This window comes from Salmo salar, unplaced genomic scaffold (genome assembly GCF_965601325.2).
Source record: "Salmo salar unplaced genomic scaffold, fSalSal1 ptg000648l, whole genome shotgun sequence".
Classification (NCBI taxonomy): Eukaryota; Metazoa; Chordata; class Actinopteri; order Salmoniformes; family Salmonidae; genus Salmo; species Salmo salar.
In genome coordinates, this window is record NW_027675452.1 from 287,485 (window position 1) to 359,573 (window position 72,089).

The 72,089-nt window shown below is 46.8% G+C and overlaps 1 protein-coding gene across 2 annotated transcripts; it reads left to right on the forward strand.

Moving 5' to 3' along the window:
- The first annotated feature begins 497 nt into the window (after positions 1-497).
- LOC145877039 (N-acetyllactosaminide beta-1,3-N-acetylglucosaminyltransferase 2) lies at positions 498-39,661 on the forward strand. Of its 2 annotated transcripts, none has more exons than XM_082972331.1 (5): positions 498-879; positions 19,635-19,767; positions 25,419-25,571; positions 28,597-29,145; positions 32,080-39,661. In XM_082972331.1, exons 3-5 carry the CDS (start codon positions 25,452-25,454, stop codon positions 32,644-32,646), a joined length of 1,236 nt encoding a protein of 411 aa, XP_082828457.1. In that variant the 5' UTR covers positions 498-879; positions 19,635-19,767; positions 25,419-25,451; the 3' UTR covers positions 32,647-39,661. The 2 variants fall into 2 exon arrangements, with proteins under 2 accessions (XP_082828457.1, XP_082828458.1); XM_082972332.1 differs by lacking the exon at positions 498-879 and adding an exon at positions 1,837-1,987.
- Positions 39,662-72,089: the final 32,428 nt, after the last annotated feature.

A 72,089-nucleotide genomic window follows, 5' to 3' on the forward strand; every position in this document is an offset into this window, starting at 1 on the left:
GCCTCGATCACACCTACAGTGTCCTTGCGTTTTGGTACACCAGAAGTACATTCATTTCCAATGGAACGCTGTGTTAGCCTTGCAGCGTTGCATTGCAGAGGCAGTTGCAGTGCTTTCTGTGAGGTGCATACATTGGATTTATCTAACGTATGCATCAAATTGTGTGCGTAGACAGCTTGACAGAAATGGTAGCAGAAGGTGAATGTTGAACTTTTGTTGCCCACATATCCAGATGACGCTGCATACCATTTTGCGCAAAAACACTGTCGGTGTGATCAAGGTGTATGTAAAATGTAGTTTATGACGATAACCTGTGTGAATACAGCATTAGCCTAGCACATATGTCCCTATAACAAATTATTACATCAAGGTATTTTTACTAAAACTCACTCCATCATTTTTGTTTTACTGCCTTTTGAATAAAAAAAAAAGTTTTTTTCCAACTCCTGAGGAGGTAAATAGGCCGAACAAAGGCAACGTCATACCTTTATTTAGGAGGAGTCTGGTTTTCCAGCCGTCAATCAGCAAATCTGTGTCACTGGTGCGAGTAGGAAGGGTAAGGAACTCCCGATCACACAATCTAAACTCGAAATTGGAATAAACCTTGTTTGTCCTCAAGGTATTAGTGAACATTTCGCTTAAAATGTGAAGTAATCAACGGCGGGCTTGTAGCCTATTAATCATTGGACGATACGTCTACGGAAAGTTTGAACGCTACCTTTTACAGCACGGATGTCAGATGCGCCATCTCCATGCGCTACAGGGTTGCAGTTTTCTGAAGAAGTGAGAAGGAGAGTTTTCGGGTTTTTTAGGGGGCGACTTGGAGACAATTCACTTCATGATGAGAGAACGAACCTGGGTTTAGGATTCAAAGACAAGGTAGCTATGATTGTTTACGATTATTAATGTGATTTATCAGCCATATTGAGAGTTTACTAATCTAGTTTCTCCAATATCCAGTCTGAATATTTAGTTTTTGTCAAACGTATTTCTGATCGCTTGACGCACGTCTTTGCTCTCTCCGTCCATTTCTGTTGAAAACCCGGAGTTCGCTTGTGCGTAGTGGTTGCAACTCAAACATATGCTATCTGGGGAAATCAGTCATATGGCCAAATATTTTCCTAAGTTAATACGCAGACGTCTCGTTGACTTCATGGGCGTATTGTAAGTTTATTTTACTAAGTACGATAAAGAGGAGGAGCATAATGAAACCCGTAGTGGAAATTCCCTGCCTACAATAAGTAGTCTACGCTTCTAAAATACTGTCGAAACCGGCTGTAGAGTGAGTGGATTATCAACAGTCACTCACCAGATGGACAGTTCAGAGGGCAGCGAGTAGGACACAGATCGCTCACATAGAAAACCAACGTACAGAACCGGAAAACAGGAAAGACCAGACAGCTCTATAGGCTACATTTCTATCGTCAGAATGTTGCATCCCACACAATAAGCAGCAGTAGTTTCGAGACTTCAGGATCATGAAATGACGTTACTGTAGTAGACTGAGTGTCTTTGGTGCAGTGACTACAGAACTAAGATCATTTTGTTGTATAAACAGGCACAGTTCTATACATATAATCTCCTAAAATGTGCACCCCGTTGCCACAGTTTAACACCCAAATTGTCTGTTTTTTATGTTCTGTACAAGTTTCAATGGGGAATATCCCTTTTAGAGATAATATAGCATTGTCTTTTGGTGCCATTTTTAGGACCAAGGTCATTTTGTAACTTTTGAGTCAACCATTACAACTGGAAATGCCGGGCCGTTTGGGGGAGTGTCTTGCATAAGTATCCAGGTTGGAATAGACTTGACACATATGTACCTAGTTTCAAACCCAGAGTGGATGTCCACTAGAGTGGATGTGCTGCATGAAGGGAGCTGTGTATACTGGTAGACAGAGACAGACAGAAGGATCCAGACAGAGAGAGGAAGACTGATCTGATACAGAGGGAGGAAGACTGATCTCCGTTCCAAAGGCAGACCCAGGTATATGTAGCAGTGATGTAGTAGTCTGGTGTGTTTAGGGCTGAAGAGACACACCCTGACTGACACAGTGTGGTCTTATCTCTGTTCCAAAGGCAGACCCAGGTATATGTAGCAGTGATGTAGTAGTCTGGTGTGTTTTAGGGCTGAAGAGACACCCTGACTGACACAGTGTGTCACTGACGGGCTGACAGCAGCCGGGGACAGGTAGTTCCAACAGCCCTTGTGTCCTCATGCAGCTGGAATAGTGCCATTTAGGGCGGGGCAGCTGGCTGCACTTCCATGGTCAACTGACTCAAATTCAGGAATTCAACATGATGACACAAAGGCAATTAACACCTGACAGAGAGAATATTGTCAGGGTTCTCACACACACACACACACACACACACACACACACACACACACACACACACACACGTTATGTTCTTCTATCCTCATGGGGACCTCAAATATATTTCCATTCCAAATCCTATTTTCCCTTACCATAACCTAACTCCTAAACCTAACTCTTAAAGCTAACCCCTGGGAAATGTCAGCACGAGGGTTCATTTTCCTTATTTTACTATCCTTGTGGGGACGTCGGGGGATTTTATGTCCCAGAACCAGCAGACACACACACACACACACACACACACACACACACACTCCGTTTCTAGAGACTACTGACCTAGTGTCTGAAGTGTTGTCCAGTAGAGGTGCAGGTATCTGTGTAAAACACCACAGTAGGACTTTGGTCAGACGTTTTTAATCCAAAGATACTTCAAATACAGTAGTGAGTGTGTCCATTTTTATCATGTGATCACCTGAGGGAATTGAACCCTTGACCTTTGGCTGCTAGCGCCACTCAGGACCACATGAGTACCACCAATAGGGCTGGGCGATATGACCCAAATATCAGATTTGTCTTTATTTTGACTGTGGCGGTATGTTACTCTGTTCTGTTTCTGAGTTAGTTTTATGACTAGTGCATGGACCCTAGAAGGGCAACAAATGAATTAGAAGGGTTTTTAAATGGTATTTCTCCATGCTGATGGGTTTTCCACTCAACCACGCTAGGACAGAACTGACAGTTAAGTAGTCCAATTAGTTGGACTTTTCAGTTATTTACCACTGTATAAAAATACCATTTTCTAGAGGGTATTGAACCAACCTGTAGATCATACCTGTATACTGGGATTCATGATATATGGTATTCCTTGTATGTGGCTTTATTCCTGTGTATTTTATTCCTCCTGTTGTTCTTTGGGAAGGACTCATAAGGAAAGCATTTCTCGGTAATGTCTACACCCTTTAGATTCACCACGTGACAAATACAATTTTTATTACATTTAATATATTGCCAAGCTCCAGCCACCACTGTGTGCTCCTATCTGACTGCCATCCATAGAAGGCTTTGGCTATGCTGCACTAGATTGAGAGGGATGCTAACTGGATCAAACTGGATTTCTGCACCAGTCAGGTAGAGTATCCTAATGAGGAACACAGTGTGACCCGTTTTAGTTGTATTATATCAGACTAAAGGAACAGGGAAGTTTTAAAACGCCTGGTCAATATCATCATTATAGCCCCATGTCGTTCCTCTTTTATACACGCAGACAGACAGACAGACAGACAGACAGACAGACAGACAGACAGACAGACAGACAGACAGACAGACAGACAGACAGACAGACAGACAGACAGACAGACAGACAGACAGACAGACAGACAGACAGACAGACAGACAGACAGACAGACAGACAGACAGACAGACAGACAGGAAGTAGGAACGGTTAGAACAGGACGTTTGGTGGCCGTTCTACTAGAACCAACCATCCTTATTGTTCTTAGAGACGACATATATGAGCTGTGTGTCTCGTCTAGAGTCCTGAAACACAGACACCTGTGAGGAGAGAGATGATGCTAGGAAATCCTGCTTCCGTGTGTTCTGGTAGAGAGAGTGTGGGAGAGTAACCTACAGTAACATGTCTTGTCAATGTTCATTTGAAAGGTGATTTTATTTTATTTTTTTAAATTTTTTTGCATTAGTCCCACCACCATCTTCTAACAGGTTTTATCCAGTGGCTGTTGTGTCGTGTTTGACTGGCCTACTCACTCACTCTGACTACTTCTGGGGCTGGGTTGAGGCAGCAGGATGTGTTTTGGAAAACACAAACACATTAGGAAGTGCAGTCCACACACCTTTTAAAAATGGCCAGACATGCTGCACAGAAGTTGCACAAACTGTGACACACACACACACACAAACACTTACTGGGCAGATCAGGCCACACACACCTTTGGAGCGGAGACAGTGTCAGCTATATCTGAAGTGTGATAGATGTATTGTGTGTATCCCAGGCTTGGTCCCAAATGGCATCCTATTCCCTAAATAGTGCACTACTTTTGACTAGGGCTCTAGGGCCCAGTTCCCTAGAACACGTGCACTGAGTGTACAACACGTTAACGCCTTCCTAATATTGAGTTGCGCACCCCCCCAGAACAGCCTCAATTCGTTGGGGAATGGCCTCCACAAGGTGTCTAAAGCGTTCCACAGGGAAGCTGGACCATGTTGACTCCAATGCTTCCCACAGTTCTGTCAAGTTGGCTGGATGTCCTTTGGGTGGTGGACCATTCTTGATACACACGCGAAACTGTGTGAAAAATCCAGCAGCGTTGCAGTTCTTGACACAAACCGGAGTGAGCGCCTGGCACCTACTACCAGACACTGTTCAAAAGCACATGCATCTTTAGTCTTGACAATTCACCCTCTGAATGGCACACACACACAATCCATGTCTCGATTGTCTCAAGGCTTAAAAATCATTATTTAACCTGTCTCCTCCCCTTCATCTACACTGATTGAAGTGGATTTAACAAGTGACATCAAGAAGGGATCATAGCTTTCACCTGGAGTCAGCTAGTCAGTGTGTCATGGAAAGAGCCGGTGTTCCTAATGTTTTGTCCACTCAGTGTCTAGTCCCCTAGAGATCACTGTTGCATCAACTTGCAAGGTGCCCATAACCATCTTTGGCCTCTGAAGTTGTTGAAGGGATGACTATTTCAGTTTGACTATTTCAGTTTGAGTGTTTCCTGGTCAGGTTTCCCGGTCAGCAAACTTCAGCCTTATGTAATTTTATATTGTATACTATGTTTTTACTAACATAAGTTATGAGCCCATGTAATTGTTTTATTTATTTGTTAATAATTGTATATATTTTTTACTTAACCAACAATGCAGTTAAGAAAACTGTGTTAAGGGCTTGTAAGTAAGCATTTCACTGTAAGGTCTACACCTGTTGTATTCAGCATTTCACTAAGGTCTACACCTGTTGTATACGGCGGATGTGACAAATAACGATTTGATTTAAGTATTTAATATTAAATAATTTCTGGGATATCACGTGATCTCTTTCCTGGAGCTGATGGGCAGAATTCCAAAGGTTTTCTAGCACATTCCAGGAGTGTATGACTGCTTGTTGTGGTCTCTGTTTCTAGGAATACCATTGGGCCATGTCTGTACAATATTGTGTGTGTGTGTGTATTACTCTTGGTACATTTTTTTTAAAAAGACAAACCTTTTATTTTGTAATGGATAAAATGCCATCAAATTATTGTCCATATTAATCACAACTGTTCAGATGTAACGTTAAAAACCGTTTTCCGAGACCATGAACATTTTGTTATAACGAGTTCTCATTACCGTAACATGTTCATAACCTGGATTAAATGTTTTAATTATTTATTTTTTAAACTATTATTCGTATAAAGATTGTCCTGTGAATGAACTCATCCGGATTGACTGACCTTCATGTCTTAAAATAATGATAGACTGTCGTTTCTCTTTGCTTATTTGAGCTGTTCATGCCAAAAAGACTTGGTCTTTTACCAAATAGGGCTGTCTTCTGTATACCACCCCTGCCTTGTCACAACACAACTGATTGGCTCAAACCCATTAAGAAGGAAAGAAATTCCACAAATTAACAAGGCACACCTGTTAATGGAAATGCATTCCAGGTGACTACCTCATGAAGCTGGTTGAGAGAATGCCAAGAGTGTGCAAAGGGTGGCTACTTTTTGAAGAATCTCAAATAAACAAATCAAAATATATTTTATAACACTTTTTGGTTACGTGATTCCATATGTTATTTAATAGCTTTGATGTCTTCGCTATTTTACAGTGTAAAAAATAGTAAAAATTAAGAAAAACCCAGGAATGAGTAGGTGTCCAAACGTTTGACTGGTACTGTAAGTATTACATTCCATGTCGGAATCATCCCAAAGGGTTAAATTGATTTTCTAACTCAGTAAAGATACTTTAAGATGATTTGACCCTGAAATGTGAAATATGCCATTATCATGGATATTTACTTACATTGGGTTTGTTCTGTAAATGCAACAGAGCTGGAGACAGTGACCAGGTAAACAACACCTAAGTATGGATTTCTGTAAACCAATATGTCCTTTGTGTGACCCAAACAGTTAGAGGCGCTGACTAACAGAGTCTACTGTAGACTGTTAAAATAGACCCCAACAGAGGGTCTACTGTAGACTGTTAAAATAGACCCCAACTGTAGACTGTTAAAATAGACCCCAACTGTAGACTGTTAAAATAGACCCCAACTGTAGACTGTTAAAATAGACCCCAACAGAGTCTACTGTAGACTGTTAAAATAGACCCCAACAGAGGGTCTACTGTACTGTTAAAATAGACCCCAACTGTAGACTGTTAAAATAGACCCCAACTGTAGACTGTTAAAATAGACCCCAACTGTAGACTGTTAAAATAGACCCCAACAGAGTCTACTGTAGACTGTTAAAATAGACCCCAACTGTAGACTGTTAAAATAGACCCCAACAGAGAGTCTACTGTAGACTGTTAAAATGGACCCCAACAGAGAGTCAACTGTAGACTGTTAAAATAGACCCAACAGAGGGTCTACTGTAGACTGTTAAATAGACCCCAACTGTAGACTGTTAAAATAGACCCCAACAGAGGGTCTACTGTAGACTGTTAAAATAGACCCCAACTGTAGACTGTTAAAATAGACCCCAACAGAGGGTCTACTGTAGACTGTTAAAATAGACCCCAACTGTAGACTGTTAAAATAGACCCCAACTGAGAGTCTACTGTGTAAGCTGCCAGTCATTTGTTGGGTAAATCACCAATGTTTCAGCATCATCTTGTATTCATCATTTGAATTTCTGTGTAATGTCCCCGTTAACACAGTTTATATCAACGTTTTGTCAGATGTTTTCTGACCTCAACACTAGTGTTTATTTACTATTTAACCTTTAACTCGCCAAGTCAGTTAAGAACAAATACTTATTTACAATGACGGCCTACTAAAAGGCAAAAGGCCTGCTAAAAATATAGGACAAAATACACATCACGACGAGACAACACAGCATTGGCAACAACGCATGACAACACAGCATTGGCGACAACACAGCACTGGCGACAACACAGCATCATGGCAGCAGCAACACAACATGGTAGCAGCACAAAACAGGGTACAAACATTATTGGGCCCAGACAACAGCACAAGGGGCAAGAAGGTAAAGACAATTCATCATGCAAAGCAGCCACAACTATCAGTAAGAGTGTCCATGATTACACTAAAGACTCAATGTCAAGAAGAGTCCACTACGCAGGTCAACAATTACAACGTTGTGCTATATGCCTCAACACCCAATGAGGGATAAGATGAGCGCCACAAATCAGGAAATGACCTGGTGCTTATCTTTTCTAATCATTTAGGAATGTTGACACACAGCTGGATCTACTAAACAGATCGTCTAGGATGAGGACATTTGTTGACAGATCACCTTTTTTTTGTTTTTTTCTGAAAACATAAAACACTTGTGTATTTTTTTTTTTTAAAGCCTCTAAATCAGGGAGGACAACTTACAGGCCCACGGATCAATTTCCAGAAACGGGGCCCCCGACCCTTGGAACTGTTAGAATAGTAGAATACACCAAGTGCCATTTAGAAATGTTTCTTCATCAGCAGCTTTTCTCATGTCAGTCAGTCAGTTAGTCATGTCAGCTAACACGTTTCTGTTGTTTATTGGTCAGTTAGTCATGTCAGCTAACACGTTTCTGTTGTTTATTGGTCAGTCAGTCAGTTAGTCATGTCAGCTAACACGTTTCTGTTGTTTATTGGTCAGTCAGTCATGTCAGCTAACACGTTTCTGTTGTTTATTGGTCAGTCAGTCATGTCAGCTAACACGTTTCTGTTGTTTATTGGTTAGTCAGTCATGTCAGCTAAAACGTTTCTGTTGTTTATTGGTCAGTCAGTCATGTCAGCTAACACGTTTCTGTTGTTTATTGGTCAGTCAGTCATGTCAGCTAACACGTTTCTGTTGTTTATTGGTTAGTCAGTCATGTCAGCTAAAACGTTTCTGTTGTTTATTGGTCAGTTAGTCATGTCAGCTAACACGTTTCTGTTGTTTATTGGTCAGTCAGTCATGTCAGCTAACACGTTTCTGTTGTTTATTGGTCAGTTAGTCATGTCAGCTAACACGTTTCTGTTGTTTATTGGTCAGTCAGTCAGTCATGTCAGCTAACACGTTTCTGTTGTTTATTGGTCAGTTAGTCATGTCAGCTAACACGTTTCTGTTGTTTATTGGTCGGTCAGTCATGTCAGCTAACACGTTTCTGTTGTTTATTGGTCAGTCAGTCATGTCAGCTAACACGTTTCTGTTGTTTATTGGTTAGTCATGTCAGCTAACACGTTTCTGTTGTTTATTGGTCAGTCAGTTAGTCATGTCAGCTAACACGTTTCTGTTGTTTATTGGTTAGTCAGTCAGTCATGTCAGCTAACACGTTTCTGTTGTTTATTGGTTAGTCAGTCAGTCATGTCAGCTAACACGTTTCTGTTGTTTATTGGTTAGTCAGTCAGTCATGTCAGCTAACACGTTTCTGTTGTTTATTGGTCAGTCAGTCAGTCATGTCAGCTAACACGTTTCTGTTGTTTATTGGTTAGTCAGTCAGTCATGTCAGCTAACACGTTTCTGTTGTTTATTGGTCAGTCAGTTAGTCATGTCAGCTAACACGTTTCTGTTGTTTATTGGTCAGTCAGTTAGTCATGTCAGCTAACACGTTTCTGTTGTTTATTGGTCAGTTAGTCATGTCAGCTAACACGTTTCTGTTTATTGGTCAGTCAGTCATGTCAGCTAACACGTTTCTGTTTATTGGTCAGTCAGTCATGTCAGCTAACACGTTTCTGTTTATTGGTCAGTCAGTCATGTCAGCTAACACGTTTCTGTTTATTGGTCAGTCAGTCATGTCAGCTAACACGTTTCTGTTGTTTATTGGTCAGTCAGTCATGTCAGCTAACACGTTTCTGTTGTTTATTGGTCAGTCAGTCATGTCAGCTAACACGTTTCTGTTGTTTATTGGTCAGTCAGTCATGTCAGCTAACACGTTTCTGTTGTTTATTGGTCAGTTAGTCATGTCAGCTAACACGTTTCTGTTGTTTATTGGTCAGTTAGTCAGTCATGTCAGCTAACACGTTTCTGTTGTTTATTGGTCAGTTAGTCAGTCATGTCAGCTAACACGTTTCTGTTGTTTATTGGTCAGTTAGTCATGTCAGCTAACACGTTTCTGTTGTTTATTGGTCAGTCAGTCAGCTAACACGTTTCTGTTGTTTATTGGTCAGTCAGTCAGTTAGTCATGTCAGCTAACACGTTTCTGTTGTTTATTGGTCAGTTAGTCAGTTAGTCATGTCAGCTAACACGTTTCTGTTGTTTATTGGTCGGTCAGTCATGTCAGCTAACACGTTTCTGTTGTTTATTGGTCAGTCAGTCAGTCATGTCAGCTAACACGTTTCTGTTGTTTATTGGTCAGTCAGTCAGTCATGTCAGCTAACACGTTTCTGTTGTTTATTGGTCGGTCAGTCAGTCATGTCAGCTAACACGTTTCTGTTGTTTATTGGTCGGTCAGTCAGTCATGTCAGCTAACACGTTTCTGTTGTTTATGGGTCGGTCAGTCAGTCATGTCAGCTAACACGTTTCTGTTGTTTATTGGTCGGTCAGTCATGTCAGCTAACACGTTTCTGTTGTTTATTGGTCGGTCAGTCGTGTCAGCTAACACGTTTCTGTTGTTTATTGGTCGGTCAGTCGTGTCAGCTAACACGTTTCTGTTGTTTATTGGTCGGTCAGTCGTGTCAGCTAACACGTTTCTGTTGTTTATTGGTCGGTCAGTCGTGTCAGCTAACACGTTTCTGTTGTTTATTGGTCAGTCAGTCATGTCAGCTAACACGTTTCTGTTGTTTATTGGTCGGTCAGTCGTGTCAGCTAACACGTTTCTGTTGTTTATTGGTCGGTCAGTCGTGTCAGCTAACACGTTTCTGTTGTTTATTGGTCGGTCAGTCGTGTCAGCTAACACGTTTCTGTTGTTTATTGGTCGGTCGTGTCATGTAGTGCTGAGGGATTAACCAACCTCTCTTTTGGCGGGGAGGGGTTATTAAACAACTAATTGACTGACATCGGTTCAGTTACTTGAATCCCATTTAGTTGTTTGTGTTGAGCCCAGCGCTTGATTTCATTCAGCAGAGAAATCAAGTCAAGAACGATGTGGGACGCTGGGCTGAAGGGAGTTGTTTTCATTAAGCAAATATTCACCCTAGTTCAGTGTAGAAACTTTTTAATTCAATACAATGACCATAATCCATTGCGACAGTTTTTCCCAGCTCAGAGAGGATGAGGCGACCCGGGAAGTTTCACTCTCACCAAAATCTGTCCTAAAAAAGGCCAATGCGTTTCTATAGGCTTATAGTGGACATACATTTGTCACCTGCCTTTGGTTAACTTCCAGGATACGTCCACCATATTGCTTAGACCGTCACATGATTAACTTCCAGGATACGTCCACCATATTGCTTAGACCGTCACATGATTAACTTCCAGGATACGTCCACCATATTGCTTAGACCGTCACATGATTAACTTCCAGGATACGTCCACCATATTGCTTAGACCGTCACATGATTAACTTCCAGGATACGTCCACCATATTGCTTAGACCGTCACGTGATTAACTTCCAGGATACGTCCACCATAGTGCTTAGACCATCACATTATTTCCAATAAGTCCAGATGGAGAATAGATGAAGCCACTTTAGACTGATGCACAATGGGAGAATCTCAATTGCATACTCCTCCCGTCCTCTCATACTCTCTCTCCTGGCTTCCTTCTCAAAACCCATTGGAGGAGAAGGTCAGAGGGGAGAGACATCTGGCTTTCTCATCCAATGGGTTTTTGAGGAGTAGACTTGTCTGGCTGGACAAGTCTCCTAACAAGCTTCATTCAGCATGACATCATTCTGCTTAGGCTCCACTTGCATTGCACACTATGAAAAATGATATTTGGCATTTTTAAACTACTCCATTTTATTTTTATTCTTCATCAGTCAACAGTCCGAGCAGTATTATGGTCAGAGGTAATGAGGGTGTTTGAGTTAACTTCCTTCCTGCTGTTATCTTGTATAATTGTTTAATGAGGTCTATGGCTGCGACTCCAGTCTTCAGACTGATTTAGGGCTTATTCAAATTGAACAGAGTTCTAGCAGAGGCACCGTAATGAGATTCAAATGTACATAATATTTACATCAACATTTCAATTTACATTAGCAACGGACTGTCATGTGCCTGCCGAGAGAGTGTTTGGGAGCTTGGAAACGGACATTCTTGCACTAGTTTAAAATGTAATGTAAATATCCCAGTAACGTAGGTAACTAGCCAGTAGCTAAGCATGCTAACAACAAACTATTCCACTATGCAAACAACTTTTCATCTCAACCATATTACACTCTTGAATAACGCAACAATTCACAAGCATGTGCAAACAATTAAAGGGTTTATATTCCTGTCGCTAACGTTACACACATTACTTTTTAGCTTCAAGACGAGAGCACAGTTACTACAGCAAACAACGTCTTCATCAAGTAACGTTAGCCGATCAAAAATGATTGATTAACTCCCCCTCTCATATCAAATCATCAAATGTATTTATAAAGCCCTTCTTACATCAGCTGATATGTCAAAGTGCTGTACAGAAACCCAGCCTAAAACCCCAAACAGCAAGCAATGCAGATGTAGAAGCACGATGGCTAGGAAAAACTCCCTAGAAAGGCCAAAACCTAGGAAGAAACCTAGAGAGGAACCAGGCTATGAGGGGTGGCCAGTCCTTTTCTGGCTGTGCCGGGTGGAGATTATAACAGCACATGGCCAAGATGTTCATAAATGACCAGCATGGTCAAATAATAATATTCACAGTTGTCGAGGGTGTAACAAGTCAGCACCTCACGAGTAAATGTCAGTTGGCTTTTCATAGCCGATCATTGAGAGTATCTCTACCGCTCCTGCTGTCTCTAGAGAGTTGAAAACAGCAGGTCTGGGACAGGCAGCATGTCCAGTGAACAGGTCAGGGTTCCATAGCCGCAGGCAGAACAGTTGAAACTGGAGCAGCAGCACGGCCAGGTGGACTGGGACTGGGGACAGCAAGGGGTCATCATGTCAGGTAGTCCTGAGGCATGTTCCTAGGGCTCAGGTCCTCCGAGAGAGGGAAAGAAATACAAATATAAAGTACAGTAGGCCTACCTTACAACATTAGAACAAACCAGGCTTCATTTTTATCAATATCATGCAAGTCATTACATATGGTAAAGTAAGCTCTGACTGAAAGCGTGGGTAATTCGGTGTGAGTTGACAGCTGTTTTACATGGCTCACTGCAGCCAGACAAAACACCGGTGACTCTTTTTGGTTTTTTAAGCTACTGCAAAAATGTCAGAATGGAGCAGGCTGTTACTGCAATTTCAGTTAAAATCTCAATAAAACAACTCTCATATCTATACATTTTCAGCTGTTTCAAAAACATTTACTCTGCTATTAAGATTTTTACTGTAGGAGTGTTGTGCTCAATGAGACCGTTCTATTTCCGCTGCCCTGCTCTGAGGGGAGTGACTGGAGGAAGGCTCACCCATAACCTCCGGAGGTAGTAGTCGAGACGGAAGAAATGCTCAAGTTTACGTTACAGTAATGTCTCTCGGGTCTCCTGAAAGGACTAGTTGACTATTTTACAACTTGCCGTTAGATGGTTCCTCATCCTGAAGGTAGTAGATGAACCAGGAGAAACTGGGAAGAAGAGTGATGGCAGTGAGTCAGACAGTCTGACAGTGTGTGAATAGTGTTGTCCACTCTACACATTTTGGTGTGCTGACACAAACCTAGACCTCGGCCTACATCTCTGTCACCCTTCGTCATTTATGGACCTCGCTCATCTCTTCATACCATACATATACACATGTATAGTAGGGTTATACACACGCATAGTAGGGTTATATACACACGCATAGTAGGGTTATATACACGCGTATAGTAGGGTTATATACACGCGTATAGTAGGGTTATATACACGCGTATAGTAGGGTTATATACACACGTATAGTAGGGTTATATACACACACGCATAGTAGGGTTATATACACACACGCATAGTAGGGTTATATACACACACGCATAGTAGGGTTATATACACACACGCATAGTAGGGTTATATACACACACGCATAGTAGGGTTATATACACACACGCATAGTAGGGTTATATACACACACGCATAGTAGGGTTATATACACACACGCATAGTAGGGTTATATACACACACGCATAGTAGGGTTATATACACACACGCATAGTAGGGTTATATACACACACACACGCATAGTAGGGTTATATACACACACACACGCATAGTAGGGTTATATACACACACACGCATAGTAGGGTTATATACACACACACGCATAGTAGGGTTATATACACACACACGCATAGTAGGGTTATATACACACACACGCATAGTAGGGTTATATACGCACACACGCATAGTAGGGTTATATACACACACACGCATAGTAGGGTTACATACACACACACGCATAGTAGGGTTACATACGCACACACGCATAGTAGGGTTACACACGCACACACGCATAGTAGGGTTACACACGCACACACGCATAGTAGGGTTACACACGCACACACGCATAGTAGGGTTACACACGCACACGTATAGTAGGGTTATATACACACACACGCATAGTAGGGTTATATACACACACACGCATAGTAGGGTTATATACACACACGCATAGTAGGGTTACACACGCACACACGCATAGTAGGGTTACACACGCACACGTATAGTAGGGTTATATACACACACACGCATAGTAGGGTTACACACGCACACGTATAGTAGGGTTGCACACGCACACGCATAGTAGGGTTATATACACACACGCATAGTAGGGTTACACACGCACACGTATAGTAGGGTTACACACGCACACGTATAGTAGGGTTACACACGCACACGCATAGTAGGGTTACACACGCACACACGCATAGTAGGGTTACACACGCACACACGCATAGTAGGGTTACACACGCACACACGCATAGTAGGGTTACACACGCACACGTATAGTAGGGTTATATACACACACACGCATAGTAGGGTTACACACGCACACGTATAGTAGGGTTGCACACGCACACGCATAGTAGGGTTATATACACACACGCATAGTAGGGTTACACACGCACACGTATAGTAGGGTTGCACACGCACACGCATAGTAGGGTTATATACACACACACGCATAGTAGGGTTATATACACACACACGCATAGTAGGGTTACATACACACACACGCATAGTAGGGTTACATACGCACACACGCATAGTAGGGTTACATACGCACACACGCATAGTAGGGTTACATACGCACACACGCATAGTAGGGTTACACACGCACACACGCATAGTAGGGTTACATACACACACACGCATAGTAGGGTTATATACACACACACGCATAGTAGGGTTACATACACACACACGCATAGTAGGGTTACATACGCACACACGCATAGTAGGGTTACATACGCACACACGCATAGTAGGGTTACACACGCACACGTATAGTAGGGTTGCACACGCACACGCATAGTAGGGTTATATACACACACACGCATAGTAGGGTTATATACACACACACGCATAGTAGGGTTACATACGCACACACGCATAGTAGGGTTACATACGCACACACGCATAGTAGGGTTACATACGCACACACGCATAGTAGGGTTACATACGCACACACGCATAGTAGGGTTACATACGCACACACGCATAGTAGGGTTACACACGCACACACGCATAGTAGGGTTACACACGCACACACGCATAGTAGGGTTACATACGCACACACGCATAGTAGGGTTACACACGCACACGTATAGTAGGGTTATATACACACACACGCATAGTAGTGTTACACACGCACACACGCATAGTAGGGTTACACACGCACACACGCATAGTAGGGTTACACACGCACACACGCATAGTAGGGTTACACACGCACACGTATAGTAGGGTTGCACACGCACACACGCATAGTAGGGTTATATACGCACACACGTATAGTAGGGTTATATACACACACACGCATAGTAGGGTTACACACGCACACACGCATAGTAGGGTTACACACGCACACACGCATAGTAGGGTTACACACGCACACACGCATAGTAGGGTTACACACGCACACGTATAGTAGGGTTGCACACGCACACACGCATAGTAGGGTTATATACGCACACACGTATAGTAGGGTTATATACACACACACGCATAGTAGGGTTACACACGCACACACGCATAGTAGGGTTACACACGCACACACGCATAGTAGGGTTACACACGCACACACGCATAGTAGGGTTACACACGCACACACGCATAGTAGGGTTACACACGCACACGTATAGTAGGGTTGCACACGCACACACGCATAGTAGGGTTATATACGCACACACGTATAGTAGGGTTATATACGCACACACGCATAGTAGGGTTACACACGCACACACGCATAGTAGGGTTACACACGCACACACGCATAGTAGGGTTACACACGCACACACGCATAGTAGGGTTACACACGCACACACGCATAGTAGGGTTACACACGCACACGTATAGTAGGGTTATATACACACACACGCATAGTAGGGTTACACACGCACACGTATAGTAGGGTTGCACACGCACACGTATAGTAGGGTTGCACACGCACACGTATAGTAGGGTTACACACGCACACGTATAGTAGGGTTATATACACACACACGCATAGTAGGGTTATATACACACACACGCATAGTAGGGTTATATACACACACACGCATAGTAGGGTTATATACACACACACGCATAGTAGGGTTATATACACACACACGCATAGTAGGGTTATATACACACACACGCATAGTAGGGTTACATACACACACACGCATAGTAGGGTTACATACGCACACACGCATAGTAGGGTTACATACGCACACACGCATAGTAGGGTTATATACGCACACGCATAGTAGGGTTACACACGCACACACGCATAGTAGGGTTACACGCGCACACGCATAGTAGGGTTACATACACACACACGCATAGTAGGGTTATATACACACACACGCATAGTAGGGTTACATACACACACACGCATAGTAGGGTTACATACGCACACACGCATAGTAGGGTTACACACGCACACACGCATAGTAGGGTTACACACGCACACACGCATAGTAGGGTTACACACGCACACGTATAGTAGGGTTATATACACACACACGCATAGTAGGGTTACACACGCACACACGCATAGTAGGGTTACACACGCACACACGCATAGTAGGGTTACACACGCACACACGCATAGTAGGGTTACATACGCACACACGCATAGTAGGGTTACACACGCACACACGCATAGTAGGGTTACACACGCACACACGCATAGTAGGGTTACACACGCACACGCATAGTAGGGTTACATACACACACGCATAGTAGGGTTACACACGCACACGTATAGTAGGGTTGCACACGCACACGCATAGTAGGGTTATATACACACACACGCATAGTAGGGTTATATACACACACACGCATAGTAGGGTTACATACACACACACGCATAGTAGGGTTACATACGCACACACGCATAGTAGGGTTACATACGCACACACGCATAGTAGGGTTACATACGCACACACGCATAGTAGGGTTACATACGCACACACGCATAGTAGGGTTACACACGCACACACGCATAGTAGGGTTACACACGCACACACGCATAGTAGGGTTGCACACGCACACACGCATAGTAGGGTTACACACGCACACACGCATAGTAGGGTTGCACACGCACACGTATAGTAGGGTTGCACACGCACACGTATAGTAGGGTTGCACACGCACACGTATAGTAGGGTTACACACGCACACGTATAGTAGGGTTGCACACGTATAGTAGGGTTATACACACACGCACACGTATAGTAGGGTTATACACACACGCACACGTATAGTAGGGTTATACACACACGCACACGTATAGTAGGGTTATACACACACGCACACGTATAGTAGGGTTATACACACACGCACACGTATAGTAGGGTTATACACACACGCACACGTATAGTAGGGTTATACACACACGCACACGTATAGTAGGGTTATACACACACGTATAGTAGGGTTATACGCACACGTATAGTAGGGTTATACACACATGCACACGCATAGTAGGCTTTAGGCCTGGGCGGTATACCGGGGTATTTGGAAATGGCCAAAGGAAAGATTTGTCCAATACCGTCAATGTTAAGTATTTCTTTTAAAGTTTTATTTTTATAATTGTGAGTGCTTTTTAAGTAAATACCTGAAGTCAGCTTGTGAAATACTTTAGGAGATAAAGAAGATTGTGTCCTTCATTTCACGGATCAGTATTTTTCATTATGAAGCTTAGCGCCAATCCCCCGTCATGTGGTGTTTGTTTACAAGCAGACAACGAGAGACCGGAGCCTTGAGACACTCACTGTTGTGATGTAGTTACATTACGTTAATGGTTAATGTTAATGTTTGCCAGCTAGATTAGTTGATAACTGTCTAAAATGTGCTAAATGCTCTGCAGTTGTGCATTTTGGATTGCTAATTTAGTAGCTAGTTAGCTATCTAGCTAAGTGGTTAACTTCTTCCAAAATCAAGTTTCGCTTGGTAACAGCAGATTATCCCCTCCTGGATCAAGAGCCTTCCTGTCTAGTTGTTTTGTGTGTGTGCAGCAATCTGTGAGTAGCATATTTGAGTTCCTTGTATAACTTTGAGCTGGGATGTCTGTCCTGCTAATCATTGCGCTCATTACCATTTTAGTTAGCATTCTCTATGGGATTTTACATCACTTGTTAGCATTGCTAACCTTTGGATTACAGTAGCACCCCCTAGTGTTCAGTGCCGGTATTACCAGATATCCCATTATGGCACAAGGTCGGTATGACAGTCTGGATACCTCCCAAGCCTAGTAGGGATTAACATGGGTAACAGGATCACGGGACTGTCCTGGGGTCACTTTTCACATGTCCCACAGTGTGTGAGCTGGTGCCTGCTTTTTGTTCTTACTGATCCTTCTTGTTTGCTCAGAAAGCCAATAAGTTAATGATTATCACAGTTCTCTGTACCCTGCTGTAGAGCATGAGAACAGCACCGTCATGCAACATGTCTAGGTGGCACTGAAATGAGAGTCCACAGAATGTCTGATTGTAAATAACAGAAGCCCTCAGCAGGGGTAGAATGAAAGAAATGATGCAACAAATCCACAAGGCAAGACTCGTCTGAGGCCTTGGGTGGGAATAATATTTGCCTCGCTTAGTTGTGAACACGGTGTGTCTCCTACTGTTTCCTGGTCGTCTCTATTGTGAGGTGTTGACACCCAGCTGGTCTTTCTGCTCCTGGTCGTCTCTATCGTGAGGTGTTGACACCCAGCTGGTCTTTCTGTTCCTGGTCGTCTCTATTGTGAGGTGTTGACACCCAGCTGGTCTTTCTGCTCCTGGTCGTCTCTATCGTGAGGTGTTGACACCCAGCTGGTCTTTCTGTTCCTGGTCGTCTCTATTGTGAGGTGTTGACACCCAGCTGGTCTTTCTGCTCCTGGTCGTCTCTATCGTGAGGTGTTGACACCCAGCTGGTCTTTCTGCTCCTGGTCGTCTCTATCGTGAGGTGTTGACACCCAGCTGGTCTTTCTGTTCCTGGTCGTCTCTATTGTGAGGTGTTGACACCCAGCTGGTCTTTCTGCTCCTGGTCGTCTCTATCGTGAGGTGTTGACACCCAGCTGGTCTTTCTGTTCCTGGTCGTCTCTATCGTGAGGTGTTGACACCCAGCTGGTCTTTCTGTTCCTGGTCGTCTCTATCGTGAGGTGTTGACACCCAGCTGGTCTTTCTGTTCCTGGTCGTCTCTATCGTGAGGTGTTGACACCCAGCTGGTCTTTCTGCTCCTGGTCGTCTCTATCGTGAGGTGTTGACACCCAGCTGGTCTTTCTGTTCCTGGTCGTCTCTATCGTGAGGTGTTGACACCCAGCTGGTCTTTCTGTTCCTGGTCGTCTCTATCGTGAGGTGTTGACACCCAGCTGGTCTTTCTGCTCCTGGTCGTCTCTATCGTGAGGTGTTGACACCCAGCTGGTCTTTCTGTTCCTGGTCGTCTCTATCGTGAGGTGTTGACACCCAGCTGGTCTTTCTTTCCTACAGGTTCCTGCCACACCCCTCCCCCCTCTGTGTCCCATTGGCTGCTGTTCCCCAGGGGGTGGGACTCAGTATGGGTTAAGAGCTGTGAGGCCAGACAGAGGACAGTGAAGGCTGACACACTCCACCCGCCGCACAGGTAAGACCAACTCCCGTTACACACACACACACACACACACACACACAGAGAGAGACTCCACCCGCCGCACAGGTAAGACCAACTCCCGTTACACACACACACACACACAGAGAGAGAGACTCCACCCGCCGCACAGGTAAGACCAACTCCCGTTACACACACACACACACAGAGAGAGAGACTCCACCCGCCGCACAGGTAAGACCAACTCCCGTTACACACACACACACACACACAGAGAGAGACTCCACCCGCCGCACAGGTAAGACCAACTCCCGTTACACACACACACACACACAGAGAGAGAGAGAGAGACTCCACCCGCCGCACAGGTAAGACCAACTCCCGTTACACACACACACACACAGAGAGAGAGAGAGAGACTCCACCCGCCGCACAGGTAAGACCAACTCCCGTTACACACACACACACACACAGAGAGAGAGAGAGACTCCACCCGCCGCACAGGTAAGACCAACTCCCGTTACACACACACACACACAGAGAGAGAGAGAGACTCCACCCGCCGCACAGGTAAGACCAACTCCCGTTACACACACACACACACACAGAGAGAGACTCCACCCGCCGCACAGGTAAGACCAACTCCCGTTACACACACACACACACACACAGAGAGAGACTCCACCCGCCGCACAGGTAAGACCAACTCCCGTTACACACACACACACACACAGAGAGAGAGAGAGACTCCACCCGCCGCACAGGTAAGACCAACTCCCGTTACACACACACACACACAGAGAGAGAGAGAGAGACTCCACCCGCCGCACAGGTAAGACCAACTCCCGTTACACACACACACACACACAGAGAGAGAGAGAGACTCCACCCGCCGCACAGGTAAGACCAACTCCCGTTACACACACACACACACAGAGAGAGAGAGAGACTCCACCCGCCGCACAGGTAAGACCAACTCCCGTTACACACACACACACACAGAGAGAGAGAGAGACTCCACCCGCCGCACAGGTAAGACCAACTCCCGTTACACACACACACACACAGAGAGAGAGAGAGAGACTCCACCCGCCGCACAGGTAAGACCAACTCCCGTTACACACACACACACACAGAGAGAGAGAGAGACTCCACCCGCCGCACAGGTAAGACCAACTCCCGTTACACACACACACACAGAGAGAGAGACTCCACCCGCCGCACAGGTAAGACCAACTCCCGTTACACACACACACACACACACACACACAGAGAGAGAGACTCCACCCGCCGCACAGGTAAGACCAACTCCCGTTACACACACACACACACACAGAGAGAGAGAGACTCCACCCGCCGCACAGGTAAGACCAACTCCCGTTACACACACACACACACAGAGAGAGAGACTCCACCTGCCGCACAGGTAAGACCAACTCCCGTTACACACACACACACACAGAGAGACTCCACCCGCCGCACAGGTAAGACCAACTCCCGTTACACACACACACACACAGAGAGAGAGACTCCACCCGCCGCACAGGTAAGACCAACTCCCGTTACACACACACACACACAGAGAGACTCCACCCGCCGCACAGGTAAGACCAACTCCCGTTACACACACACACACACACAGAGAGAGAGACTCCACCCGCCGCACAGGTAAGACCAACTCCCGTTACACACACACACACACACAGAGAGAGAGACTCCACCTGCCGCACAGGTAAGACCAACTGTTATGCTCACTCACACACATACTGCCTGAAACACACTCCACCTACACAGGTAAAACCAACTGTTATGCTCACTCACACACATACTGCCTGAAACACACTCCACCTACACAGGTAAAACCAACTGTTATGCTCAATCACACACATACTGCCTGAAACACACTCCACCTACACAGGTAAAACCAACTGTTATGCTCACTCACACACATACTGCCTGAAACACACTCCACCTACACAGGTAAAACCAACTGTTATGCTCACTCACACACATACTGCCTGAAACACACTCCACCTACACAGGTAAAAGAACAGTAGGCAGTCAACGCAATAAAGATTGCATGTGTACTATAGGTGTGAGGGGAGGATGGCTGAGAGGGAGAGAATGAAGAAGAGAGGGAGGATGAGAGGACACAGGGGACCTGAAGGCACTGGTGCAGAATTGTTGCTAGGAGGCAGCAGAACTGAAACACAAGACGGTGAAAGGGTAGAATGAGGGAGAGATGAGGAAGCAAGATAAAGGACACCTGGAAGTAGTGAGAGGAAGAAATCAGAAATAGAGGGGTAAAGAAGAGAAGGGGGAGGATTATGGATAAGAGGTCATTGTGTTTCATTGAGAGAAGGCCTCTGAGAAGGGTTAGAGGGGGAGGGAGAGAGCCTGCTTTCAGCCTTGCTCAGCTGGGTTGTTCTGCTCATTCCAACTCCAATAGCAAGAGAAGAAGGTAAGTATTTAATTTAGTCAGAACAGGAATCCTGTATTTTTGTGTGATGCCGACCAGGTCTTAGCCGCAGTTCAATACAACACTATGTTCTTGTCAACAAAATCAAAGCAAACATTTAGCCTCAGCATAAATGCAAATGATTCTCCCATTTTTGCATTTCACTGGTGTCAGTGCAGACAATAACTAGTAGATGTAGTAACCCAGTGATGGTGTCAGTAGAGATAATAACTAGTAAATGTAGTAACCCGGTGATGGTGTCGGTAGAGATAATAACTAGTAAATGTAGTAACCCGGTGATGGTGTCAGTAGAGACAATAACTAGTAAATGTAGTAACCCGGTGATGGTGTCAGTAGAGATAATAACTAGTAAATGTAGTAACCCGGTGATGGTGTCGGTAGAGATAATAACTAGTAAATGTAGTAACCCGGTGATGGTGTCAGTAGAGATAATAACTAGTAAATGTAGTAACCCGGTGATGGTGTCAGTAGAGATAATAACTAGTAGATGTAGTAACCCGGTGATGGTGTCAGTAGAGATAATAACTAGTAGATGTAGTAACCCGGTGATGGTGTCAGTAGAGATAATAACTAGTAGATGTAGTAACCCGGTGATGGTGTCAGTAGAGATAATAACTAGTAAATGTAGTAACCCGGTGATGGTGTCGGTAGAGATAATAACTAGTAAATGTAGTAACCCGGTGATGGTGTCAGTAGAGATAATAACTAGTAAATGTAGTAACCCGGTGATGGTGTCGGTAGAGATAATAACTAGTAAATGTAGTAACCCGGTGATGGTGTCGGTAGAGATAATAACTAGTAAATGTAGTAACCCGGTGATGGTGTCGGTAGAGATAATAACTAGTAAATGTAGTAACCCGGTGATGGTGTCGGTAGAGATAATAACTAGTCAATGTAGTAACCCGGTGATGGTGTCGGTAGAGATAATAACTAGTCAATGTAGTAACCCGGTGATGGTGTCGGTAGAGATAATAACTAGTAAATGTAGTAACCCGGTGATGGTGTCGGTAGAGACAATAACTAGTAAATGTAGTAACCCGGTGATGGTGTCGGTAGAGACAATAACTAGTAAATGTAGTAACCCGGTGATGGTGTCGGTAGAGATAATAACTAGTAAATGTAGTAACCCGGTGATGGTGTCGGTAGAGACAATAACTAGTAAATGTAGTAACCCGGTGATGGTGTCGGTAGAGACAATAACTAGTAAATGTAGTAACCCGGTGATGGTGTCGGTAGAGACAATAACTAGTAAATGTAGTAACCCGGTGATGGTGTCGGTAGAGACAATAACTAGTAAATGTAGTAACCCGGTGATGGTGTCGGTAGAGACAATAACTAGTAAATGTAGTAACCCGGTGATGGTGTCGGTAGAGATAATAACTAGTAAATGTAGTAACCCGGTGATGGTGTCGGTAGAGATAATAACTAGTAAATGTAGTAACCCGGTGATGGTGTCGGTAGAGACAATAACTAGTAAATGTAGTAACCCGGTGATGGTGCCGGTAGAGATAATAACTAGTAAATGTAGTAACCCGGTGATGGTGTCGGTAGAGATAATAACTAGTAAATGTAGTAACCCGGTGATGGTGTCGGTAGAGACAATAACTAGTAAATGTAGTAACCCGGTGATGGTGTCGGTAGAGATAATAACTAGTAAATGTAGTAACCCGGTGATGGTGTCGGTAGAGATAATAACTAGTAAATGTAGTAACCCGGTGATGGTGTCGGTAGAGATAATAACTAGTAAATGTAGTAACCCGGTGATGGTGTCGGTAGAGACAATAACTAGTAAATGTAGTAACCCGGTGATGGTGTCGGTAGAGATAATAACTAGTAAATGTAGTAACCCGGTGATGGTGTCGGTAGAGATAATAACTAGTAAATGTAGTAACCCGGTGATGGTGTCGGTAGAGACAATAACTAGTAAATGTAGTAACCCGGTGATGGTGTCGGTAGAGATAATAACTAGTAAATGTAGTAACCCGGTGATGGTGTCGGTAGAGATAATAACTAGTAAATGTAGTAACCCGGTGATGGTGTCGGTAGAGACAATAACTAGTAAATGTAGTAACCCGGTGATGGTGTCGGTAGAGACAATAACTAGTAAATGTAGTAACCCGGTGATGGTGTCAGTAGAGACAATAACTAGTAAATGTAGTAACCCGGTGATGGTGTCAGTAGAGACAATAACTAGTAAATGTAGTAACCCGGTGATGGTGTCAGTAGAGACAATAACTAGTAAATGTAGTAACCCGGTGATGGTGTCAGTAGAGATAATAACTAGTAAATGTAGTAACCCGGTGATGGTGTCAGTAGTGTGTGCCCCCACATCCTTGTGGTTATGATTCCACCTTGGTTGGCTGTATCAGCTGTGGTCTTGCAGGGTTGGAAGCCAAACCTGCACAGCCAGTATCTCTCTTAGGTTGTGCAGTTGTCATCAGTCAGACCAGGACCACAGATTAGGATCATGAGGGCTCTCTGGAATATAAAGCACATGATCAGTGATTCGCTGCCTAGAAACATTGAATTTCCCTAAATAAACTTTCCAACTGTCCTGAAAGACTTTCTGGCCATTTCAAAATAAATATTTCAAATGTTCACTGTCCCAAAAGTCTCCATCTTAGAGTCAAGCAGAGTTTGAATAAATTGTAGATTTGAATAAACAAGTTGTAGATTTGCAGTCTGATTACCATTCAGTTGCTCATGCAGTCTGTGAAAATGGTTAAAGACATTCTGGAGCGTTGATTCTTAGACCCGTGTTCTCTTGAAGTGATGCCTAAAAGTAGAAGGAAATGTGGGTTGTTTGTAGTCATGTGTTTTTACACTAACTGGTCATATTAACTGAGGGGAGACTTCCATCCTATAAAATGTTTTAATGAAGAGTTGACCACTAATTCGTGTGTGTTAAGCATTTTGTTGCATTGTGTATATGACAAATAAAAAAACTTTAATGTCTCCCTCATATCTCTCCGCTCTCCCTCGTCTATCTCTCCGCTCTCCCTCGTCTATCTCTCCGCTCTCCCTCGTCTATCTCTCCGCTCTCCCTCGTCTATCTCTCCGCTCTCCCTCGTCTATCTCTCCGCTCTCCCTCGTCTATCTCTCCGCTCTCCCTCGTCTATCTCTCCGCTCTCCCTCGTCTATCTCTCCCCTCTCCCTCGTCTATCTCTCCCCTCTCCCTCGTCTATCTCTCCCCTCTCCCTCCCTCTAGGTGGCTAGAGATCAGAGGTCGTAGCTAGAGGTCATGGCGGGCCTGAGGAGGAAGCTGAAATTTCTGGTGACATTGATGACGGTCAATCTCTTCATCTTCATCCTAGTGTTCCACAGAGGAGGAGGAGGAGGACAGGACAAGGGACACAACAAGGTGAGAGGGGACAGGCGAAGGGGAGGAGGGGGCATCACAAGGTGAGGAGGGGACAGGACAAGGGACACCACTAGGTGAGAGGGGACAGGACAAGGGACACCACTAGGTGAGAGGGGACAGGACAAGGGACACCACTAGGTGAGAGGGGACAGGACAAGGGACACCACTAGGTGAGAGGGGACAGGACAAGGGACACCACTAGGTGAGAGGGGACAGGACAAGGGACACCACTAGGTGAGAGGGGACAGGACAAGGGACACCACTAGGTGAGAGGGGACAGGACAAGGGACACCACTAGGTGAGAGGGGACAGGACAAGGGACACCACTAGGTGAGAGGGGACAGGACAAGGGACACCACTAGGTGAGAGGGGACAGGACAAGGGACACCACTAGGTGAGAGGGGACAGGACAAGGGACACCACTAGGTGAGAGGGGACAGGACAAGGGACACCACTAGGTGAGAGGGGACAGGACAAGGGGACACCACTAGGTGAGAGGGGACAGGACAAGGGGACACAACAATATTCATTGTAATGTAGAACAGTGCTTCTCAAACCTCTCCTCGGGGAGCCCCAGAAGTTTCACTATGTTTTTGTATGACTGAACTAGCTCCCCTTGATGATTAACTGTTGATTGGAGGCGTCTAGACTTGACAGTTCATGCAGCTTTAGTATTCTGATCAGCGTTCTGGACACATCATGTAAATGTGTCTAGTGGGTTTACAGTGTGTCCCAATCCCCTTTTCCTGCTCTATATTCCATTTCCACTATGCATTCTACCAACAGTGCCCACTGCACGCGCTTTTCAGTAGCCTGATTCACGTCTGTTACGTTCCCCAGGTTCTGTGTTGTAGGTTTGTATGTTCATTTCAGGAAATGGCTTCCTGGATTCTAAGCAGCTGATTGGTCAGCCCCATGGCGGATTGAGCTCTGACCCCTCCCTCTCATCAGGGGATACAGTTGTCTCTGCCATTTCTAACTCCTTCTCCAGCTTGATAAACCACTGTTCCTTCATCAGGGGAAAATAGCTTATTTTTATGTCCTGTGTTGATTGTGGCGGTCAGTAAAAGTTTTGTGGATATTATTTTGTAGCCGCTCCTTCTGGGGTATGTGTATGCCAATAGGACTTAGTGTTTTGTGTTATTGAAATTGTTCACTTAAAGTATTAGTCATTTTTCTGTTTCATTTGTTCACGGGGAGACGCACCGTGGGAATGTTTAGGCAAGAGGCCTGCGGGCATACGTGACCCGTAGTATTGAATCTGTCTATGCACACTAAGTAAGACCTGGGTGAACCACCACCTGTATGTTGGTTAGCGCGCCAGGTGGTGCTTAAGGTTAGGTAAGACCTGGGTGAACCACCACCTGTATGTTGGTTAGCACGCCAGGTGGTGCTTAAGGTTAGGTAAGACCTGGGTGAACCACCACCTGTATGTTGGTTAGCATGCCAGGTGGTGCTTAAGGTTAGGTAAGACCTGGGTGAACCACCACCTGTATGTTGGTTAGCACGCCAGGTGGTGCTTAAGGTTAGGTAAGACCTGGGTGAACCACCACCTGTATGTTGGTTAGCACGCCAGGTGGTGCTTAAGGTTAGGTAAGACCTGGGTGAACCACCACCTGTATGTTGGTTAGCACGCCAGGTGGTGCTTAAGGTTAGGTAAGACCTGGGTGAACCACCACCTGTATGTTGGTTAGCACGCCAGGTGGTGCTTAAGGTTAGGTAAGACCTGGGTGAACCACCACCTGTATGTTGGTTAGCACGCCAGGTGGTGCTTAAGGTTAGGTAAGAAGTGGGAAGGCAGGTCAGGTAGGAGAGGGGACTCTAGCTTTAACTTTCTTTGCTTTGGTTCCATCCAGCCCCTTTTCCCCACCTTACCGTGTGAAGGAAGAATAAATTCCCTGTTAAACAGTATTTTTCTCTGCCTCTGTCGTCCTTCCCTGCACCTACGATCACCATACTGTTTCAATCCACGGGGAGTTGAGCTGTAGCAGGGTGTTGCGTTCCCTCCAACAGGCGTATGTAACAACGTCCAAAACCTCCTGAAGTGGTCAGCCAGATCGGAACACAGTCAGACCACAAAGCCAGTTGTGCGTTTACACCCGTATTTTCAATGTGATCCTTGTATTCTGATGGCAGAAATTGCATGTAAGTGTCATATCTAGACACAAGCGTACATGGAATGCAGTGGAGGCTGCTGAGGGGGGGACAGCTCATAATAATGGCTGGGATGGAGCAAATGGAACGGCATCAAACACCTGGAAACCATGTATTTAAAACCATTCCACTGATTCCGCTCCAGCCATTACCACGAGCCTGTCCTCCCCAATTAAGGTGCCACCAACCTCCTGTGATGGAATGGCTGGGAGTCCCTGAGGTGAGGTCTGAAAACCACTAATCTAAAAGACTTAACTGATTCTACGCTTTGTGAATACGACGGGGCCTGTTGACTTGTCTGTGTTTTAGTAATATTTCCACACTAACCATGTTTCACTTGGAGGATGAAATGACACTGAAATTGTGAAAATGATGATAATGCTCTTTGTGTAAGAGTTTAAAAAAAATTAATTAATGCTTGGATTTATTTCGCATGTTTAGGTGGGATGGAGTTTTTGGCCCTCAGCATGACGTCACAATCTGATCTGATTATTCTGACCTATGACCAGTCATCTCTTATTTTCATATGTATCCTCTTTCTTTGAAGGGGTCAGCAGGGTAGGATCTCTGGAGTCAACACGCCCACGCGATCAGACTGAGCAGTTCCATAGCAAAAGGAGGCTCGGGGGAAATAAATAATAAAACATATATTTGGAGTTACTTTCATGAAATAAACAGTGATTTATTAAACGTACTTATGATTTAAAAAGACTGCACAGGGCTTTAATTGTAGAATTGTGTTGAATCATCTTTGTGTTGAATCATCTGTGTTCAGTTGTCTTTTTTAGTCCTCTTTTTTTATGTATGTATTGTTGTTCTCGGTTTAGGACAATTTTATTTATTAATTTCGTCCTTCCTTCCTCCATTCAAGGTCCTTGTCCCCTCCAAGCGCTTCTGGTCCAAACTGGCTCCTAGTCAGGCCTACTGGAACCGCCAGCAACAGAGACTGGACCGCCAACACAACCCCATCCTCGCCTCCTCCAGTAGTAACAACACTAGCGATGATGATGTCAGACCTGTCCCTGATTGGCTCAACGACACGGGGCTGAACCCTGACCCCTGCCAACCGGACTACAGAGTCACCACTCGCGTGAAAGACTACAATTCCCTACCTCCCCGTTTTAAAGACTTCCTGCTCTACATGCGCTGTCGGTCGTACCCTCTAGTGGTGGACCAGCCTCACGTCTGCCAAACGACCTGGACAGGGGAGCCGCCCTTCCTCCTACTGGCCGTCAAATCCCTTGCTCCGCACTTTGACCGCCGCCAGGCCATCCGCCAGTCGTGGGGTCGAGCCGGCGTCCTCGCCAACCGGACGGTTGTCACGGTGTTCCTGCTCGGCAACACCACGGCCGCGGACCACCACCCAGACCTGTCAGAGATGCTGCGCTATGAGAACGCTCACCACCGCGACATCCTCCAGGTATCAATAATATACAGGTTAACATCCTCCAGGTATCAATAATATACATGTTAACGTCCTCCGGGTGTCAATAATATACAGGTTAACGTCCTCCGGGTGTCAATAATATACAGGTTAACGTCCTCCTGGTGTCAATAATATATACAGGTTAACGTCCTCCGGGTGTCAATAATATATACAGGTTAACGTCCTCCGGGTGTCAATAATATATACAGGTTAACGTCCTCCGGGTGTCAATAATATATACAGGTTAACGTCCTCCGGGTGTCAATAATATATACAGGTTAACGTCCTCCGGGTGTCAATAATATATACAGGTTAACGTCCTCCGGGTGTCAATAATATATACAGGTTAACGTCCTCCGGGTGTCAATAATATATACAGGTTAACGTCCTCCGGGTGTCAATAATATATACAGGTTAACGTCCTCCGGGTGTCAATAATATATACAGGTTAACGTCCTCCGGGTGTCAATAATATATACAGGTTAACGTCCTCCGGGTGTCAATAATATATACAGGTTAACGTCCTCCGGGTGTCAATAATATATACAGGTTAACGTCCTCCGGGTGTCAATAATATACAGTGCCATTTAAGTCTGGACACACCTACTCATTCCAGGGTTTTTCATTATTTGTACTATTTTCTACATTGTAGAATAACAGTGAAGACATCACAACTATGAAATAACACCTATGGAATCATGTAGTAACCAAAAAAGTGTTAAACAAATAAAAATATATTTGAGAATCTTCAGAGGCCACCCTTTGCTTCGACAGCTTTGCAGTTTCATGAGGCGGGAATGCATTTCAGTTAACAGGTGTGCCTTGTTCAAATGTAATTTGTGGAATTTCTTTCCCAGTGTCATCCTCATACAAGGGCAGTGTGAGTAATAAGGCAACGGAGGCTTTAGCTTTTCTTCAGCCTTTATTATGATGTATTACTTTAAAGAGGACTGGGATTGGTTACTTTAAAGAGGACTTTATGTGAAAACAGCCTAAAACATTGGGAGGGGGTGGGGTTTATAAGCTGACAGAATTGTTTTAAGATGGTCATACCATGGATCATTTAGCTATTTGTTTTTTAATTTGAGGACCCCTTTAGGTATAAAAAATATATATTTTAAAAAGGATTTAATAAAATATTGTATTTGTACTTTTACTGCCAAATCCCATAGAAACGCATTGAATGACACATTCATAAATGCCAGAAAAGACAGACTAATCATAACGAACAAGGTTTTGAAGGGTCTGTCTGATATCAAGGAGCTATAAGAAAGCTCAGGAAATGTTAGATATTTGTTGTTTTTACATTTATTACCCCCTTTTTGTGTGCAAAACAGATCTCTATCTGAAACTGGCAGATTTTGATGGGGATTTATTTTATTATGTTACTTAGATTGACGCACCGGTTCATCAATCGACAAGGGGGGTGTTTTTAAATATAATATCGGATTTGTGTGGTAATGTATTATGTCTTTTGAACTCACTGAGGGGTCCACAATGTTGGTTTTGATCTGTAATACAGTTGAAGTCGGAAGTTTACATACACCTTAGCCAAATACATTTAAACTCAGTTTTTCACAATTCCTGACATTTAATCCTAGTAAAAATTCCCTGTCTTAGGTCAGTTAGGATCACCACTTTATTTTAAGAATGTGAAATGTCAGAATAATAGTAGAAAGAATGATTTATTTCAGCTTTTATTTCTTTCATCACATTCCCAGTGGGTCAGAAGTTTACATACACTCAATTAGTATTTGGTAGCATTGCCTTTAAATTGTTTAACTTGGGTCAGACGCTTCGGGGAGTCTTCCACAAGCTTCCCACAATAAGTTGGGCCCATTCCTCCTGGCAGCTGGTGTAACTGTCACATTTGTAGGCCTCCTTGCTCACACACGCCTTTTCAGTTCTACCCACAAACAGTTATATATATTTTTTTTCATCAGACCAGAGGACATTTCTCCAAAAAGTACAATCTTTGTCCCCATGTGCAGTTGCAAACCGTAGTCTGGCTTTTTTATGGCGGTTTTGGAGCAGTGGCTTCTTCCTTGCTGAGCGGCCTTTCAGGTTATGTCGATATAGGTCTCGTTTTACTGTGGATATAGATACTTTTGTACCTGTTTCATCCAGCATCTTCACAAGGTCCTTTGCTGTTGTTCTGGGATTGATTTGCACTTTTCGCACCAAAGTACGTTCATCTCTAGAAGACAGAATGCGTCTCCTTCCTGAGTGGTATGACGGCTGCGTGGTCCCATGGTGTTTATTCCTGCGTACTATTGTTGGTACAGATGAACGTGGTACCTTCAGGCGTTTTGAAATTGCTCCCAAGGATGAACCAGACTTGTGGAGGTCTACAACTTTTTCTGAGGTCTTGGCTGATTTTCTTTTGATTTTCCCATGATGTCAAGCAAAGAGGCACTGAGTTTGAAGGTAGGCCTTCAAATACATCCACAGGTACACCTCCAATTGACTCAAATTATGTCAATTAGCCTATCAGAAGCTTCTTAAGCCATGACATCATTTTCTGGAATTTTCCAAGCTGTTTAAAGGCACAGTCAACTTGGTGTATGTAAACTTCTGACCCACTGGAATTGTGATACAGTGAAATAATCTGTCTGTAAACAGTTGTTCGAAACATTACTTGTGTCATGCACAAAGTAGATGTCCTAACCGACTTGCCAAAACTAATGTTTTTTAACAAGACATTTGTGGAATGGTTGAAAAACGAGTTTTAATGACTCCAACCTAAGTGTATGTAAACTTCGAACTGTATCTCTTGTCAAATGTTGCAGTATTGGTGAGTGACACAGGGGTCTTCAAGTATGCTGACATATAAAATGGGATTGGATAAACAGTGGAATAATGAACAAAATACTCAAATCTGTATATAGTTTTTTTGTTAAAAAAAAATTGTTTTAACTCTACCCCCAGTGGGACTACCGGGACTCGTTCTTCAACCTGACTGTCAAGGAGGTGCTCTTCCTGGACTGGATGACCACGCGCTGCCCTGGAGCTCAGTTTATCTTTAAAGGGGACGATGACGTCTTTGTCAATACGTTGAGGATCCTGGCCTTCCTCAAGGGCCTCTCGGGGCCCCGGGCAAGGGACCTGTTTGTAGGGGATGTGATCACCAACGCAGGGCCAAACAGGAATAAAAAGGTCAAGTACTTCATTCCAGAGAGTTTGTTCGTTGGCAAGTACCCGCCATACGCGGGTGGAGGGGGGTATCTGTACTCCGGGGACCTGGCCAAGCGGCTGCACGGGGCATCGCAGCACGTACCGCTCTACCCCATCGATGACGTTTACACAGGGATGTGTCTGAGGAAACTGGGGCTGGGACCGGAGAAACATAAAGGCTTTAAGACGTTTGACATTGAGGAGAAGTACAGGAAGAACCCGTGTGCCTATAAGGGTCTGATGCTGGTGCATAGCCGGACACCGCAGGAGATGATCCAGATCTGGACCTGGCTCAATGACCCCAACTTGACCTGTCAGTAACTACCCAGCCGGTGTCCATTTTGACTTGAGCTATCAGAAACCGGGGACAACAGGTGTCTGTGGCCATCTTTGATTTGAGCTGTCAGTAACCAGGGAAGACGGGTGACTTAAACTGTCGCTAACTTCCTGGACCAGACACCACGACAGGCAGCCATTTTGTTATGTTGGTTGTTATAGTAACTCTGTGAGAGGTCAGTGGCCACTGTTTTGTGACACTTGGTAGGGTTGTTACGTTCTAAAGGTCAGACACCGTTTTGAGGGTAGGATTATTACTCTTGGAGGGTCAGTGGAACATTGGCAGCTTTAATGTTATTATCATGGTTGTTGGTGTTAGTTTACCATCTTCAGAGTTGAATCTTGGATAAACATTTCAGGTTTTCAATCCCAAGATAAAGATGGCATGATTGTGATGGCAGACCAACGTGTCTCTGAGCTTTCTAAATGGTCAAGATGGTGTTATGATGGTAAAGTCTGATGGACCTTTCATGATTCCCCACTGTGTCTGACGGCACAAAGAGCCTGTACCATGCTGTATTATGAGGGGTTGGAGACGGAGGTTGTGTGAATGAGCAGCCTGATCCCAGATCTGTTGGTTGTTTGGTGTGAAAATGACCATAAGAGTTGGCAAGACTGGCACAAACTGATCTGGAACCAGGCTAATGGATGAGTGCTCAGCTGGTCTGGGCCGTGCTAGATAGAAATGTCCAAAAAGATGTTTGGTCGTCCCTCTTGGATAATGTAACTTGGGAACATAAAATAAAAAGAGCACATGTTCAACTTAAAAAACCAAACTTCTTCCAGTCTGAAGAGATCTGACGGATGGACCTTTATGATAATACTTTAACACCGTGTGTCTGACGTCACAAAGAGCTTTTAAAATGCTGTAAAACAGTGACTATAGTAAGTGCCTATTAAGTGCCAAATAAAGTAACGGGGTTGACCGTAACGGGGTTGACCGTAACGGGGTTGACCGTAACGGGGTTGACGAGTTCATCTTAAATCAGCCATAAATATCTTTGTGACAGGGGGAATGGAAGCTTGTTGTATACAACAGGGAGGGGCAATTGAATACAAGCTTTCTTTAAAAATGTCTATATTTCTGGGCAACATGTACCGCGTTATGCTCAACCTGCTCAGTTTTCCACCACACAACACCAGAGAATGTACAGAAAGAGCAGGACCAGCTCACCTGCTTTTACACTGACTGGACTATTCAATGTTTCTTTTGGAAAAAATCATATCACCATATTAAAGCCAGAGTTCAGTTCATGTAACAGGGTTGACCTTAAAACAAATCACTAATCACATGAAATGAATTAATCTCTAGAAATGGCTTTGTCAAAGCAACAAAATAACTAGGGCTTATCAATGGTGGTGAAAACTGTTGGGGTTAAAGGTCAGCAGTTGCTACATTCATTTTTGATTCTTGAAGAATTGAACTGATAAATACCTTCCATGAGCTTAGTTCAACTGTCCCACCACTGTGTTCAGCTGTCCTTGCATCCATAGCCCTGTCTATGATGTTGACTGGTTACATTTCTTCGGCCCCGTCCCTCAGCTTTTTACCAAACTGTATTGTTTCCACTGCTGATTGCAGCTTTAAGTGGGTTAAAATCTTGCTAGAGGTCAAAGGGAAATGCCAAAATATTGACTTTATGGCACTGTAGCAAGTCTTTTCATATTAAAAGTCAGAATTTGTGGTCGATATTAAAGGGCACTTCATTTAATATAGAAGGCTGTTAAAATACAGTGTTGGTGGACAGTTGTTACTTAAATATCAAAGGGATGCAAAAGAAACGTTTGTGGAACAACCCTGTTCAGCGTTGCTTCAGGTCCTCCTTATAAGCCAGCCATCTTCATTAACAAAGAAACTGTCAAGCTGAAATGGCTGGTTTAGCATATTTTCATATCGAACACCCCTCCCCCACAAACTATAACAAAGATAAAGCTAGAACCGTGAGCAAGGCGATTGGCTAGTGGGTCATTCATGTTTTTAAGCTTTTGTTTTGCAACTGTGTTTACTGCCTGTTTCTGAGTAGATCAGAGATACTGTTTTATTTATCCACAATAATTACTGTTCTTGTCAGATGGTAAACCATGTCAAAGGTCAAATCCAGTATGTTCTATTCCACCGCTGCCTTAAAGGTTTATAGGAAGACGGGTGTAAGATTTCCTTCAATTTATGTCAGAGAATTTCCATTATTGGAATGTTGATGTAACTAACATTTGATCTGCATCTAGGACGATCTAGCCTGAAGAGCTGTATGTTTTATAAGGTGTTTATTTATCAACTAATGTATTAATCAACTGTCTGCACAACTTCTTATTGGGTGGCAATTATAGTCCATTTTGTTTTGGTGTATTTTACTGTTGAAAGAAATGGATGTTGAATAAGTTACATAAATATATACACTGTGCCCAGGTCAGGAAATACTTGCATCAATTAATATATCTAGATGCTGTACGTAGAGGGGCGTTGTGCCGGGAAGACGGGCTGTACGTAGTGGGGCGTTGTGCCGGGAAGACGGGCTGTACGTAGAGGGGCGTTGTGCCGGGAAGACGGGCTGTACGTAGAGGGGCGTTGTGCCGGGAAGACGGGCTGTACCTAGAGGGGCGTTGTGCCGGGAAGACGGGCTGTACGTAGAGGGGCGTTGTGCCGGGAAGACGGGCTGTACGTAGAGGGGCGTTGTGCCGGGAAGACAGGTCATTGGCTCCGTCTTAATATTTGTAACATGCAAATACACATCTGAGCCTCATTCAGTATGCAAACCAAACGTTGTGGAGCGTTGCAGACATAAATATCATGAAGAGCGCTTTGATTCCTTATCCTGCAGGTCAGAGGCATGTTAGGTCTACAAAAAAGATATCTTAACATTCCACAACAGTGTGCGCTGCTGAACGCAGCCTTGTTGTTTACAATTCATCTGCCACAGTGATAATGATCCATTCCCCCTGGGGGTGCGCGTTCAGCAAGACGCAATGTTGGGGGAACGTTCAGATAGCATATTTCTATGTAGAACAAACATGCCTCTCTGACCTGTAGTATAAGGAATCATGTTGGTTCTATTTGCAAAGTTTTGGCTGCTGAACGTGGCCCTGGGGTTCTATTGACGTAACCAGGAAGTGGGCAGGAAACAGTGAGGGCAGGGCCTCTGCTTCAGAGGGCGGAAGTCAGTCTCCAATAACAACCTCTGTTAGACTGTCCAATGTGTACAATAAAAGAGTTGGTGCTGTTTTATTGAATATGCTGAATCTGTTCAACCGTTTTATGTACAACGCTTGCAGCAAAACCAATCTTTCCCCGGTTTATCATGATTCTGCTGGCGAAAAGGAACCAATGAAATGACTCCCCTGTTTGCCTGGGTCAGTGTACAGGGCCATATTCCTCTGGTTACCCTGAAGAAAGATCCTGTTTGCCTGGGTCAGTGTACAGGGCCGTATTCCTCTGGTTACCCTGAAGACAGATCCTGTTTGCCTGGGTCAGTGTACAGGGCCGTATTCCTCTGGTTACCCTGAAGACAGATCCTGTTTGCCTGGGTCAGTGTACAGGGCCATATTCCTCTGGTTACCCTGAAGACAGATCCTGTTTGCCTGGGTCAGTGTACAGGGCCATATTCCTCTGGTTACCCTGAAGACAGATCCTGTTTGCCTGGGTCAGTGTACAGGGCCATATTCCTCTGGTTACCCTGAAGACAGATCCTGTTTGCCTGGGTCAGTGTACAGGGCCATATTCCTCTGGTTACCCTGAAGACAGATCCTGTTTGCCTGGGTCAGTGTACAGGGCCATATTCCTCTGGTTACCCTGAAGACAGATCCTGTTTGCCTGGGTCAGTGTACAGGGCCGTATTCCTCTGGTTACCCTGAAGACAGATCCTGTTTGCCTGGGTCAGTGTACAGGGCCGTATTCCTCTGGTTACCCTGAAGACAGATCCTGTTTGCCTGGGTCAGTGTACAGGGCCATATTCCTCTGGTTACCCTGAAGACAGATCCTGTTTGCCTGGGTCAGTGTACAGGGCCATATTCCTCTGGTTACCCTGAAGACAGATCCTGTTTGCCTGGGTCAGTGTACAGGGCCATATTCCTCTGGTTACCCTGAAGACAGATCCTGTTTGCCTGGGTCAGTGTACAGGGCCATATTCCTCTGGTTACCCTGAAGACAGATCCTGTTTGCCTGGGTCAGTGTACAGGGCCATATTCCTCTGGTTACCCTGAAGACAGATCCTGTTTGCCTGGGTCAGTGTACAGGGCCGTATTCCTCTGGTTACCCTGAAGACAGATCCTGTTGAATTCATCCTTCAGTCCTTTCTTGATTTCTATCTGGTCTGTCATGTGGTTGTTTTCTCTCCATCACATCTGTCAACAGACCATGTAAAATCGGAAGGAAGGAAGGAAGGTATAGAGGCATTTTGTAGAAAATATAACAGGGCTGCAGACCTGGTACAGCCTAATGGTGCTGAGTGTTCTCTGAACTGTACTGGTCCAATAACAAACAATTTATGTTTACGTTACAAAAGTTTTCAAAGCTATTATCAATGGTGTACCCTAATGAACACGCCCCAGAAGTGTAAGCTAAGAAGCTCGCAAATGAGTTTTTCCTATGAGATTTTGGGGCGAGATACTAGTTACCCCAGCCGTGAAGTCGTAAACCCTGCCCATTTCTTCAATTCATTTTCCTAAAATGTTATTTTAAACCTAACCTTAACCACACTGCTAATCTTATGCCTAACCTTAACCACACTGCTAATCTTATGCCTAACCGTAACAACACTGCTGACCTTATGCCTAACCTTAACTACACTGCTAATCTTAAGTCTAACCTTAACAACACTGCTGACCTTATGCCTAACCTTAACCACACTGCTGACCTTATGCCTAACCTTAACCACACTGCTGACCTTAAGTCTAACCTTAACCACACTGCTGACCTTAAGTCTAACCTTAACCACACTGCTGACCTTAAGTCTAACCTTAACCACACTGCTGACCTTAAGTCTAACCTTAACCACACTGCTGACCTTATGCCTAACCTTTACCACACTGCTAATCTTATGCCTAACCTTAACCACACTGCTGACCTTAAGTCTAACCGTAAATTTTATTTTTGGTGTTAATTTTTGTTTTGATAAATTTTTTTATAATATAGACAATTGACTTTGACTGCGGTAAAAATCTTCTAGGAAAAACAAATATGCAAGCAGCTCACGACTTATGTCCTGTGAGTTCCAGTTTCCCTGCTGTTCATTGGGACTTACTGTAGCTCTCAGCACAAGTCAAACCAGTAACAGGATGTCGTCCACGCATGCTGTGTCAAACCAGTAACAGGATGTCGTCCACGCATGCTGTATCAAACCAGTAACAGGCTGTCGTCCACGCATGCTGTATCAAACCAGTAACAGGATGTCGTCCACGCATGCTGTGTCAAACCAGTAACAGGATGTCGTCCACGCATGCTGTATCAAACCAGTAACAGGCTGTCGTCCACGCATGCTGTATCAAACCAGTAACAGGATGTCGTCCACGCATGCTGTGTCAAACCAGTAACAGGATGTCGTCCACGCATGCTGTGTCAAACCAGTAACAGGATGTCGTCCACGCATGCTGTGTCAAACCAGTAACAGGATGTCGTCCACGCATGCTGTGTCAAACCAGTAACAGGATGTCGTCCACGCATGCTGTGTCAAACCAGTAACAGGATGTCGTGGCCTGTCAAGTGGTCAGAGTAGGGTGGAGAATGTTTACATGTGTAAATGTATACACAATGCATGTTATTTATAATCCTGATTTGTAAAGTCTGCTATGCCGGTATGATTCCAGCTACTGCATTACAGACGAGGCTTTCACTATATCACATTGTTATTTATCTGACTGAGGCTTAAATTCAGGCACTTGGTGACTTCCTGTTAATATCGCTTCTTTTTCTCCCCCACCTTCTGTTTCTCCTCTCGCCTCTCTATTTGATCTCTTGTCCTGTTTCTCCAATGGCCTTGATGAAAGACGAACATTAATTAATTATCCTATTTTCTGTTTGAATGTAAAATATTCCTCTATTGTGACACAACTGAACAAAAATATAAACGCAACATGTAAACATGACGTTATAGTAGCGATATTAACATTACATTCTCTGACAACAGCTCTGGTGGACATTACTGCAGTCAGCATGCCAATTGCACACTCCCTCAACTTGAGACATCTGTGACATTGTGTTGTGTGACAAAACTGCACACTTTTTACAGTGGCCTTTTATTGTCCCCAGCACAAGGTGCACATGTGTAATGATCATGCTGTTTAATCAGCTTCTTGATATGCCACACCTGTCAGTTGACTGCATTACCTTGGCAAAGGAGAAATGCTCACTAACAGGGATGTAAACAAATTAGTGTACAAAATGAGAGAAATTAGTTTTTGTGCGTATGGAACATTTCTGGGATCTTTTATTTCAGCTCATGGGAGCAATACTTTACATGTGTTTTTATATTTTTGTTCAGTATACATATTGGTACACTCTACATATCTAGAGTGTTGTTTATTTCCATGGTCCAAACCCTTGTTTCCCTTGGTTATGAAACATTACAAAATCATCAATCACATTATTGTTTATGTCCTCTCTCCTGACCATAACATTCCTGTATCTGTTGGAATTGTGTATGATTTAGTGTTGCAAAATTCCAGTAACTTTTTCCCAAATTCTCCAGAAATCTAGGTTGGAGGGAACAAGAAGAAATCGAGCATCTTCCAACCAGGATTCCTGGAGAACCTGGAAATATGGGGAAAGTTAGCTGAAATGTTTTATTATTTTATTTTTCTGCAACACTACTTGATTTGGATGTATTCTGCACTGTAGATATCTATATATTATATACCAGTACATGCCTGTTGTTTCTTGTTCCCCATTTGAGTCGGTTTCATTTGATTTGTTTTTCACCTGTGATTTCTCAGAGCCATGTCATGTGTGGTTCTTCTGCTAGGACTAGATTTATTTTTCTTCAATAAAGAATATTTTGCTGTTTTTGTAGATGGGTTTTGGATAATGGTTTCATTATAGAAGAAATGCTATCCCTGTTTTTAGAAGATTTGTAAAAACTTACAAACAGAACAGCTGGGCTATTATATGTTTTTGAACCACAGCTGGTGGTAAAGCTACTTCTAGTTATTTTAATTCTATATTCAACCAGTGAAGAAGATAAGAAGCAGCTGAGTTTTTATTTAGTTTTATTTCACCTTTATTTAACCAGGTAGGCTAGTTGAGAACATGTTCTCATTTACAACTGCTACCTGGCCAAGATAAAGCAAAGCAGTTCGACACATACAACAACACAGAGTTACACATGGAGTAAAACAAACATACAGTCAATAATACAGTAGAACAAAAGAAAACAAAGTCTATATACAGTGAGTGCAAATGAGGTAAGTTAAGACAATAAATAGGCCATGGTGGCAAAGTAGTTACAATATAGCAATTAAACACTGGAATGGTAGATGTGCAGAAGATGAATGTGCAAGTAGATACTGGGGTGCAAAGGAGCAAGATAAATACAGTATGGGGATGAGGTAGGTAGGTAGATAGATTGGCTGTTTACAGATGGGCTGTTTACAGGTGCAGTGATCTGTGAGCTGCTCTGACAGCTGGTGCTTAAAGCTAGTGAGGGACATAAGTGTTTCCAGTTTCAGAGATTTTTGTAGTTCGTTCCAGTCATTGGCAGCAGAGAACTGGAAAGAGAGACGGCCAAAGGAGGAATTGGCTTTGGGGGTGACAGTGAGATATACCTGCTGGAGCGCGTGCTACGAGTGGGTGCTGCTATGGTGACCAGTGAGCTGAGATAAGGGGGGACTTTACCTAGCAGAGACTTGTAGATGACCTGTAGCCAGTGGGTTTGGCAACGAGTATGAAGCGAGGGCCAACCAACGAGAGCGTACAGGTCGCAATGGTGGGTAGTATATGGGGCTTTGGTGACAAAACGGATGGCACTGTGATAGACTGCATGATCTTTGTAAACTACTTTTAGGCTGGTAGCAAGGCCCACACACGGAGATGATCCTACCTGAGGTAGAACAAAAATCAACCAAGTCACATCTCTCATTTATCAAATGGATGGTTCTGTAAAAATATTTTGAGGTTCAGTGGTTGTTGGTAGATCTAGTCTTTTGCGACCTCTCTTGGAAAGATGTGGTAATGTATTTAGTGTGACTTCATGGAAAGAGTGTATTTAGTGACCTCTGTTTGAAAGACGTGGTAGTGTTTTAATGTGACTTGGAAAGATGTGGTAATGTATTTAGTGTGACTTCTTGGAAAGAGGTAGTTGTAGCCTTACTGTCCCCAGCACAAGGTGCACCTGTAATGATCATGCTGTTTAATCAGCTTCTTGATATACCACACCTGTAAAGTGGATGGATTATCTTGGCAAAAGAGAAACGCTCTTTAACAGGGATGTGCACAACATTTGAGAGAAATAAGCTTTGTCTGGAATCTTTTTTCAGCTCAAGAAACATGGGACCAACACTTTACATGTTTGCGTTTTATATTAAACAACTTCTAATAAAACTAAATAAACAAAAGAAATTGGTTCCAAACTGTTTCCACTGGACAGTTCTCACCACCAGGGGGCAGAAGTGATATGGAAGTGGAAGATATTCATGTCAGACTATAGAGGAACATACAACCAAAGGATTTCTCACATGTTCCCAAAACAGGTGGCTAGTTGATATGTCCCTAACATCCACAGCAATACCATCTCATCCTGTTCCATTTAGTTGATATGTGTCTAACATCCACAGCAATACCATCTCATCCTGTTCCATTTAGTTGATATGTGTCTAACATCCACAGCAATACCATCTCATCCTGTTCCATTTAGTTTATGTCCCTAACATCCACAGCAATACCATCTCATCCTGTTCCATTTAGTTATGTATCTAACATCCACAGCAATACCATCTCATCCTGTTCCATTTAGTTATGTATCTAACATCCACAGCAATACCATCTCATAACAGCAGGGTGATGTTCTCTGAGAGTAGAGCTGCAGTTACCATCCCTGGCAATGACTCTCTCACTCACACACACACACACACACACACACACACATCTAAGTCCTTCATACACCTTCCTAACACCGTAGTTTAAGAAAATACACACACACACCTCGTCACCAGCCTCACCCTCATCACATCATTTTGGGAGGAGGGAGGTGGTTGCCACGACGACAGTCTCTAAGGACACTGCTAATTCACCCTGGTTCAGATGAACGAGCCCCAGAGCTCTCTCCTTTCTCTCTCCCTGGAATGTCTAAACAACTGGAGGATGAGATAACAAGTGAATAAGCAACATGGATACAGTATGTTGGAGAGGTGAAAACAAACAGAAGCTGCTTAGTCCTTGTTGATCTGGGCTTCATTATCCAAGAGAAGCACAGATCCCTCTTCTCACAGCGCCATCCTTCCTTTCTTGGAAGTTGATGTGGCTGGAACTCAATCCAACGCACCATAACGATGTCTTTGTTTTCATTACTAGGACTACAGCCTGTGTGCACTCACACACTCACAACTGTCTAGGATACCAACCTGCCTGCTGGCCACTGTACTTGTAGAGAATGGGAGGGACCACAGTTATTCCATCACTGTCTCGTATTCCACTGTCCTTTCCAACAGCCTTGTCTTTCTCTTCTTTTACATTCACATTTAACTTGGCACACTGCGAAGGCTTGGAATTTAGTTTTGGCGCTGTGGCTGTTTGTGTGACTGGCTGTGCACCTTCCACATGGAATTGGAGGGCCTCTCAGTCCCTCTCTTTCTCCCTCTTCCTCTATTTCCTTGCACTCTCTCTGTCCCGCCCCTTTAAACGTGTGTGTGTGTGGGGGGGGCTATGAAAGGAGGTCAAGTTATATACACAGGAAATGAGATGCTGATCCTTATGCTTCAGTGGGACTTTCTCCTCTATCTCCTCTCCTCTATCTCTCTGCACTCCTCTCCTCTCCTCTCTCTTCTCTCCTCTATCTCTCTTCTCTCCTCTCTCCCTCTGCACTCTCTCCTCTCTCTTCTCTCTCTTTTGTTCTTTCTCTCCTCTGTTCTCTCCTTTCAATTCAATTTGCTTTATTGGCATGACGTAACAATGCACATATTGCCAAACGCTTACTTTGGATATTTACAATATTAAAATAATAAGATTCAAAACTATCAACGGTAAAACAGTAACATCAATAACCAAGGGTCAAAATAACCATACATTCAACAATAACATAGAGGACAGGTGCAGGTTGGTCTGTCAGACACTGTCCCTCATATGGCAGGCAGCAATGTAGTGCGCTGCCAAGCCACAGCTCTCTGCGTTCTCCCCCAACAGGACGGGCAGTCTATCCTCATCAGAGAGGTCTTTGAAACCTTGAATACGAGTTTCAAATTTGGGGAAATGACACTAATTGTTTTATATTTTTCACATTTTGTCAGGAAATGCAGCTCTGTCTCAGGTTCTGCTGTGCTGCAGTGGTTTCACAGCCTTTCCTCTACAGGGAGCCAGGTTTTCCTGTGTCTACCCTTCTCAATGGCAAGGCTGTGCTCACTGAGCCTGTACTTTGTCAAGGTTTTTCTAAGGTTTTGATCAGTAACCATGGTCAAATAGTTAGCCACGGTGTACTGTTGATTTAGAGCCAGATAGCTTTGCATTGTGCTTGTGTTTCCCAATAGGTCATGTAGTTTTGACTGTGTTGTAATTTGGTTTATTCTGATTGATTGGATGTTCTGGTCCTGAGGTTTCAGTGTGTTAGTAGAACAGGTTAGTGAACTCAGCCCCAGGACCAGCTGGATGAGGGTCCTGAGGTTTCAGTGTGTTAGTAGAACAGGTTTGTGAACTCAGCCCCAGGACCAGCTGGATGAGGGTCCTGAGGTTTCAGTGTGTTAGTAGAACAGGTTTGTGAACTCAGCCCCAGGACCAGCTGGATGAGGGTCCTGAGGTTTCAGTGTGTTAGTAGAACAGGTTTGTGAACTCAGCCCCAGGACCAGCTGGATGAGGGTCCTGAGGTTTCAGTGTGTTAGTAGAACAGGTTAGTGAACTCAGCCCCAGGACCAGCTGGATGAGGGTCCTGAGGCTTCAGTGTGTTAGTAGAACAGGTTTGTGAACTCAGCCCCAGGACCAGCTGGATGAGGGTCCTGAGGTTTCAGTGTGTTAGTAGAACAGGTTTGTGAACTCAGCCCCAGGACCAGCTGGATGAGGGTCCTGAGGTTTCAGTGTGTTAGTAGAACAGGTTAGTGAACTCAGCCCCAGGACCAGCTGGATGAGGGGCCTCTATGATTTCTCAGCTCTTGGCATTGCAGGGCTTGGTAATGATATGAGAGGGGGTCACTGTATTTTAGATGTTTCCAAAACTGAATTGCTCTTTTGAGTTTTTATTATTAGTGGATATTGGCCTAATTCTGCCCTGCATGCATTGTTCGAGTTTTCCTCTGGACATGTAGGAGAATCTTACAGAACTCTGCATGCAGGGTTTCAATGGGGTGTTTGTCCCATTTGGTGAAATCTTGTTTTGCAAGTGGACCCCACACCTCGCTGCCATAAAGTGCAATTGGTTCAATGACACATTCAATTAGTTTTAGCCAAATTTTAATAGGTATTTCAATTAGAATTAGTTTTTTAATGACGTAGAACGCCCTGTGTGCTTTCTCTCTGTTCCTTCACTGCCTCATTAAGGTGTCCAGTTGAGCTTATTTTTAAACCTAAGTAATTGTAGTGTGTGCAGTACTCTACATATTTTGTACCAATTGAGAACTTTGGTCGAATTCCCTGAGATCTGGCTCTTCTCTGGAAAATCATTATTTTAGTCTTTTTGGGGTTTACTTTCTCTCTCCTCTCTCGCTCTTCCTTTCATGATACATTCTTAGCACCTTTTATTCTATCTAGAACCTAAAGGGGTCTTCTGCTCTCCCCATTGGAGAACCCTTTGAAGAACCCTTTTTGGTTCCAGGTAGAACCCTTTTGGGTTCCATGTAGAATCGTTTTAAGTAGAAGCCTCTGAGGAAACGATTCTACATGGAACCCAAAAGGGTTCTACTTAAAACCAATAAGGGTTCTACCTGGAATCAAAAAGAGTTCCTGTATGGGGACATGTAAAGAACCCTTTTGGACCTCTTTTTCCTAAGTGTGGGAAAGCCGGTAGAGATGACTAACAACCATGTCAAGACATTCCTTACACCCTCTGAAGATGTTTCCACTTCCTGCTGTGCTTTGTCTCTGTTCCAAATGGCACCCTATTCCCGATCTAGTGCACTACTTTTGACCAGGGCCCTGTTCAAAGTAGTGCACTAAATAGGAAATAGGGTGCCATTTGGGACGTAGATTTAGGGTGACGGGGCCATTAATCTAGTGGGTTTAATAAAGCAGTTAATCTTGTTGTGGAGCCATCCTGATGACATCATCAGTGTGATGTCACGCAAGCTGGCAGAGAAATGCCATGATAAACCTGTAGTACACTTAGATAAAAACGATAGGTGCTCTGTGAAGAGTTCCTCCTCTCTCATACACACACGGTTTATCTCCCTATACTCTGTCTCACACACACACACACACACACACACACACACACACACACCACTCCGAGTCCTGAGAGGAAAGGGAGCAGCTCATTCATCACAGAGGGAATGTAATCTCCCAGCAGGAGCCATTCCTCCTCCTACTACCTCTTCCTGTCTGATGAGACTCCTATACAGCAGACTCCTATACAGCAGACTCCTATACAGCAGACTCCTATACAGCAGACTCCTATACAGCAGACTCCCATACAGCAGACTCCCATACAGCAGACTCCCATACAGCAAGCCTCTCAGCCCTCTGCTTTGACCAAAAAACAAGCTGCATCAAATCACATCTAGTACAATGACAAGGTATCTGGCATCACACTGTATCCCGTAATGGAAAGATATTAACAAGGTATCTGACATCACACTGCGTCCCGTAATGGAAAGACATTAACAAGGTATCTGGCATCACACTGTGTCCCGTAATGGAAAGACATTAACAAGGTATCTGACATCACACTGCGTCCCGTAATGGAAAGACATTAACAAGGTATCTGACATCACACTGCGTCCCGTAATGGAAAGACATTAACAAGGTATCTGGCATCACACTGTGTCCCGTAATGGAAAGATATTAACAAGGTATCTGACATCACACTGCGTCCCGTAATGGAAAGACATTAACAAGGTATCTGGCATCACACTGCGTCCCGTAATGGAAAGACATTAACAAGGTATCTGGCATCACACTGCGTCCCGTAATGGAAAGACATTAACAAGGTATCTGGCATCACACTGCGTCCCGTAATGGAAAGACATTAACAAGGTATCTGGCATCACACTGTGTCCCGTAATGGAAAGACATTAACAAGGTATCTGGCATCACGCTGCGTCCCGTAATGGAAAGACATTAACAAGGTATCTGGCATCACGCTGCGTCCCGTAATGGAAAGACATTAACAAGGTATCTGGCATCACGCTGCGTCCCGTAATGGAAAGACATTAACAAGGTATCTGACATCACGCTGTATCATGTAATGCCAGCAACTAATGTACTTTGGCCAATACCTTCCTTGATAAATTATCACTTCAGCTAAGTTGAGGGTCAGTTTAGTTGATTAAAGTTCAACGTTAAAAAGGGTAAAGGGAGGTAACACTGAGTCTGCAGAAGTGAATTGATTCTGAACAAAATAAGTGCTTTTGACAGCTAGGAAAAAGAACAGCCTCTCCCTCTGTTTAGTCCATCCTACTGCTGTCTGTCTGAGAACAGCCTCTCCCTCTGTTTAGTCCATCCTACTGCTGTCTGTCTGAGAACAGCCTCTGCCTCTGTTTAGTCCATCCTACTGCTGTCTGTCTGAGAACAGCCTCTCCCTCTGTATAGTCCATCCTACTGCTGTCGGTCTGAGAACAGCCTCTCCCTCTGTTTGGTCCATCCTACTGCTGTCTGTCTGAGAACAGCCTCTCCCTCTGTTTAGTCCATCCTACTGCTGTCTGTCTGAGAACAGCCTCTCCCTCTGTTTAGTCCATCCTACTGCTGTCTGTCTGAGAACAGCCTCTCCCTCTGTTTAGTCCATCCTACTGCTGTCTGTCTGTCTGAGAACAGCCTCTCCCTCTGTTTAGTCCATCCTACTGCTGTCTGTCTGTCTGAGAACAGACTCTCCCTCTGTTTAGTCCATCCTACTGCTGTCTGTCTGTCTGAGAACAGCCTCTCCCTCTGTTTAGTCCATCCTACTGCTGTCTGTCTGTCTGAGAACAGCCTCTCCCTCTGTTTAGTCCATCCTACTGCTGTCTGTCTGTCTGAGAACAGCCTCTCCCTCTGTTTAGTCCATCCTACTGCTGTCTCTGAGAAAAGCCTCTCCCTCTGTTTAGTCCATCCTACTGCTGTCTGTCTGAGAGCAGCCTCTCCCTCTGTTTAGTCCATCCTACTGCTGTCTGTCTGATAACGGCCTCCCCCTCTGTTTGGTCCATCCTACTGCTGTCTGTCTGTCTGAGAACAGCCTCTCCCTCTGTTTAGTCCATCCTACTGCTGTCGGTCTGAGAACAGCCTCTCCCTCTGTTTAGTCCATCCTACTGCTGTCTGTCTGAGAACAGCCTCTCCCTCTGTTTAGTCCATCCGACTGCTGTCTGTCTGTCTGAGAACAGCCTCTCCCTCTGTATAGTCTGTCCTACTGCGGTCTGTCTGAGAGCGGCCCCTCCCTCTGTTTAGTCCATCCTATTGCTGTCTGTCTGAGAACAGCCTCTCCCTCTGTTTAGTCTGTCCTACTGCTGTCTGTCTGAGAACAGCCTCTCCCTCTGTTTAGTCCGTCCTACTGCTGTCTGTCTGAGAACAGCCTCTCCCTCTGTTTAGTCCATCCTACTGCTGTCTCTCTGAGAGCAGCCTCTCCCTCTGTTTAGTCTGTCCTACTGCTGTCTGTCTGAGAGCAGCCTCTCCCTCTGTTTACTCTGTCCTACTGCTGTCTGAGAACAGCCTCTCCCTCTGTTTAGTCTGTCCTACTGCTGTCTGTCTGAGAACAGCCTCTCCCTCTGTTTAGTCCATCCTACTGCTGTCTGTCTGAGAACGGCCTCTCCCTCTGTTTGGTCCATCCTACTGCTGTCTGTCTGTCTGAGAACAGCCTCTCCCTCTGTATAGTCTGTCCTACTGCTGTCTTGTCTGAGAACAGCCTCTGCCTCTGTTTAGTCCATCCTACTGCTGTCTGTCTGAGAGCAGCCTCTCCCTCTGTATTGTCCGTCCTATGGCTGTCTGTCTGAGAACAGCCTCTCCCTCTGTTTAGTCCATCCTACTGCTGTCTGTCTGAGAACAGCCTCTCCCTCTGTATAGTCCATCCTACTGCTGTCTGTCTGAGAGCAGCCTCTCCCTCTGTTTAGTCCATCCTACTGCTGTCTGTCTGAGAACAGCCTCACCCTCTGTTTAGTTCATCCTACTGCTGTCTGTCTGTCTGTCTGAGAACAGCCTCTCCCTCTGTTTAGTCTGTCCTACTGCTGTGTGTCTGAGAACAGCCTCTCCCTCTGTTTAGTCCATCCTACTGCTGTCTGTCTGAGAGCGGCCTCTCCCTCTGTTTAGTCCATCCTACTGCTGTCTGTCTGAGAACAGCCTCTCCCTCTGTTTAGTCCATCCTACTGCTGTCTGTCTGTCTGAGAACAGCCTCTCCCTCTGTTTAGTCCATCCTACTGCTGTCTGAGAACAGCCTCTGCCTCTGTTTAGTCCATCCTACTGCTGTCTGTCTGAGAACAGCCTCTCCCTCTGTTCAGTCCATCCTACTGCTGTCTGTCTGAGAACAGCCTCTCCCTCTGTTGAGTCCATCCTACTGCTGTGTGTCTGAGAACAGCCTCTCCGTCTGTTTAGTTACACCCAAATGAGAATTACACCAAAATTAAAGCAATTGTCTGAGGATGGTGCTGAACCATCTGTCATAACAAGAAAAGGGGACAGTTTAGAGGAAAAAGCTCTAAATAAAGGTAGAATCCAGGTCATGTGATGTGACTTTCCAAAACAGCACAGCCCTGACGAGGAAGAACTCTTCACCATAGTTACAGCCTAATAACATAATGATGATATGATCATACATGCCACTGAGATGCTTTTATCCAAACAACTGAAGTTACACTGACTGAGTCAATATGTTAAATATGGCTAGAGTTTGTGATGAATGCTGGAATTGAACCCTGTCATGACCTTGTTGCTGCATCATGTTCTAACCCACTGAGCCACATTACCACCTCTCTACAGTCTACAACCATCCTCTCACCCACTGAGCCACATTACCACCTCTCTACAGTCTACAACCATCCTCTCACCCACTGAGCCACATTACCACCTCTCTACAGTCTACAACCATCCTCTCACCCACTGAGCCACATTACCACCTCTCTACAGTCTACAACCATCCTCTCACCCACTGAGCCACATTACCACCTCTCTACAGTCTACAAACATCCTCTCACCCACTGAGCCACATTACCACCTCTCTACAGTCTACAACCGTCCTCTCACCCACTGAGCCACATTACCACCTCTCTACAGTCTACAACCGTCCTCTCACCCACTGAGCCACATTACCACCTCTCTACAGTCTACAACCGTCCTCTCACCCACTGAGCCACATTACCACCTCTCTACAGTCTACAACCGTCCTCTCACCCACTGAGCCACGTTACCACCTCTCTATAGTCTACAACCATCCTCTCACCCACTGAGCCACATTACCACCTCTCTACAGTCTACAACCATCCTCTCACCCACTGAGCCACATTACCACCTCTCTACAGTCTACAAACATCCTCTCACCCACTGAGCCACATTACCACCTCTCTACAGTCTACAACCGTCCTCTCACCCACTGAGCCACATTACCACCTCTCTACAGTCTACAACCGTCCTCTCACCCACTGAGCCACATTACCACCTCTCTACAGTCTACAACCGTCCTCTCACCCACTGAGCCACATTACCACCTCTCTACAGTCTACAACCGTCCTCTCACCCACTGAGCCACGTTACCACCTCTCTATAGTCTACAACCATCCTCTCACCCACTGAGCCACATTACCACCTCTCTACAGTCTACAACCGTCCTCTCAACCACTGAGCCACATTACCACCTCTCTACAGAGTCTACAACCGTCCTCTCACCCACTGAGCCACAATACCACCTCTCTACATTCTACAATCATCCTCTCACCCACTGAGCCACGTTACCACCTCTCTACAGAGTCTAGAACCATCCTCTCACCCACTGAGCCACGTTACCACCTCTCTACAGTCTACAACCATCCTCTCACCCACTGAGCCACGTTATCACCTCTCCACAGAGTCTACAACCATCCTCTCACCCACTGAGCCACGTTACCACCTCTCTACAGTCTACAACCATCTTCTCACCCACTGAGCCACGTTACCACCTCTCTACAGAGTCTACAACCATCCTCTCACCCACTGAGCCACATTACCACCTCTCTACAGTCTACAACCATCTTCTCACCCACTGAGCCACGTTACCACCTCTCTACAGAGTCTACAACCACCCTTGCACCCACTGAGCCACATTACCACCTCTCTACAGAGTCTACAACCATCCTCTCACCCACTGAGCCACATTACCACCTCTCTACAGAGTCTACAACCGTCCTCTCACCCACTGAGCCACATTACTACCTCTCTACAGTCTACAACCGTCCTCTCACCCACTGAGCCACGTTACCACCTCTCTACACAGTCTACAACCGTCCTCTCACCCACTGAGCCACATTACCACCTCTCTACAGTCTACAACCATCCTCTCACCCACTGAGCCACATTACCACCTCTCTACAGTCTACAACCGTCCTCACCCACTGAGCCACATTACCACCTCTCTACAGTCTACAACCATCCTCTCACCCACTGAGCCACGTTACCACCTCTCCACAGAGTCTACAACCATCCTCTCACCCACTGAGCCACGTTACCACCTCTCTACAGTCTACAACCATCCTCTCACCCACTGAGCCACGTTACCACCTCTCTACAGAGTCTACAACCATCCTCTCACCCACTGAGCCACATTACCACCTCTCTACAGTCTACAACCATCCCCTCACCCACTGAGCCACGTTACCACCTCTCTACAGAGTCTACAACTGTCCTCTCACCCATCGAGCCACCTTACCACCTCTCTACAGTCTACAACCATCCTCTCACCCACTGAGACACATTACCATCTCTCTACAGAGTCTACAACCGTCCTCTCACCCACTGAGCCACAATACCACCTCTCTACAGAGTCTAGAAACATCCTCTCACCCACTGAGCCACCTCTCCACAGAGTCTACAACCATCCTCTCACCCACTGAGCCACATTACCACCTCTCTACAGTCTACAACCATCCTCTCACCCACTGAGCCACGTTACCACCTCTCCACAGAGTCTACAACCATCCTCTCACCCACTGAGCCACGTTACCACCTCTCTACAGTCTACAACCATCCTCTCACCCACTGAGCCACGTTGCCACCTCTCTACAGAGTCTACAACCATCCTCTCACCCACTGAGCCACATTACCACCTCTCTACAGTCTACAACCATCCTCTCACCCACTGAGCCACGTTACCACCTCTCTACAGAGTCTACAACCGTCCTCTCACCCATCGAGCCACCTTACCACCTCTCTACAGTCTACAACCATCCTCTCACCCACTGAGCCACATTACCATCTCTCTACAGTCTACAACCATCCTCTCACCCACTGAGCCACATTACCACCTCTCTACAGTGTCTACAAACATCCTCTCACCCACTGAGCCACGTTACCATCTCTCTACAGAGTCTACAAACATCCTCTCACCCACTGAGCCACCTTACCATCTCTCTACAGAGTCTACAACCATCCTCTCACCCACTGAGCCAAATTACCACCTCTCTACAGAGTCTACAACCGTCCTCTCACCCACTGAGCCACATTACTACCTCTCTACAGTCTACAACCGTCCTCTCACCCACTGAGCCACGTTACCACCTCTCTACAGAGTCTAGAACCATCCTCTCACCCACTGAGCCACGTTACCACCTCTCTACAGTCTACAACCATCCTCTCACCCACTGATCCACCTTACCACCTCTCTACAGAGTCTACAACCATCCTCTCACCCACTGAGCCACATTACCACCTCTCTACAGTCTACAACCATCCTCTCACCCACTGAGCCACGTTACCACCTCTCCACAGAGTCTACAACCATCCTCTCACCCACTGAGCCACCTTACCACCTCTCTACAGAGTCTACAACCATCCTCTCACCCACTGAGCCACATTACCACCTCTCTACAGTCTACAACCATCCTCTCACCCACTGAGCCACGTTACCACCTCTCTACAGAGTCTACAACCGTCCTCTCACCCATCGAGCCACCTTACCACCACTCTACTGTCTACAACCATCCTCTCACCCACTGAGCCACATTACCATCTCTCTACAGTCTACAACCATCCTCTCACCCACTGAGCCACATTACCACCTCTCTACAGAGTCTACAAACATCCTCTCACCCACTGAGCCACGTTACCACCTCTCTACAGAGTCTACAAACATCCTCTCACCCACTGAGCCAAATTACCACCTCTACAGAGTCTACAACCACCCTCTCACCCACTAACCCACATTACCACCTCTCTACAGAGTCTACAACCATCCTCTCACCCACTGAGCCACATTACCACCTCTCTACAGAGTCTACAACCGTCCTCTCACCCACTGAGCCACATTACTACCTCTCTACAGTCTACAACCGTCCTCTCACCCACTGAGCCACGTTACCACCTCTCTACAGAGTCTAGAACCATCCTCTCACCCACTGAGCCACATTACCACCTCTCTACAGTCTACAACCATCCTCTCACCCACTGATCCACATTACCACCACTCTACCGAGTCTACAACCATCCTCTCACCCACTGAGCCACATTACCACCTCTCTACAGTCTACAACCATCCTCTCACCCACTGAGCCACATTACCACCTCTCTACAGAGTCTACAACCATCCTCTCACCCACTGAGCCACATTACCACCTCTCTACAGAGTCTACAACCGTCCTCTCACCCACTGAGCCACATTACTACCTCTCTACAGTCTACAACCGTCCTCTCACCCACTGAGCCACATTACCACATCTCTACAGTCTACAACCGTCCTCTCACCCACTGAGCCACTTTACCATCTCTCTACAGTCTACAACCGTCCTCTCACCCACTGAGCCACATTACCACCTCTCTACAGAGTCTACAACCATCCTCTCACCCACTGAGCCACGTTACCACCTCTCTACAGTCTATAACCATCCTCTCAGCCACTGAGCCACATTACCACCTCCCTACAGAGTCTACAAACATCCTCTCACCCACTGAGCCACGTTACCACCTCTCTACAGAGTCTAGAACCATCCTCTCATCCACTGAGCCACATTACCACCTCTCTACAGAGTCTACAACCGTCCTCTCACCCACTGAGCCACATTACCACCTCTCTACAGAGTCTACAACCATCCTCTCACCCACTGAGCCACGTTACCACCTCTCTACAGAGTCTAGAACCATCCTCTCACCCACTGAGCCACATTACCACCTCTCTACAGTCTACAACCGTCCTCTCACCCACTGAGCCACATTAGCACCTCTCTACAGTCTACAACCATCCTCTCAACCACTGAGCCACATTACCACTTCTCTACAGAGTCTACAACCGTCCTCTCACCCACTGAGCCAAATTACCACCTCTCTACAGTCTACAACCATCCTCTCACCCACTGAGCCACGTTACCACCTCTCTACAGTCTACAACCATCCTCTCACCCACTGAGCAACGTTACCACCTCTCTACAGAGTCTACAACCATCCTCTCACCCACTGAGCCACGTTTCCACCTCTCTACAGAGTCTACAACCGTCCTCTCACCCATTGAGCCACCTTACCACCTCTCTACAGTCTACAACCATCCTCTCAGCCACTGAGCCACATTACCATCTCTCTACAGTCTACAACCATCCTCTCACCCACTGAGCCACATTACCACCTCTCTACAGTGTCTACAAACATCCTCTCACCCACTGAGCCACGTTACCATCTCTCTACAGAGTCTACAAACATCCTCTCACCCACTGAGCCACCTTACCATCTCTCTACAGAGTCTACAACCATCCTCTCACCCACTGAGCCAAATTACCACCTCTACAGAGTCTACAACCACCCTCTCACCCACTAACCCACATTACCACCTCTCTACAGAGTCTACAACCATCCTCTCACCCACTGAGCCACATTACCACCTCTCTACAGAGTCTACAACCGTCCTCTCACCCACTGAGCCACATTACTACCTCTCTACAGTCTACAACCGTCCTCTCACCCACTGAGCCACGTTACCACCTCTCTACAGAGTCTAGAACCATCCTCTCACCCACTGAGCCACGTTACCACCTCTCTACAGTCTACAACCATCCTCTCACCCACTGATCCACCTTACCACCTCTCTACAGAGTCTACAACCATCCTCTCACCCACTGAGCCACATTACCACCTCTCTACAGTCTACAACCATCCTCTCACCCACTGAGCCACGTTACCACCTCTCCACAGAGTCTACAACCATCCTCTCACCCACTGAGCCACATTACCACCTCTCTACAGTCTACAAACATCCTCTCACCCACTGAGCCACATTACCACCTCTCTACAGTCTACAACCGTCCTCTCACCCACTGAGCCACATTACCACCTCTCTACAGTCTACAACCGTCCTCTCACCCACTGAGCCACATTACCACCTCTCTACAGTCTACAACCGTCCTCTCACCCACTGAGCCACATTACCACCTCTCTACAGTCTACAACCGTCCTCTCACCCACTGAGCCACGTTACCACCTCTCTATAGTCTACAACCATCCTCTCACCCACTGAGCCACATTACCACCTCTCTACAGTCTACAACCATCCTCTCACCCACTGAGCCACATTACCACCTCTCTACAGTCTACAAACATCCTCTCACCCACTGAGCCACATTACCACCTCTCTACAGTCTACAACCGTCCTCTCACCCACTGAGCCACATTACCACCTCTCTACAGTCTACAACCGTCCTCTCACCCACTGAGCCACATTACCACCTCTCTACAGTCTACAACCGTCCTCTCACCCACTGAGCCACATTACCACCTCTCTACAGTCTACAACCGTCCTCTCACCCACTGAGCCACGTTACCACCTCTCTATAGTCTACAACCATCCTCTCACCCACTGAGCCACATTACCACCTCTCTACAGTCTACAACCGTCCTCTCAACCACTGAGCCACATTACCACCTCTCTACAGAGTCTACAACCGTCCTCTCACCCACTGAGCCACAATACCACCTCTCTACATTCTACAATCATCCTCTCACCCACTGAGCCACGTTACCACCTCTCTACAGAGTCTAGAACCATCCTCTCACCCACTGAGCCACGTTACCACCTCTCTACAGTCTACAACCATCCTCTCACCCACTGAGCCACGTTATCACCTCTCCACAGAGTCTACAACCATCCTCTCACCCACTGAGCCACGTTACCACCTCTCTACAGTCTACAACCATCTTCTCACCCACTGAGCCACGTTACCACCTCTCTACAGAGTCTACAACCATCCTCTCACCCACTGAGCCACATTACCACCTCTCTACAGTCTACAACCATCTTCTCACCCACTGAGCCACGTTACCACCTCTCTACAGAGTCTACAACCACCCTTGCACCCACTGAGCCACATTACCACCTCTCTACAGAGTCTACAACCATCCTCTCACCCACTGAGCCACATTACCACCTCTCTACAGAGTCTACAACCGTCCTCTCACCCACTGAGCCACATTACTACCTCTCTACAGTCTACAACCGTCCTCTCACCCACTGAGCCACGTTACCACCTCTCTACACAGTCTACAACCGTCCTCTCACCCACTGAGCCACATTACCACCTCTCTACAGTCTACAACCATCCTCTCACCCACTGAGCCACATTACCACCTCTCTACAGTCTACAACCGTCCTCACCCACTGAGCCACATTACCACCTCTCTACAGTCTACAACCATCCTCTCACCCACTGAGCCACGTTACCACCTCTCCACAGAGTCTACAACCATCCTCTCACCCACTGAGCCACGTTACCACCTCTCTACAGTCTACAACCATCCTCTCACCCACTGAGCCACGTTACCACCTCTCTACAGAGTCTACAACCATCCTCTCACCCACTGAGCCACATTACCACCTCTCTACAGTCTACAACCATCCCCTCACCCACTGAGCCACGTTACCACCTCTCTACAGAGTCTACAACTGTCCTCTCACCCATCGAGCCACCTTACCACCTCTCTACAGTCTACAACCATCCTCTCACCCACTGAGACACATTACCATCTCTCTACAGAGTCTACAACCGTCCTCTCACCCACTGAGCCACAATACCACCTCTCTACAGAGTCTAGAAACATCCTCTCACCCACTGAGCCACCTCTCCACAGAGTCTACAACCATCCTCTCACCCACTGAGCCACATTACCACCTCTCTACAGTCTACAACCATCCTCTCACCCACTGAGCCACGTTACCACCTCTCCACAGAGTCTACAACCATCCTCTCACCCACTGAGCCACGTTACCACCTCTCTACAGTCTACAACCATCCTCTCACCCACTGAGCCACGTTGCCACCTCTCTACAGAGTCTACAACCATCCTCTCACCCACTGAGCCACATTACCACCTCTCTACAGTCTACAACCATCCTCTCACCCACTGAGCCACGTTACCACCTCTCTACAGAGTCTACAACCGTCCTCTCACCCATCGAGCCACCTTACCACCTCTCTACAGTCTACAACCATCCTCTCACCCACTGAGCCACATTACCATCTCTCTACAGTCTACAACCATCCTCTCACCCACTGAGCCACATTACCACCTCTCTACAGTGTCTACAAACATCCTCTCACCCACTGAGCCACGTTACCATCTCTCTACAGAGTCTACAAACATCCTCTCACCCACTGAGCCACCTTACCATCTCTCTACAGAGTCTACAACCATCCTCTCACCCACTGAGCCAAATTACCACCTCTCTACAGAGTCTACAACCGTCCTCTCACCCACTGAGCCACATTACTACCTCTCTACAGTCTACAACCGTCCTCTCACCCACTGAGCCACGTTACCACCTCTCTACAGAGTCTAGAACCATCCTCTCACCCACTGAGCCACGTTACCACCTCTCTACAGTCTACAACCATCCTCTCACCCACTGATCCACCTTACCACCTCTCTACAGAGTCTACAACCATCCTCTCACCCACTGAGCCACATTACCACCTCTCTACAGTCTACAACCATCCTCTCACCCACTGAGCCACGTTACCACCTCTCCACAGAGTCTACAACCATCCTCTCACCCACTGAGCCACCTTACCACCTCTCTACAGAGTCTACAACCATCCTCTCACCCACTGAGCCACATTACCACCTCTCTACAGTCTACAACCATCCTCTCACCCACTGAGCCACGTTACCACCTCTCTACAGAGTCTACAACCGTCCTCTCACCCATCGAGCCACCTTACCACCACTCTACTGTCTACAACCATCCTCTCACCCACTGAGCCACATTACCATCTCTCTACAGTCTACAACCATCCTCTCACCCACTGAGCCACATTACCACCTCTCTACAGAGTCTACAAACATCCTCTCACCCACTGAGCCACGTTACCACCTCTCTACAGAGTCTACAAACATCCTCTCACCCACTGAGCCAAATTACCACCTCTACAGAGTCTACAACCACCCTCTCACCCACTAACCCACATTACCACCTCTCTACAGAGTCTACAACCATCCTCTCACCCACTGAGCCACATTACCACCTCTCTACAGAGTCTACAACCGTCCTCTCACCCACTGAGCCACATTACTACCTCTCTACAGTCTACAACCGTCCTCTCACCCACTGAGCCACGTTACCACCTCTCTACAGAGTCTAGAACCATCCTCTCACCCACTGAGCCACATTACCACCTCTCTACAGTCTACAACCATCCTCTCACCCACTGATCCACATTACCACCACTCTACCGAGTCTACAACCATCCTCTCACCCACTGAGCCACATTACCACCTCTCTACAGTCTACAACCATCCTCTCACCCACTGAGCCACATTACCACCTCTCTACAGAGTCTACAACCATCCTCTCACCCACTGAGCCACATTACCACCTCTCTACAGAGTCTACAACCGTCCTCTCACCCACTGAGCCACATTACTACCTCTCTACAGTCTACAACCGTCCTCTCACCCACTGAGCCACATTACCACATCTCTACAGTCTACAACCGTCCTCTCACCCACTGAGCCACTTTACCATCTCTCTACAGTCTACAACCGTCCTCTCACCCACTGAGCCACATTACCACCTCTCTACAGAGTCTACAACCATCCTCTCACCCACTGAGCCACGTTACCACCTCTCTACAGTCTATAACCATCCTCTCAGCCACTGAGCCACATTACCACCTCCCTACAGAGTCTACAAACATCCTCTCACCCACTGAGCCACGTTACCACCTCTCTACAGAGTCTAGAACCATCCTCTCATCCACTGAGCCACATTACCACCTCTCTACAGAGTCTACAACCGTCCTCTCACCCACTGAGCCACATTACCACCTCTCTACAGAGTCTACAACCATCCTCTCACCCACTGAGCCACGTTACCACCTCTCTACAGAGTCTAGAACCATCCTCTCACCCACTGAGCCACATTACCACCTCTCTACAGTCTACAACCGTCCTCTCACCCACTGAGCCACATTAGCACCTCTCTACAGTCTACAACCATCCTCTCAACCACTGAGCCACATTACCACTTCTCTACAGAGTCTACAACCGTCCTCTCACCCACTGAGCCAAATTACCACCTCTCTACAGTCTACAACCATCCTCTCACCCACTGAGCCACGTTACCACCTCTCTACAGTCTACAACCATCCTCTCACCCACTGAGCAACGTTACCACCTCTCTACAGAGTCTACAACCATCCTCTCACCCACTGAGCCACGTTTCCACCTCTCTACAGAGTCTACAACCGTCCTCTCACCCATTGAGCCACCTTACCACCTCTCTACAGTCTACAACCATCCTCTCAGCCACTGAGCCACATTACCATCTCTCTACAGTCTACAACCATCCTCTCACCCACTGAGCCACATTACCACCTCTCTACAGTGTCTACAAACATCCTCTCACCCACTGAGCCACGTTACCATCTCTCTACAGAGTCTACAAACATCCTCTCACCCACTGAGCCACCTTACCATCTCTCTACAGAGTCTACAACCATCCTCTCACCCACTGAGCCAAATTACCACCTCTACAGAGTCTACAACCACCCTCTCACCCACTAACCCACATTACCACCTCTCTACAGAGTCTACAACCATCCTCTCACCCACTGAGCCACATTACCACCTCTCTACAGAGTCTACAACCGTCCTCTCACCCACTGAGCCACATTACTACCTCTCTACAGTCTACAACCGTCCTCTCACCCACTGAGCCACGTTACCACCTCTCTACAGAGTCTAGAACCATCCTCTCACCCACTGAGCCACGTTACCACCTCTCTACAGTCTACAACCATCCTCTCACCCACTGATCCACCTTACCACCTCTCTACAGAGTCTACAACCATCCTCTCACCCACTGAGCCACATTACCACCTCTCTACAGTCTACAACCATCCTCTCACCCACTGAGCCACGTTACCACCTCTCCACAGAGTCTACAACCATCCTCTCACCCACTGAGCCACCTTACCACCTCTCTACAGAGTCTACAACCATCCTCTCACCCACTGAGCCACATTACCACCTCTCTACAGTCTACAACCATCCTCTCACCCACTGAGCCACGTTACCACCTCTCTACAGAGTCTACAACCGTCCTCTCACCCATCGAGCCACCTTACCACCACTCTACAGTCTACAACCATCCTCTCACCCACTGAGCCACATTACCATCTCTCTACAGTCTACAACCATCCTCTCACCCACTGAGCCACATTACCACCTCTCTACAGAGTCTACAAACATCCTCTCACCCACTGAGCCACGTTACCACCTCTCTACAGAGTCTACAAACATCCTCTCACCCACTGAGCCAAATTACCACCTCTACAGAGTCTACAACCACCCTCTCACCCACTAACCCACATTACCACCTCTCTACAGAGTCTACAACCATCCTCTCACCCACTGAGCCACATTACCACCTCTCTACAGAGTCTACAACCGTCCTCTCACCCACTGAGCCACATTACTACCTCTCTACAGTCTACAACCGTCCTCTCACCCACTGAGCCACGTTACCACCTCTCTACAGAGTCTAGAACCATCCTCTCACCCACTGAGCCACATTACCACCTCTCTACAGTCTACAACCATCCTCTCACCCACTGATCCACATTACCACCTCTCTACCGAGTCTACAACCATCCTCTCACCCACTGAGCCACATTACCACCTCTCTACAGTCTACAACCATCCTCTCACCCACTGAGCCACATTACCACCTCTCTACAGAGTCTACAACCATCCTCTCACCCACTGAGCCACATTACCACCTCTCTACAGAGTCTACAACCGTCCTCTCACCCACTGAGCCACATTACTACCTCTCTACAGTCTACAACCGTCCTCTCACCCACTGAGCCACATTACCACATCTCTACAGTCTACAACCGTCCTCTCACCCACTGAGCCACTTTACCATCTCTCTACAGTCTACAACCGTCCTCTCACCCACTGAGCCACATTACCACCTCTCTACAGAGTCTACAACCATCCTCTCACCCACTGAGCCACGTTACCACCTCTCTACAGTCTATAACCATCCTCTCAGCCACTGAGCCACATTACCACCTCCCTACAGAGTCTACAAACATCCTCTCACCCACTGAGCCACGTTACCACCTCTCTACAGAGTCTAGAACCATCCTCTCATCCACTGAGCCACATTACCACCTCTCTACAGAGTCTACAACCGTCCTCTCACCCACTGAGCCACATTACCACCTCTCTACAGTCTATAACCATCCTCTCAGCCACTGAGCCACATTACCACCTCCCTACAGAGTCTACAAACATCCTCTCACCCACTGAGCCACGTTACCACCTCTCTACAGTCTACAACCATCCTCTCACCCACTGAGCCACGTTACCACCTCTCTACAGAGTCTAGAACCATCCTCTCACCCACTGAGCCACATTACCACCTCTCTACAGTCTACAACCGTCCTCTCACCCACTGAGCCACATTAGCACCTCTCTACAGTCTACAACCATCCTCTCAACCACTGAGCCACATTACCACTTCTCTACAGAGTCTACAACCGTCCTCTCACCCACTGAGCCAAATTACCACCTCTCTACAGTCTACAACCATCCTCTCACCCACTGAGCCACGTTACCACCTCTCTACAGTCTACAACCATCCTCTCACCCACTGAGCAACGTTACCACCTCTCTACAGAGTCTACAACCATCCTCTCACCCACTGAGCCACGTTTCCACCTCTCTACAGAGTCTACAACCGTCCTCTCACCCATTGAGCCACCTTACCACCTCTCTACAGTCTACAACCATCCTCTCAGCCACTGAGCCACATTACCACCTCACTACAGTCTACAACCATCCTCTCACCCACTGAGCCAAATTACCACCTCTCTACAGAGTCTACAAACATCCTCTCACCCACTGAGCCACGTTACCACCTCTCTACAGAGTCTACAACCATCCTCTCACCCACTGAGCCACGTTACCACCTCTCTACAGAGTCTAGAACCGTCCTCTCACCCACTGAGCCACGTTACCACCTCTCTACAGCGTCTACATCCATCCTCTCACCCACTGAGCCACGTTACCACCTCTCTACAGCGTCTACATCCATCCTCTCACCCACTGAGCCACGTTACCACCTCTCTACAGTTTACAACCGTCCTCTCACCCACTGAGCCACGTTACCACCTCTCTACAGAGTCCACAAACATCCTCTCACCCACTAAGCCATGTTACCACCTCTCTACAGAGTCTACAACCATCCTCTCACCCACTGAGCCATGTTACCACCTCTCTACAGAGTCTACAACCATCCTCTCACCCACTGAGCCACGTTACCACCTCTCTACAGAGTCTACATCCATCCTCTCACCCACTGAGCCACGTTACCACCTCTCTACAGTCTACAACCGTCCTCTCACCCACTGAGCCACGTTACCACCTCTCTACAGAGTCTACAACCATCCTCTCACCCACTGAGCCACGTTACCAACTCTCTACAGTCTATAACCATCCTCTCAGCCACTGAGCCACATTACCACCTCCCTACAGAGTCTACAAACATCCTCTCACCCACTGAGCCACGTTACCACCTCTCTACAGAGTCTAGAACCATCCTCTCACCCACTGAGCCACATTACCACCTCTCTACAGAGTCTACAACCATCCTCTCACCCACTGAGCCACGTTACCACCTCTCTACAGAGTCTACAACCATCCTCTCACCCACTGAGCAACGTTACCACCTCTCTACAGAGTCTAGAACCATCCTCTCACCCACTGAGCCACATTACCACCTCTCTACAGAGTCTACAACCGTCCTCTCACCCACTGAGCCACATTACCACCTCTCTACAGAGTCTACAACCATCCTCTCACCCACTGAGCCACGTTACCACCTCTCTACAGAGTCTGGAACCATCCTCTCACCCACTGAGCCACCTTACCACCTCTCTACAGTCTACAACCATCCTCTCAGCCACTGAGCCACATTACCACCTCACTACAGTCTACAACCATCCTCTCACCCACTGAGCAACGTTACCACCTCTCTACAGAGTCTACAACCATCCTCTCACCCACTGAGCCACGTTTCCACCTCTCTACAGAGTCTACAACCGTCCTCTCACCCACTGAGCCACCTTACCACCTCTCTACAGTCTACAACCATCCTCTCAGCCACTGAGCCACATTACCACCTCACTACAGTCTACAACCATCCTCTCACCCACTGAGCCAAATTACCACCTCTCTACAGAGTCTACAAACATCCTCTCACCCACTGAGCCACGTTACCACCTCTCTACAGAGTCTACAACCATCCTCTCACCCACTGAGCCACGTTACCACCTCTCTACAGAGTCTAGAACCGTCCTCTCACCCACTGAGCCACGTTACCACCTCTCTACAGCGTCTACATCCATCCTCTCACCCACTGAGCCACGTTACCACCTCTCTACAGTTTACAACCGTCCTCTCACCCACTGAGCCACGTTACCACCTCTCTACAGAGTCCACAAACATCCTCTCACCCACTAAGCCATGTTACCACCTCTCTACAGAGTCTACAACCATCCTCTCACCCACTGAGCCATGTTACCACCTCTCTACAGAGTCTACAACCATCCTCTCACCCACTGAGCCACGTTACCACCTCTCTACAGAGTCTACATCCATCCTCTCACCCACTGAGCCACGTTACCACCTCTCTACAGTCTACAACCGTCCTCTCACCCACTGAGCCACGTTACCACCTCTCTACAGAGTCTACAACCATCCTCTCACCCACTGAGCCACGTTACCAACTCTCTACAGTCTATAACCATCCTCTCAGCCACTGAGCCACATTACCACCTCCCTACAGAGTCTACAAACATCCTCTCACCCACTGAGCCACGTTACCACCTCTCTACAGAGTCTAGAACCATCCTCTCACCCACTGAGCCACATTACCACCTCTCTACAGAGTCTACAACCATCCTCTCACCCACTGAGCCACGTTACCACCTCTCTACAGAGTCTACAACCATCCTCTCACCCACTGAGCAACGTTACCACCTCTCTACAGAGTCTAGAACCATCCTCTCACCCACTGAGCCACATTACCACCTCTCTACAGAGTCTACAACCGTCCTCTCACCCACTGAGCCACATTACCACCTCTCTACAGAGTCTACAACCATCCTCTCACCCACTGAGCCACGTTACCACCTCTCTACAGAGTCTGGAACCATCCTCTCACCCACTGAGCCACCTTACCACCTCTCTACAGTCTACAACCATCCTCTCAGCCACTGAGCCACATTACCACCTCACTACAGTCTACAACCATCCTCTCACCCACTGAGCCAAATTACCACCTCTCTACAGAGTCTACAAACATCCTCTCACCCACTGAGCCACGTTACCACCTCTCTACAGAGTCTACAACCATCCTCTCACCCACTGAGCCACGTTACCACCTCTCTACAGAGTCTAGAACCGTCCTCTCACCCACTGAGCCACGTTACCACCTCTCTACAGCGTCTACATCCATCCTCTCACCCACTGAGCCACGTTACCACCTCTCTACAGAGTCTACATCCATCCTCTCACCCACTGAGCCACGTTACCACCTCTCTACAGTCTACAACCGTCCTCTCACCCACTGAGCCACGTTACCACCTCTCTACAGAGTCTACAACCATCCTCTCACCCACTGAGCCACGTTACCAACTCTCTACAGTCTATAACCATCCTCTCAGCCACTGAGCCACATTACCACCTCCCTACAGAGTCTACAAACATCCTCTCACCCACTGAGCCACGTTACCACCTCTCTACAGAGTCTAGAACCATCCTCTCACCCACTGAGCCACATTACCACCTCTCTACAGAGTCTACAACCATCCTCTCACCCACTGAGCCACGTTACCACCTCTCTACAGAGTCTACAACCATCCTCTCACCCACTGAGCAACGTTACCACCTCTCTACAGAGTCTAGAACCATCCTCTCACCCACTGAGCCACATTACCACCTCTCTACAGAGTCTACAACCGTCCTCTCACCCACTGAGCCACATTACCACCTCTCTACAGAGTCTACAACCATCCTCTCACCCACTGAGCCACGTTACCACCTCTCTACAGAGTCTGGAACCATCCTCTCACCCACTGAGCCACCTTACCACCTCTCTACAGTCTACAACCATCCTCTCACCCACTGAGCCACATTACCACCTCTCTACAGTCTACAACCATCCTCTCACCCACTGAGCCACGTTACCACCTCTCTACAGAGTCTACAACCATCCTCTCACCCACTGAGCCACGTTTCCACCTCTCTACAGAGTCTACAACCGTCCTCTCACCCACTGAGCCACCTTACCACCTCTCTACAGTCTACAACCATCCTCTCAGCCACTGAGCCACATTACCACCTCACTACAGTCTACAACCATCCTCTCACCCACTGAGCCAAATTACCACCTCTCTACAGAGTCTACAAACATCCTCTCACCCACTGAGCCACGTTACCACCTCTCTACAGAGTCTACAACCATCCTCTCACCCACTGAGCCACGTTACCACCTCTCTACAGAGTCTAGAACCGTCCTCTCACCCACTGAGCCACGTTACCACCTCTCTACAGCGTCTACATCCATCCTCTCACCCACTGAGCCACGTTACCACCTCTCTACAGTTTACAACCGTCCTCTCACCCACTGAGCCACGTTACCACCTCTCTACAGAGTCCACAAACATCCTCTCACCCACTAAGCCATGTTACCACCTCTCTACAGAGTCTACAACCATCCTCTCACCCACTGAGCCATGTTACCACCTCTCTACAGAGTCTACAACCATCCTCTCACCCACTGAGCCACGTTACCACCTCTCTACAGAGTCTACATCCATCCTCTCACCCACTGAGCCACGTTACCACCTCTCTACAGTCTACAACCGTCCTCTCACCCACTGAGCCACGTTACCACCTCTCTACAGAGTCTACAACCATCCTCTCACCCACTGAGCCACGTTACCACCTCTCTACAGTCTATAACCATCCTCTCAGCCACTGAGCCACATTACCACCTCCCTACAGAGTCTACAAACATCCTCTCACCCACTGAGCCACGTTACCACCTCTCTACAGAGTCTAGAACCATCCTCTCACCCACTGAGCCACATTACCACCTCTCTACAGAGTCTACAACCATCCTCTCACCCACTGAGCCACGTTACCACCTCTCTACAGAGTCTACAACCATCCTCTCACCCACTGAGCAACGTTACCACCTCTCTACAGAGTCTAGAACCATCCTCTCACCCACTGAGCCACATTACCACCTCTCTACAGAGTCTACAACCGTCCTCTCACCCACTGAGCCACATTACCACCTCTCTACAGAGTCTACAACCATCCTCTCACCCACTGAGCCACGTTACCACCTCTCTACAGAGTCTGGAACCATCCTCTCACCCACTGAGCCACCTTACCACCTCTCTACAGTCTACAACCATCCTCTCAGCCACTGAGCCACATTACCACCTCACTACAGTCTACAACCATCCTCTCACCCACTGAGCCAAATTACCACCTCTCTACAGAGTCTACAAACATCCTCTCACCCACTGAGCCACGTTACCACCTCTCTACAGAGTCTAGAACCATCCTCTCATCCACTGAGCCACATTACCACCTCTCTACAGAGTCTACAACCGTCCTCTCACCCACTGAGCCACATTACCACCTCTCTACAGAGTCTACAACCATCCTCTCACCCACTGAGCCACGTTACCACCTCTCTACAGAGTCTACAACCGTCCTCTCACCCACTGAGCCACATTACCACCTCTCTACAGAGTCTACAACCATCCTCTCACCCACTGAGCCACGTTACCACCTCTCTACAGAGTCTGGAACCATCCTCTCACCCACTGAGCCACCTTACCACCTCTCTACAGTCTACAACCATCCTCTCAGCCACTGAGCCACATTACCACCTCACTACAGTCTACAACCATCCTCTCACCCACTGAGCAACGTTACCACCTCTCTACAGAGTCTACAACCATCCTCTCACCCACTGAGCCACGTTTCCACCTCTCTACAGAGTCTACAACCGTCCTCTCACCCACTGAGCCACCTTACCACCTCTCTACAGTCTACAACCATCCTCTCAGCCACTGAGCCACATTACCACCTCACTACAGTCTACAACCATCCTCTCACCCACTGAGCCAAATTACCACCTCTCTACAGAGTCTACAAACATCCTCTCACCCACTGAGCCACGTTACCACCTCTCTACAGAGTCTACAACCATCCTCTCACCCACTGAGCCACGTTACCACCTCTCTACAGAGTCTAGAACCGTCCTCTCACCCACTGAGCCACGTTACCACCTCTCTACAGCGTCTACATCCATCCTCTCACCCACTGAGCCACGTTACCACCTCTCTACAGTTTACAACCGTCCTCTCACCCACTGAGCCACGTTACCACCTCTCTACAGAGTCCACAAACATCCTCTCACCCACTAAGCCATGTTACCACCTCTCTACAGAGTCTACAACCATCCTCTCACCCACTGAGCCATGTTACCACCTCTCTACAGAGTCTACAACCATCCTCTCACCCACTGAGCCACGTTACCACCTCTCTACAGAGTCTACATCCATCCTCTCACCCACTGAGCCACGTTACCACCTCTCTACAGTCTACAACCGTCCTCTCACCCACTGAGCCACGTTACCACCTCTCTACAGAGTCTACAACCATCCTCTCACCCACTGAGCCACGTTACCACCTCTCTACAGTCTATAACCATCCTCTCAGCCACTGAGCCACATTACCACCTCCCTACAGAGTCTACAAACATCCTCTCACCCACTGAGCCACGTTACCACCTCTCTACAGAGTCTAGAACCATCCTCTCACCCACTGAGCCACATTACCACCTCTCTACAGAGTCTACAACCATCCTCTCACCCACTGAGCCACGTTACCACCTCTCTACAGAGTCTACAACCATCCTCTCACCCACTGAGCAACGTTACCACCTCTCTACAGAGTCTAGAACCATCCTCTCACCCACTGAGCCACATTACCACCTCTCTACAGAGTCTACAACCGTCCTCTCACCCACTGAGCCACATTACCACCTCTCTACAGAGTCTACAACCATCCTCTCACCCACTGAGCCACGTTACCACCTCTCTACAGAGTCTGGAACCATCCTCTCACCCACTGAGCCACCTTACCACCTCTCTACAGTCTACAACCATCCTCTCAGCCACTGAGCCACATTACCACCTCACTACAGTCTACAACCATCCTCTCACCCACTGAGCCAAATTACCACCTCTCTACAGAGTCTACAAACATCCTCTCACCCACTGAGCCACGTTACCACCTCTCTACAGAGTCTACAACCATCCTCTCACCCACTGAGCCACGTTACCACCTCTCTACAGAGTCTAGAACCGTCCTCTCACCCACTGAGCCACGTTACCACCTCTCTACAGCGTCTACATCCATCCTCTCACCCACTGAGCCACGTTACCACCTCTCTACAGTCTATAACCATCCTCTCAGCCACTGAGCCACATTACCACCTCCCTAAAGAGTCTACAAACATCCTCTCACCCACTGAGCCACGTTACCACCTCTCTACAGAGTCTAGAACCATCCTCTCATCCACTGAGCCACATTACCACCTCTCTACAGAGTCTACAACCGTCCTCTCACCCACTGAGCCACATTACCACCTCTCTACAGAGTCTACAACCATCCTCTCACCCACTGAGCCACGTTTCCACCTCTCTACAGAGTCTACAACCGTCCTCTCACCCACTGAGCCACCTTACCACCTCTCTACAGTCTACAACCATCCTCTCAGCCACTGAGCCACATTACCACCTCACTACAGTCTACAACCATCCTCTCACCCACTGAGCCAAATTACCACCTCTCTACAGAGTCTACAAACATCCTCTCACCCACTGAGCCACGTTACCACCTCTCTACAGAGTCTACAACCATCCTCTCACCCACTGAGCCACGTTACCACCTCTCTACAGAGTCTAGAACCGTCCTCTCACCCACTGAGCCACGTTACCACCTCTCTACAGCGTCTACATCCATCCTCTCACCCACTGAGCCACGTTACCACCTCTCTACAGTTTACAACCGTCCTCTCACCCACTGAGCCACGTTACCACCTCTCTACAGAGTCCACAAACATCCTCTCACCCACTAAGCCATGTTACCACCTCTCTACAGAGTCTACAACCATCCTCTCACCCACTGAGCCATGTTACCACCTCTCTACAGAGTCTACAACCATCCTCTCACCCACTGAGCCACGTTACCACCTCTCTACAGAGTCTACATCCATCCTCTCACCCACTGAGCCACGTTACCACCTCTCTACAGTCTACAACCGTCCTCTCACCCACTGAGCCACGTTACCACCTCTCTACAGAGTCTACAACCATCCTCTCACCCACTGAGCCACGTTACCAACTCTCTACAGTCTATAACCATCCTCTCAGCCACTGAGCCACATTACCACCTCCCTACAGAGTCTACAAACATCCTCTCACCCACTGAGCCACGTTACCACCTCTCTACAGAGTCTAGAACCATCCTCTCACCCACTGAGCCACATTACCACCTCTCTACAGAGTCTACAACCATCCTCTCACCCACTGAGCCACGTTACCACCTCTCTACAGAGTCTACAACCATCCTCTCACCCACTGAGCAACGTTACCACCTCTCTACAGAGTCTAGAACCATCCTCTCACCCACTGAGCCACATTACCACCTCTCTACAGAGTCTACAACCGTCCTCTCACCCACTGAGCCACATTACCACCTCTCTACAGAGTCTACAACCATCCTCTCACCCACTGAGCCACGTTACCACCTCTCTACAGAGTCTGGAACCATCCTCTCACCCACTGAGCCACCTTACCACCTCTCTACAGTCTACAACCATCCTCTCAGCCACTGAGCCACATTACCACCTCACTACAGTCTACAACCATCCTCTCACCCACTGAGCCAAATTACCACCTCTCTACAGAGTCTACAAACATCCTCTCACCCACTGAGCCACGTTACCACCTCTCTACAGAGTCTACAACCATCCTCTCACCCACTGAGCCGCGTTACCACCTCTCTACAGAGTCTAGAACCGTCCTCTCACCCACTGAGCCACGTTACCACCTCTCTACAGCGTCTACATCCATCCTCTCACCCACTGAGCCACGTTACCACCTCTCTACAGTCTATAACCATCCTCTCAGCCACTGAGCCACATTACCACCTCCCTACAGAGTCTACAAACATCCTCTCACCCACTGAGCCACGTTACCACCTCTCTACAGAGTCTAGAACCATCCTCTCATCCACTGAGCCACATTACCACCTCTCTACAGAGTCTACAACCGTCCTCTCACCCACTGAGCCACATTACCACCTCTCTACAGAGTCTACAACCATCCTCTCACCCACTGAGCCACGTTACCACCTCTCTACAGAGTCTAGAACCATCCTCTCACCCACTGAGCCACATTACCACCTCTCTACAGTCTACAACCGTCCTCTCACTCACTGAGCCACATTAGCACCTCTCTACAGTCTACAACCATCCTCTCAACCACTGAGCCACATTACCACCTCTCTACAGAGTCTACAACCGTCCTCTCACCCACTGAGCCAAATTACCACCTCTCTACAGTCTACAACCATCCTCTCACCCACTGAGCCACGTTACCACCTCTCTACAGTCTACAACCATCCTCTCACCCACTGAGCAACGTTACCACCTCTCTACAGAGTCTACAACCATCCTCTCACCCACTGAGCCACGTTTCCACCTCTCTACAGAGTCTACAACCATCCTCTCACCCACTGAGCCACGTTACCAACTCTCTACAGTCTATAACCATCCTCTCAGCCACTGAGCCACATTACCACCTCCCTACAGAGTCTACAAACATCCTCTCACCCACTGAGCCACGTTACCACCTCTCTACAGAGTCTAGAACCATCCTCTCACCCACTGAGCCACATTACCACCTCTCTACAGAGTCTACAACCATCCTCTCACCCACTGAGCCACGTTACCACCTCTCTACAGAGTCTACAACCATCCTCTCACCCACTGTGCAACGTTACCACCCCTCTACAGAGTCTAGAACCATCCTCTCACCCACTGAGCCACATTACCACCTCTCTACAGAGTCTACAACCGTCCTCTCACCAACTGAGCCACATTACCACCTCTCTAAAGAGTCTACAACCATCCTCTCACCCACTAAGCCACGTTACCACCTCTCTACAGAGTCTGGAACCATCCTCTCACCCACTGAGCCACATTACCACCTCTCTACAGTCTACAACCGTCCTCTCACCCACTGAGCCACATTAGCACCTCTCTACAGTCTACAACCATCCTCTCAACCACTGAGCCACATTACCACCTCTCTACAGAGTCTACAACCGTCCTCTCACCCACTGAGCCACATTACCACCTCTCTACAGTCTACAACCATCCTCTCACCCACTGAGCCACGTTACCACCTCTCTACAGTCTACAACCATCCTCTCACCCACTGAGCCACATTACCACCTCTCTACAGTCTACAACCATCCTCTCATCCACTGAGCCACGTTACCACCTCTCTACAGAGTCTACAACCGTCCTCTCACCCATCGAGCCACCTTACCACCTCTCTACAGTCTACAACCATCCTCTCACCCACTGAGACACATTACCATCTCTCTACAGAGTCTACAACCGTCCTCTCACCCACTGAGCCACAATACCACCTCTCTACAGTGTACAACCATCCTCTCACCCACTGATCCACATTACCACCTCTCTACAGAGTCTACAACCATCCTCTCACCCACTGAGCCACATTACCACCTCTCTACAGTCTACAACCATCCTCTCACCCACTGAGCCACGTTACCACCTCTCCACAGAGTCTACAACCATCCTCTCACCCACTGAGCCACGTTACCACCTCTCTACAGTCTACAACCATCCTCTCACCCACTGAGCCACGTTACCACCTCTCTACAGAGTCTACAACCATCCTCTCACCCACTGAACCACATTACCACCTCTCTACAGTCTACAACCATCCTCTCACCCACTGAGCCACGTTACCACCTCTCTACAGAGTCTACAACCATCCTCTCACCCACTGAGCAACGTTACCACCTCTCTACAGAGTCTAGAACCATCCTCTCACCCACTGAGCCACATTACCACCTCTCTACAGAGTCTACAACCGTCCTCTCACCCACTGAGCCACATTACCACCTCTCTACAGAGTCTACAACCATCCTCTCACCCACTGAGCCACGTTACCACCTCTCTACAGAGTCTGGAACCATCCTCTCACCCACTGAGCCACCTTACCACCTCTCTACAGTCTACAACCATCCTCTCAGCCACTGAGCCACATTACCACCTCACTACAGTCTACAACCATCCTCTCACCCACTGAGCCAAATTACCACCTCTCTA

Excerpts from the sequence above, each read along its gene's own strand:
- LOC145877039 (XM_082972331.1), top strand. The coding sequence starts at position 25,452 with ATGGCGGGCCTGAGGAGGAAGCTGAAATTTCTGGTGACATTGATGACG. Across the intron at positions 25,572-28,596 it reads AGGACAAGGGACACAACAAG|GTCCTTGTCCCCTCCAAGCG; the intron begins GTGAGAGGGGAC and ends CCTCCATTCAAG. Across the intron at positions 29,146-32,079 it reads ACCACCGCGACATCCTCCAG|TGGGACTACCGGGACTCGTT; the intron begins GTATCAATAATA and ends CTCTACCCCCAG.